Here is a 72089-nt window from a genome sequence, read left to right on the forward strand (position 1 = left end):
TCTGCATCGTTCCTGGTTTGTAATTTGCAATCATGGCTGATTTATTCCAAAACTAAAGCTTCTGGGAACGAGGAACCCGGAAGTCCTTTGAGCCCCAAAGGCCACCTTTCATCTTACACCCAGACCCTGGGGAAAGGACTTCTTTTTCCCATGCAAAATGGCCGGTCTTTGTAGCCATTTGCCCTGGCCAACAGGGCAGTGCCCAGAGAGAAATTTTTACACTTTGCTGGATTCCTGCTGAACTAACGCTGCGGGCAACACGGAGCTTGCAAGTCCATAGAGCCCCATGACCACCTTTCATCTGACACCCAGACCCTGGGGACATGACTTCATTTTCCTCAGGGAAATTGGGGTCAGTTTGAGGCCACTCGCCCTGGCCATCTGCATCGTGCCCAGTGTGAAAGTTGCAAACTTGGCTGATTTTCTCCAAAACTAAAGCTGCTGGCAAGGAGTACCCCGGAAGTCCTTAGAGCCCCAAAGGCCAGCTTTCATCTGACACCCAGACCCTGGGGACATGACTTCATTTTCCTCAGGGAAATTGGGGTCAGTTTGAGGCCACTCGCCCTGGCCATCTGCATCGTGCCCAGTGTGAAATTTGCAAACTTGGCTGATTTTCTCCAAAACTAAAGCTGCTGGCAAGGAGTACCCCGGAAGTCCTTAGAGCCCCAAAGGCCAGCTTTCATCTGACACCCAGACCCTGGGGACATGACTTCATTTTCGCCAGGGAAAATGGGGTCAGTTTGAGGCCACACGCCCTGGCCATCTGCATTGCTCCCAGTGTGAAATTTGCAAACATGGCTGATTTTCTCCAAAAGTAAAGCTGCTGGCAAGGAGGACCCTGCAACTCCTTAGGGCCCCAGAGGCCACCTTTCATCTGATACCCACACCCTGGGCCAATGTCTTCATTTTCCCTATGGAAAATGGCCCCAATTTCTGGCCTCTCACCGTGACCAATAGGGTGGTGCCCAGCAAGAAATTTGCAATCTTTGCTGGATTTCTCCAAATCTAAAGCTGCCAATAAGTAGTACCCTGCAAGTCCTTGAGCCCCAAAGACCACCTTTCATCTGACACCCAGACCCTGGGGAAAGGACTTCTTTTTCCCATGCAAAATGGCCTCACTTTGAAGCCATTTGCCCTGGCCAACAGGGCAGTGCCCAGGGAGAAATTTTTACACTTTGCTGGATTCCTCCACAACTAAAGCTGCCGGCAACTAGGAGCTTGCAAGTCCATAGAGCCCAAAGTCCACCTTTCATCTGACACCCAGACCCTGGGGACATGACTTCATTTTCGCCAGGGAAAATGGGGTCAGTTTGAGGCCTTTCGCCCTGCCCATCTGCATCGTTCCCAGTTCGATATTTGCAATCACGGCTGATTTTCTCCAAACTAAAGCAGCTGGCAAGGAGGAACCTGAAACTCCTTAGGGCCCTGGATGCCACGTTTCATCTGATACTCAGACCCTGGGCCAATGACTTCATTTTCCCCATGGAAAATGGCCTCCATTTCTGGCCTCTGGCCGTGACCAATAGGGTGGTGCCCAGCAAGAAATTTGCAATCTTTGCTGGATTTCTCCAAATCTAAAGCTGCCAATAAGTAGTACCCTGCAAGTCCTTAGAGCCCCAAAGGCCACCTTTCATCTGACACCCAGACCCTGGGGAAAGGACTTCTTTTTCCCATGCAAAATGGCCTCACTTTGAAGCCATTTGCCCTGGCCAACAGGGCAGTGCCCAGGGAGAAATTTTTACACTTTGCTGGATTCCTCCACAACTAAAGCGTCCGGCAACTAGGAGCTTGCAAGTCCTTAGAGCCCCAGATGCCACCTTTCATCTGACACCCAGACCCAGGGGACATGACTTCATTTTCCCCAGGGATATTGAGGTCAGTTTGAGGCCACTCGCCCGGGCCATTTGCATTGTAACCGGTGTGAAATTTTCAAACTTGGCTGATTTTCTCCAAAAGTAAAGCTGCTGGCAAGGAGGACCCTGGAAGTCCTTGGAGCCCCAAAGGCCACAAATAATCTGACACCAAGACCCTGGGGAAAGGACTTCTTTTACTCATGGGAAATGGCCTCCGTTTGCAGCCACTCACCCTGGCAGAATGAGGGGAGACAAAGAAGAATTACCAAATCTTTGCTTGATTTTTCCAAAATTACAGCTGGCAGCAACAAAGATCCTGTAAGTCCTTAGAGCCTCAAAGGCCACCTTGAACATATTACTGATACCCTGGGTAAAGGACATTTTTCCCATGGAAAATGGCTTTCATTTGTGGCCACTTGGCCTGGCAGGCAGGGCAGAGCCAAGCGAGCAATTTGCAAACTCTGCTGGATCCTTCCAAAACAAAAGCTGCCAGCAAATAGGAAGCTGCAAGTACTTAAGGCCCCTGATGCCAACTTCAAACTGATAGCCAGACCCTGGGGAAAGGACTTCTTTTTCCCATGCAAAATGGCCTCACTTTGAAGCCATTTGCCCTGGGCAACAGGGCAGTGCCCAGTGAGAAATTTGCAAACATTGCTGGATTCCTCCACAACTAAAGCTGCCGGCAACTAGGAGCTTGCAAGTCCTTAGAGCCCCAAAGGCCACCTTTCATCTGACACCCAGACCCTGGGGACATGACTTCATTTTCCCCATGGAAAATGGGGTCAGTTTGAGGCCACTCGCCCTGGCCATCTGCATTGCTCCCAGTGTGAAATTTTAAAACATGGCTGATTTTCTCCAAAAGTAAAGCTGCTGGCAAGGAGGACCCTGCAACTCCTTAGGGCCCCAGAGGCCACCTTTCATCTGATACGCAGACCCTGGGCCAATGTCTTCATTTTCCCTATGGAAAATGGCTTCAATTTCTGGCCTCTGGCCGTGACCAATAGGGTGGTGCCCAGCAAGAAATTTGCAATCTTTGCTGGATTTCTCCAAATCTAAAGCTGCCAATAAGTAGTACCCTGCAAGTCCTTAGAGCCCCAAAGGCCACCTTTCATCTGACACCCAGACCCTGGGGAAAGGACTTCTTTTTCCCATGCAAAATGGCCTCACTTTGAAGGCATTTGCCCTGGCCAACAGGGCAGTGCCCAGGGAGAAATTTTTACACTTTGCTGGATTCCTCCACAACTAAAGCGTCCGGCAACTAGGAGCTTGCAAGTCCTTAGAGCCCCAGATGCCACCTTTCATCTGACACCCAGACCCTGGGGACATGACTTCATTTTCCCCAGGGATATTGAGGTCAGTTTGAGGCCACTCGCCCGGGCCATCTGCATTGTAACCGGTGTGAAATTTTCAAACTTGGCTGATTTTCTCCAAAAGTAAAGCTGCTGGCAAGGAGGACCCTGGAAGTCCTTGGAGCCCCAAAGGCCAGCTTTCATCTGACACCCAGACCCTGGGGAAAGGACTTCTTTTTCCCATGCAAAATGGCCTCACTTTGAAGCCATTTGCCCTGGCCATCTGGGCAGTGCCCAGTGAGAAATTTGCAAACATTGCTGGAATCCTCCACAACTAAAGCTGCCGGCGACTAGGAGCTTTCAAGTCCATAGAGCCGCATGGCCACCTTTCATCTGACACCCAGACCCTGGGGACATGACTTCATTTTCCCCATGGAAAATGGGGTCAGTTTGAGGCCACTCGCCCTGGCCATCTGCATCGTTCCTGGTTTGTAATTTGCAATCATGGCTGATTTATTCCAAAACTAAAGCTTCTGGGAACCAGGAACCCGGAAGTCCTTTGAGCCCGAAAGGCCACCTTTCATCTTACACCCAGACTATGGGGAAAGGACTTTTTTTGGACTTCTTTTTCCCATGCAAAATGGCCTGTCTTTGTAGCCATTTGCCCTGGCCAACAGGGCAGATCCCAGTGAAAAATTTTTTAACATTACTGGATTCCTGCAGAACTAACGCTATTGGCAACTAGGAGCTTTCAAGTCCTTAGAGCCCCAAAGGCCACCTTTCATCTGACACCCAGACCCTGGGGACATGAATTCATTTTCCCCGGGAAAATTTGGGTCAGTTTGAGGCCACTCGCCCTGGCCATCTGCATTGTTCCCGGTGTGAAAGTTGCAAACTTGGCTGATTTTCTCTAAAAGTAAAGCTGCTGGCAAGGAGGACCCTGGAAGTCCTTGGAGCCCCAAAGGCCACATTTCATCTGACACCCAGACACTGGGTAAAGGACTTCTTTTACTCATGGGAAATGGCCTCCGTTTGCAGCCACACACCCTGGCACAATGAAGGGAGACAAAGAAGAATTACCAAATCTTTGCTTGATTTTTCCAAAATTACAGCTGGCAGCAACAAAGATCCTGTAAGTACTTAGAGCCTCAAAGGCCACCTTGAACATATTACTAACACCCTGGGTAAAGGACATTTTTCCCATGGAAAATGGCCTTCATTTCTGGCCACTTGGCCTGGCAGGCAGGGCAGTGCCAAGCGAGCAATTTGCAAACTCTGCTGGATCCTTCCAAAACAAAAGCTGCCAGCAAATAGGAAGCTGCAAGTACTTAGAGCCCCTGATGCCAACTTCAAACTGATAGCCAGACCCTGGGGAAAGGACTTCTTTTTCCCATGCAAAATGGCCTCACTTTGAAGCCATTTGCCCTGGGCAACAGGGCAGTGCCCAGTGAGAAATTTGCAAACATTGCTGGATTCCTGCTGAACTAACACTGCTGGCAACTAGGAGCTTGCAAGTCCTTAGAGCCCCATGGCCACCTTTCATCTGACACCCAGACCCTGGGGACATGACTTCATTTTCCCCAGGGATATTGAGGTCAGTTTGAGGCCACTCGCCCCGGCCATCTGCATCGTTCCTGGTTTGTAATTTGCAATCATGGCTGATTTATTCCAAAACTAAAGCTTCTGGGAACGAGGAACCCGGAAGTCCTTTGAGCCCCAAAGGCCACCTTTCATCTTACACCCAGACCCTGGGGAAAGGACTTCTTTTTCCCATGCAAAATGGCCGGTCTTTGTAGCCATTTGCCCTGGCCAACAGGGCAGTGCCCAGAGAGAAATTTTTACACTTTGCTGGATTCCTGCTGAACTAACGCTGCGGGCAACTAGGAGCTTGCAAGTCCATAGAGCCCCATGACCACCTTTCATCTGACACCCAGACCCTGGGGACATGACTTCATTTTCCTCAGGGAAATTGGGGTCAGTTTGAGGCCACTCGCCCTGGCCATCTGCATCGTGCCCAGTGTGAAATTTGCAAACTTGGCTGATTTTCTCCAAAACTAAAGCTGCTGGCAAGGAGTACCCCGGAAGTCCTTAGAGCCCCAAAGGCCAGCTTTCATCTGACACCCAGACCCTGGGGACATGACTTCATTTTCGCCAGGGAAAATGGGGTCAGTTTGAGGCCACACGCCCTGGCCATCTGCATTGCTCCCAGTGTGAAATTTGCAAACATGGCTGATTTTCTCCAAAAGTAAAGCTGCTGGCAAGGAGGACCCTGCAACTCCTTAGGGCCCCAGAGGCCACCTTTCATCTGATACCCACACCCTGGGCCAATGTCTTCATTTTCCCTATGGAAAATGGCCCCAATTTCTGGCCTCTCACCGTGACCAATAGGGTGGTGCCCAGCAAGAAATTTGCAATCTTTGCTGGATTTCTCCAAATCTAAAGCTGCCAATAAGTAGTACCCTGCAAGTCCTTGAGCCCCAAAGACCACCTTTCATCTGACACCCAGACCCTGGGGAAAGGACTTCTTTTTCCCATGCAAAATGGCCTCACTTTGAAGCCATTTGCCCTGGCCAACAGGGCAGTGCCCAGGGAGAAATTTTTACACTTTGCTGGATTCCTCCACAACTAAAGCTGCCGGCAACTAGGAGCTTGCAAGTCCATAGAGCCCAAAGTCCACCTTTCATCTGACACCCAGACCCTGGGGACATGACTTCATTTTCGCCAGGGAAAATGGGGTCAGTTTGAGGCCTTTCGCCCTGCCCATCTGCATCGTTCCCAGTTCGATATTTGCAATCACGGCTGATTTTCTCCAAACTAAAGCAGCTGGCAAGGAGGAACCTGCAACTCCTTAGGGCCCTGGATGCCACGTTTCATCTGATACTCAGACCCTGGGCCAATGACTTCATTTTCCCCATGGAAAATGGCCTCCATTTCTGGCCTCTGGCCGTGACCAATAGGGTGGTGCCCAGCAAGAAATTTGCAATCTTTGCTGGATTTCTCCAAATCTAAAGCTGCCAATAAGTAGTACCCTGCAAGTCCTTAGAGCCCCAAAGGCCACCTTTCATCTGACACCCAGACCCTGGGGAAAGGACTTCTTTTTCCCATGCAAAATGGCCTCACTTTGAAGCCATTTGCCCTGGCCAACAGGGCAGTGCCCAGGGAGAAATTTTTACACTTTGCTGGATTCCTCCACAACTAAAGCGTCCGGCAACTAGGAGCTTGCAAGTCCTTAGAGCCCCAGATGCCACCTTTCATCTGACACCCAGACCCAGGGGACATGACTTCATTTTCCCCAGGGATATTGAGGTCAGTTTGAGGCCACTCGCCCGGGCCATTTGCATTGTAACCGGTGTGAAATTTTCAAACTTGGCTGATTTTCTCCAAAAGTAAAGCTGCTGGCAAGGAGGACCCTGGAAGTCCTTGGAGCCCCAAAGGCCACAAATAATCTGACACCAAGACCCTGGGGAAAGGACTTCTTTTACTCATGGGAAATGGCCTCCGTTTGCAGCCACTCACCCTGGCAGAATGAGGGGAGACAAAGAAGAATTACCAAATCTTTGCTTGATTTTTCCAAAATTACAGCTGGCAGCAACAAAGATCCTGTAAGTCCTTAGAGCCTCAAAGGCCACCTTGAACATATTACTGATACCCTGGGTAAAGGACATTTTTCCCATGGAAAATGGCTTTCATTTGTGGCCACTTGGCCTGGCAGGCAGGGCAGAGCCAAGCGAGCAATTTGCAAACTCTGCTGGATCCTTCCAAAACAAAAGCTGCCAGCAAATAGGAAGCTGCAAGTACTTAAGGCCCCTGATGCCAACTTCAAACTGATAGCCAGACCCTGGGGAAAGGACTTCTTTTTCCCATGCAAAATGGCCTCACTTTGAAGCCATTTGCCCTGGGCAACAGGGCAGTGCCCAGTGAGAAATTTGCAAACATTGCTGGATTCCTCCACAACTAAAGCTGCCGGCAACTAGGAGCTTGCAAGTCCTTAGAGCCCTTAAGGCCACCTTTCATCTGACACCCAGACCCTGGGGACATGACTTCATTTTCGCCATGGAAAATGGGGTCAGTTTGAGGCCACTCGCCCTGGCCATCTGCATTGCTCCCAGTGTGAAATTTTAAAACATGGCTGATTTTCTCCAAAAGTAAAGCTGCTGGCAAGGAGGACCCTGCAACTCCTTAGGGCCCCAGAGGCCACCTTTCATCTGATACGCAGACCCTGGGCCAATGTCTTCATTTTCCCTATGGAAAATGGCTTCAATTTCTGGCCTCTGGCCGTGACCAATAGGGTGGTGCCCAGCAAGAAATTTGCAATCTTTGCTGGATTTCTCCAAATCTAAAGCTGCCAATAAGTAGTACCCTGCAAGTCCTTAGAGCCCCAAAGGCCACCTTTCATCTGACACCCAGACCCTGGGGAAAGGACTTCTTTTTCCCATGCAAAATGGCCTCACTTTGAAGCCATTTGCCCTGGCCAACAGGGCAGTGCCCAGGGAGAAATTTTTACACTTTGCTGGATTCCTCCACAACTAAAGCGTCCGGCAACTAGGAGCTTGCAAGTCCTTAGAGCCCCAGATGCCACCTTTCATCTGACACCCAGACCCTGGGGACATGACTTCATTTTCCCCAGGGATATTGAGGTCAGTTTGAGGCCACTCGCCCGGGCCATCTGCATTGTAACCGGTGTGAAATTTTCAAACTTGGCTGATTTTCTCCAAAAGTAAAGCTGCTGGCAAGGAGGACCCTGGAAGTCCTTGGAGCCCCAAAGGCCAGCTTTCATCTGACACCCAGACCCTGGGGAAAGGACTTCTTTTTCCCATGCAAAATGGCCTCACTTTGAAGCCATTTGCCCTGGCCATCTGGGCAGTGCCCAGTGAGAAATTTGCAAACGTTGCTGGAATCCTCCACAACTTAAGCTGCCGGCGACTAGGAGCTTTCAAGTCCATAGAGCCGCATGGCCACCTTTCATCTGACACCCAGACCCTGGGGACATGACTTCATTTTCCCCATGGAAAATGGGGTCAGTTTGAGGCCACTCGCCCTGGCCATCTGCATCGTTCCTGGTTTGTAATTTGCAATCATGGCTGATTTATTCCAAAACTAAAGCTTCTGGGAACCAGGAACCCGGAAGTCCTTTGAGCCCGAAAGGCCACCTTTCATCTTACACCCAGACTATGGGGAAAGGACTTTTTTTGGACTTCTTTTTCCCATGCAAAATGGCCTGTCTTTGTAGCCATTTGCCCTGGCCAACAGGGCAGATCCCAGTGAAAAATTTTTTAACATTACTGGATTCCTGCAGAACTAACGCTATTGGCAACTAGGAGCTTTCAAGTCCTTAGAGCCCCAAAGGCCACCTTTCATCTGACACCCAGACCCTGGGGACATGAATTCATTTTCCCCGGGAAAATTTGGGTCAGTTTGAGGCCACTCGCCCTGGCCATCTGCATTGTTCCCGGTGTGAAAGTTGCAAACTTGGCTGATTTTCTCTAAAAGTAAAGCTGCTGGCAAGGAGGACCCTGGAAGTCCTTGGAGCCCCAAAGGCCACATTTCATCTGACACCCAGACACTGGGTAAAGGACTTCTTTTACTCATGGGAAATGGCCTCCGTTTGCAGCCACACACCCTGGCACAATGAAGGGAGACAAAGAAGAATTACCAAATCTTTGCTTGATTTTTCCAAAATTACAGCTGGCAGCAACAAAGATCCTGTAAGTACTTAGAGCCTCAAAGGCCACCTTGAACATATTACTAACACCCTGGGTAAAGGACATTTTTCCCATGGAAAATGGCCTTCATTTCTGGCCACTTGGCCTGGCAGGCAGGGCAGTGCCAAGCGAGCAATTTGCAAACTCTGCTGGATCCTTCCAAAACAAAAGCTGCCAGCAAATAGGAAGCTGCAAGTACTTAGAGCCCCTGATGCCAACTTCAAACTGATAGCCAGACCCTGGGGAAAGGACTTCTTTTTCCCATGCAAAATGGCCTCACTTTGAAGCCATTTGCCCTGGGCAACAGGGCAGTGCCCAGTGAGAAATTTGCAAACATTGCTGGATTCCTGCTGAACTAACACTGCTGGCAACTAGGAGCTTGCAAGTCCTTAGAGCCCCATGGCCACCTTTCATCTGACACCCAGACCCTGGGGACATGACTTCATTTTCCCCAGGGATATTGAGGTCAGTTTGAGGCCACTCGCCCCGGCCATCTGCATCGTTCCTGGTTTGTAATTTGCAATCATGGCTGATTTATTCCAAAACTAAAGCTTCTGGGAACGAGGAACCCGGAAGTCCTTTGAGCCCCAAAGGCCACCTTTCATCTTACACCCAGACCCTGGGGAAAGGACTTCTTTTTCCCATGCAAAATGGCCGGTCTTTGTAGCCATTTGCCCTGGCCAACAGGGCAGTGCCCAGAGAGAAATTTTTACACTTTGCTGGATTCCTGCTGAACTAACGCTGCGGGCAACTAGGAGCTTGCAAGTCCATAGAGCCCCATGACCACCTTTCATCTGACACCCAGACCCTGGGGACATGACTTCATTTTCCTCAGGGAAATTGGGGTCAGTTTGAGGCCACTCGCCCTGGCCATCTGCATCGTGCCCAGTGTGAAATTTGCAAACTTGGCTGATTTTCTCCAAAACTAAAGCTGCTGGCAAGGAGTACCCCGGAAGTCCTTAGAGCCCCAAAGGCCAGCTTTCATCTGACACCCAGACCCTGGGGACATGACTTCATTTTCGCCAGGGAAAATGGGGTCAGTTTGAGGCCACACGCCCTGGCCATCTGCATTGCTCCCAGTGTGAAATTTGCAAACATGGCTGATTTTCTCCAAAAGTAAAGCTGCTGGCAAGGAGGACCCTGCAACTCCTTAGGGCCCCAGAGGCCACCTTTCATCTGATACCCACACCCTGGGCCAATGTCTTCATTTTCCCTATGGAAAATGGCCCCAATTTCTGGCCTCTCACCGTGACCAATAGGGTGGTGCCCAGCAAGAAATTTGCAATCTTTGCTGGATTTCTCCAAATCTAAAGCTGCCAATAAGTAGTACCCTGCAAGTCCTTGAGCCCCAAAGACCACCTTTCATCTGACACCCAGACCCTGGGGAAAGGACTTCTTTTTCCCATGCAAAATGGCCTCACTTTGAAGCCATTTGCCCTGGCCAACAGGGCAGTGCCCAGGGAGAAATTTTTACACTTTGCTGGATTCCTCCACAACTAAAGCTGCCGGCAACTAGGAGCTTGCAAGTCCATAGAGCCCAAAGTCCACCTTTCATCTGACACCCAGACCCTGGGGACATGACTTCATTTTCGCCAGGGAAAATGGGGTCAGTTTGAGGCCTTTCGCCCTGCCCATCTGCATCGTTCCCAGTTCGATATTTGCAATCACGGCTGATTTTCTCCAAACTAAAGCAGCTGGCAAGGAGGAACCTGAAACTCCTTAGGGCCCTGGATGCCACGTTTCATCTGATACTCAGACCCTGGGCCAATGACTTCATTTTCCCCATGGAAAATGGCCTCCATTTCTGGCCTCTGGCCGTGACCAATAGGGTGGTGCCCAGCAAGAAATTTGCAATCTTTGCTGGATTTCTCCAAATCTAAAGCTGCCAATAAGTAGTACCCTGCAAGTCCTTAGAGCCCCAAAGGCCACCTTTCATCTGACACCCAGACCCTGGGGAAAGGACTTCTTTTTCCCATGCAAAATGGCCTCACTTTGAAGCCATTTGCCCTGGCCAACAGGGCAGTGCCCAGGGAGAAATTTTTACACTTTGCTGGATTCCTCCACAACTAAAGCGTCCGGCAACTAGGAGCTTGCAAGTCCTTAGAGCCCCAGATGCCACCTTTCATCTGACACCCAGACCCAGGGGACATGACTTCATTTTCCCCAGGGATATTGAGGTCAGTTTGAGGCCACTCGCCCGGGCCATTTGCATTGTAACCGGTGTGAAATTTTCAAACTTGGCTGATTTTCTCCAAAAGTAAAGCTGCTGGCAAGGAGGACCCTGGAAGTCCTTGGAGCCCCAAAGGCCACAAATAATCTGACACCAAGACCCTGGGGAAAGGACTTCTTTTACTCATGGGAAATGGCCTCCGTTTGCAGCCACTCACCCTGGCAGAATGAGGGGAGACAAAGAAGAATTACCAAATCTTTGCTTGATTTTTCCAAAATTACAGCTGGCAGCAACAAAGATCCTGTAAGTCCTTAGAGCCTCAAAGGCCACCTTGAACATATTACTGATACCCTGGGTAAAGGACATTTTTCCCATGGAAAATGGCTTTCATTTGTGGCCACTTGGCCTGGCAGGCAGGGCAGAGCCAAGCGAGCAATTTGCAAACTCTGCTGGATCCTTCCAAAACAAAAGCTGCCAGCAAATAGGAAGCTGCAAGTACTTAAGGCCCCTGATGCCAACTTCAAACTGATAGCCAGACCCTGGGGAAAGGACTTCTTTTTCCCATGCAAAATGGCCTCACTTTGAAGCCATTTGCCCTGGGCAACAGGGCAGTGCCCAGTGAGAAATTTGCAAACATTGCTGGATTCCTCCACAACTAAAGCTGCCGGCAACTAGGAGCTTGCAAGTCCTTAGAGCCCCAAAGGCCACCTTTCATCTGACACCCAGACCCTGGGGACATGACTTCATTTTCCCCATGGAAAATGGGGTCAGTTTGAGGCCACTCGCCCTGGCCATCTGCATTGCTCCCAGTGTGAAATTTTAAAACATGGCTGATTTTCTCCAAAAGTAAAGCTGCTGGCAAGGAGGACCCTGCAACTCCTTAGGGCCCCAGAGGCCACCTTTCATCTGATACGCAGACCCTGGGCCAATGTCTTCATTTTCCCTATGGAAAATGGCTTCAATTTCTGGCCTCTGGCCGTGACCAATAGGGTGGTGCCCAGCAAGAAATTTGCAATCTTTGCTGGATTTCTCCAAATCTAAAGCTGCCAATAAGTAGTACCCTGCAAGTCCTTAGAGCCCCAAAGGCCACCTTTCATCTGACACCCAGACCCTGGGGAAAGGACTTCTTTTTCCCATGCAAAATGGCCTCACTTTGAAGGCATTTGCCCTGGCCAACAGGGCAGTGCCCAGGGAGAAATTTTTACACTTTGCTGGATTCCTCCACAACTAAAGCGTCCGGCAACTAGGAGCTTGCAAGTCCTTAGAGCCCCAGATGCCACCTTTCATCTGACACCCAGACCCTGGGGACATGACTTCATTTTCCCCAGGGATATTGAGGTCAGTTTGAGGCCACTCGCCCGGGCCATCTGCATTGTAACCGGTGTGAAATTTTCAAACTTGGCTGATTTTCTCCAAAAGTAAAGCTGCTGGCAAGGAGGACCCTGGAAGTCCTTGGAGCCCCAAAGGCCAGCTTTCATCTGACACCCAGACCCTGGGGAAAGGACTTCTTTTTCCCATGCAAAATGGCCTCACTTTGAAGCCATTTGCCCTGGCCATCTGGGCAGTGCCCAGTGAGAAATTTGCAAACATTGCTGGAATCCTCCACAACTAAAGCTGCCGGCGACTAGGAGCTTTCAAGTCCATAGAGCCGCATGGCCACCTTTCATCTGACACCCAGACCCTGGGGACATGACTTCATTTTCCCCATGGAAAATGGGGTCAGTTTGAGGCCACTCGCCCTGGCCATCTGCATCGTTCCTGGTTTGTAATTTGCAATCATGGCTGATTTATTCCAAAACTAAAGCTTCTGGGAACCAGGAACCCGGAAGTCCTTTGAGCCCGAAAGGCCACCTTTCATCTTACACCCAGACTATGGGGAAAGGACTTTTTTTGGACTTCTTTTTCCCATGCAAAATGGCCTGTCTTTGTAGCCATTTGCCCTGGCCAACAGGGCAGATCCCAGTGAAAAATTTTTTAACATTACTGGATTCCTGCAGAACTAACGCTATTGGCAACTAGGAGCTTTCAAGTCCTTAGAGCCCCAAAGGCCACCTTTCATCTGACACCCAGACCCTGGGGACATGAATTCATTTTCCCCGGGAAAATTTGGGTCAGTTTGAGGCCACTCGCCCTGGCCATCTGCATTGTTCCCGGTGTGAAAGTTGCAAACTTGGCTGATTTTCTCTAAAAGTAAAGCTGCTGGCAAGGAGGACCCTGGAAGTCCTTGGAGCCCCAAAGGCCACATTTCATCTGACACCCAGACACTGGGTAAAGGACTTCTTTTACTCATGGGAAATGGCCTCCGTTTGCAGCCACACACCCTGGCACAATGAAGGGAGACAAAGAAGAATTACCAAATCTTTGCTTGATTTTTCCAAAATTACAGCTGGCAGCAACAAAGATCCTGTAAGTACTTAGAGCCTCAAAGGCCACCTTGAACATATTACTAACACCCTGGGTAAAGGACATTTTTCCCATGGAAAATGGCCTTCATTTCTGGCCACTTGGCCTGGCAGGCAGGGCAGTGCCAAGCGAGCAATTTGCAAACTCTGCTGGATCCTTCCAAAACAAAAGCTGCCAGCAAATAGGAAGCTGCAAGTACTTAGAGCCCCTGATGCCAACTTCAAACTGATAGCCAGACCCTGGGGAAAGGACTTCTTTTTCCCATGCAAAATGGCCTCACTTTGAAGCCATTTGCCCTGGGCAACAGGGCAGTGCCCAGTGAGAAATTTGCAAACATTGCTGGATTCCTGCTGAACTAACACTGCTGGCAACTAGGAGCTTGCAAGTCCTTAGAGCCCCATGGCCACCTTTCATCTGACACCCAGACCCTGGGGACATGACTTCATTTTCCCCAGGGATATTGAGGTCAGTTTGAGGCCACTCGCCCCGGCCATCTGCATCGTTCCTGGTTTGTAATTTGCAATCATGGCTGATTTATTCCAAAACTAAAGCTTCTGGGAACGAGGAACCCGGAAGTCCTTTGAGCCCCAAAGGCCACCTTTCATCTTACACCCAGACCCTGGGGAAAGGACTTCTTTTTCCCATGCAAAATGGCCGGTCTTTGTAGCCATTTGCCCTGGCCAACAGGGCAGTGCCCAGAGAGAAATTTTTACACTTTGCTGGATTCCTGCTGAACTAACGCTGCGGGCAACTAGGAGCTTGCAAGTCCATAGAGCCCCATGACCACCTTTCATCTGACACCCAGACCCTGGGGACATGACTTCATTTTCCTCAGGGAAATTGGGGTCAGTTTGAGGCCACTCGCCCTGGCCATCTGCATCGTGCCCAGTGTGAAATTTGCAAACTTGGCTGATTTTCTCCAAAACTAAAGCTGCTGGCAAGGAGTACCCCGGAAGTCCTTAGAGCCCCAAAGGCCAGCTTTCATCTGACACCCAGACCCTGGGGACATGACTTCATTTTCGCCAGGGAAAATGGGGTCAGTTTGAGGCCACACGCCCTGGCCATCTGCATTGCTCCCAGTGTGAAATTTGCAAACATGGCTGATTTTCTCCAAAAGTAAAGCTGCTGGCAAGGAGGACCCTGCAACTCCTTAGGGCCCCAGAGGCCACCTTTCATCTGATACCCACACCCTGGGCCAATGTCTTCATTTTCCCTATGGAAAATGGCCCCAATTTCTGGCCTCTCACCGTGACCAATAGGGTGGTGCCCAGCAAGAAATTTGCAATCTTTGCTGGATTTCTCCAAATCTAAAGCTGCCAATAAGTAGTACCCTGCAAGTCCTTGAGCCCCAAAGACCACCTTTCATCTGACACCCAGACCCTGGGGAAAGGACTTCTTTTTCCCATGCAAAATGGCCTCACTTTGAAGCCATTTGCCCTGGCCAACAGGGCAGTGCCCAGGGAGAAATTTTTACACTTTGCTGGATTCCTCCACAACTAAAGCTGCCGGCAACTAGGAGCTTGCAAGTCCATAGAGCCCAAAGTCCACCTTTCATCTGACACCCAGACCCTGGGGACATGACTTCATTTTCGCCAGGGAAAATGGGGTCAGTTTGAGGCCTTTCGCCCTGCCCATCTGCATCGTTCCCAGTTCGATATTTGCAATCACGGCTGATTTTCTCCAAACTAAAGCAGCTGGCAAGGAGGAACCTGCAACTCCTTAGGGCCCTGGATGCCACGTTTCATCTGATACTCAGACCCTGGGCCAATGACTTCATTTTCCCCATGGAAAATGGCCTCCATTTCTGGCCTCTGGCCGTGACCAATAGGGTGGTGCCCAGCAAGAAATTTGCAATCTTTGCTGGATTTCTCCAAATCTAAAGCTGCCAATAAGTAGTACCCTGCAAGTCCTTAGAGCCCCAAAGGCCACCTTTCATCTGACACCCAGACCCTGGGGAAAGGACTTCTTTTTCCCATGCAAAATGGCCTCACTTTGAAGCCATTTGCCCTGGCCAACAGGGCAGTGCCCAGGGAGAAATTTTTACACTTTGCTGGATTCCTCCACAACTAAAGCGTCCGGCAACTAGGAGCTTGCAAGTCCTTAGAGCCCCAGATGCCACCTTTCATCTGACACCCAGACCCAGGGGACATGACTTCATTTTCCCCAGGGATATTGAGGTCAGTTTGAGGCCACTCGCCCGGGCCATTTGCATTGTAACCGGTGTGAAATTTTCAAACTTGGCTGATTTTCTCCAAAAGTAAAGCTGCTGGCAAGGAGGACCCTGGAAGTCCTTGGAGCCCCAAAGGCCACAAATAATCTGACACCAAGACCCTGGGGAAAGGACTTCTTTTACTCATGGGAAATGGCCTCCGTTTGCAGCCACTCACCCTGGCAGAATGAGGGGAGACAAAGAAGAATTACCAAATCTTTGCTTGATTTTTCCAAAATTACAGCTGGCAGCAACAAAGATCCTGTAAGTCCTTAGAGCCTCAAAGGCCACCTTGAACATATTACTGATACCCTGGGTAAAGGACATTTTTCCCATGGAAAATGGCTTTCATTTGTGGCCACTTGGCCTGGCAGGCAGGGCAGAGCCAAGCGAGCAATTTGCAAACTCTGCTGGATCCTTCCAAAACAAAAGCTGCCAGCAAATAGGAAGCTGCAAGTACTTAAGGCCCCTGATGCCAACTTCAAACTGATAGCCAGACCCTGGGGAAAGGACTTCTTTTTCCCATGCAAAATGGCCTCACTTTGAAGCCATTTGCCCTGGGCAACAGGGCAGTGCCCAGTGAGAAATTTGCAAACATTGCTGGATTCCTCCACAACTAAAGCTGCCGGCAACTAGGAGCTTGCAAGTCCTTAGAGCCCTTAAGGCCACCTTTCATCTGACACCCAGACCCTGGGGACATGACTTCATTTTCGCCATGGAAAATGGGGTCAGTTTGAGGCCACTCGCCCTGGCCATCTGCATTGCTCCCAGTGTGAAATTTTAAAACATGGCTGATTTTCTCCAAAAGTAAAGCTGCTGGCAAGGAGGACCCTGCAACTCCTTAGGGCCCCAGAGGCCACCTTTCATCTGATACGCAGACCCTGGGCCAATGTCTTCATTTTCCCTATGGAAAATGGCTTCAATTTCTGGCCTCTGGCCGTGACCAATAGGGTGGTGCCCAGCAAGAAATTTGCAATCTTTGCTGGATTTCTCCAAATCTAAAGCTGCCAATAAGTAGTACCCTGCAAGTCCTTAGAGCCCCAAAGGCCACCTTTCATCTGACACCCAGACCCTGGGGAAAGGACTTCTTTTTCCCATGCAAAATGGCCTCACTTTGAAGCCATTTGCCCTGGCCAACAGGGCAGTGCCCAGGGAGAAATTTTTACACTTTGCTGGATTCCTCCACAACTAAAGCGTCCGGCAACTAGGAGCTTGCAAGTCCTTAGAGCCCCAGATGCCACCTTTCATCTGACACCCAGACCCTGGGGACATGACTTCATTTTCCCCAGGGATATTGAGGTCAGTTTGAGGCCACTCGCCCGGGCCATCTGCATTGTAACCGGTGTGAAATTTTCAAACTTGGCTGATTTTCTCCAAAAGTAAAGCTGCTGGCAAGGAGGACCCTGGAAGTCCTTGGAGCCCCAAAGGCCAGCTTTCATCTGACACCCAGACCCTGGGGAAAGGACTTCTTTTTCCCATGCAAAATGGCCTCACTTTGAAGCCATTTGCCCTGGCCATCTGGGCAGTGCCCAGTGAGAAATTTGCAAACGTTGCTGGAATCCTCCACAACTTAAGCTGCCGGCGACTAGGAGCTTTCAAGTCCATAGAGCCGCATGGCCACCTTTCATCTGACACCCAGACCCTGGGGACATGACTTCATTTTCCCCATGGAAAATGGGGTCAGTTTGAGGCCACTCGCCCTGGCCATCTGCATCGTTCCTGGTTTGTAATTTGCAATCATGGCTGATTTATTCCAAAACTAAAGCTTCTGGGAACCAGGAACCCGGAAGTCCTTTGAGCCCGAAAGGCCACCTTTCATCTTACACCCAGACTATGGGGAAAGGACTTTTTTTGGACTTCTTTTTCCCATGCAAAATGGCCTGTCTTTGTAGCCATTTGCCCTGGCCAACAGGGCAGATCCCAGTGAAAAATTTTTTAACATTACTGGATTCCTGCAGAACTAACGCTATTGGCAACTAGGAGCTTTCAAGTCCTTAGAGCCCCAAAGGCCACCTTTCATCTGACACCCAGACCCTGGGGACATGAATTCATTTTCCCCGGGAAAATTTGGGTCAGTTTGAGGCCACTCGCCCTGGCCATCTGCATTGTTCCCGGTGTGAAAGTTGCAAACTTGGCTGATTTTCTCTAAAAGTAAAGCTGCTGGCAAGGAGGACCCTGGAAGTCCTTGGAGCCCCAAAGGCCACATTTCATCTGACACCCAGACACTGGGTAAAGGACTTCTTTTACTCATGGGAAATGGCCTCCGTTTGCAGCCACACACCCTGGCACAATGAAGGGAGACAAAGAAGAATTACCAAATCTTTGCTTGATTTTTCCAAAATTACAGCTGGCAGCAACAAAGATCCTGTAAGTACTTAGAGCCTCAAAGGCCACCTTGAACATATTACTAACACCCTGGGTAAAGGACATTTTTCCCATGGAAAATGGCCTTCATTTCTGGCCACTTGGCCTGGCAGGCAGGGCAGTGCCAAGCGAGCAATTTGCAAACTCTGCTGGATCCTTCCAAAACAAAAGCTGCCAGCAAATAGGAAGCTGCAAGTACTTAGAGCCCCTGATGCCAACTTCAAACTGATAGCCAGACCCTGGGGAAAGGACTTCTTTTTCCCATGCAAAATGGCCTCACTTTGAAGCCATTTGCCCTGGGCAACAGGGCAGTGCCCAGTGAGAAATTTGCAAACATTGCTGGATTCCTGCTGAACTAACACTGCTGGCAACTAGGAGCTTGCAAGTCCTTAGAGCCCCATGGCCACCTTTCATCTGACACCCAGACCCTGGGGACATGACTTCATTTTCCCCAGGGATATTGAGGTCAGTTTGAGGCCACTCGCCCCGGCCATCTGCATCGTTCCTGGTTTGTAATTTGCAATCATGGCTGATTTATTCCAAAACTAAAGCTTCTGGGAACGAGGAACCCGGAAGTCCTTTGAGCCCCAAAGGCCACCTTTCATCTTACACCCAGACCCTGGGGAAAGGACTTCTTTTTCCCATGCAAAATGGCCGGTCTTTGTAGCCATTTGCCCTGGCCAACAGGGCAGTGCCCAGAGAGAAATTTTTACACTTTGCTGGATTCCTGCTGAACTAACGCTGCGGGCAACTAGGAGCTTGCAAGTCCATAGAGCCCCATGACCACCTTTCATCTGACACCCAGACCCTGGGGACATGACTTCATTTTCCTCAGGGAAATTGGGGTCAGTTTGAGGCCACTCGCCCTGGCCATCTGCATCGTGCCCAGTGTGAAATTTGCAAACTTGGCTGATTTTCTCCAAAACTAAAGCTGCTGGCAAGGAGTACCCCGGAAGTCCTTAGAGCCCCAAAGGCCAGCTTTCATCTGACACCCAGACCCTGGGGACATGACTTCATTTTCGCCAGGGAAAATGGGGTCAGTTTGAGGCCACACGCCCTGGCCATCTGCATTGCTCCCAGTGTGAAATTTGCAAACATGGCTGATTTTCTCCAAAAGTAAAGCTGCTGGCAAGGAGGACCCTGCAACTCCTTAGGGCCCCAGAGGCCACCTTTCATCTGATACCCACACCCTGGGCCAATGTCTTCATTTTCCCTATGGAAAATGGCCCCAATTTCTGGCCTCTCACCGTGACCAATAGGGTGGTGCCCAGCAAGAAATTTGCAATCTTTGCTGGATTTCTCCAAATCTAAAGCTGCCAATAAGTAGTACCCTGCAAGTCCTTGAGCCCCAAAGACCACCTTTCATCTGACACCCAGACCCTGGGGAAAGGACTTCTTTTTCCCATGCAAAATGGCCTCACTTTGAAGCCATTTGCCCTGGCCAACAGGGCAGTGCCCAGGGAGAAATTTTTACACTTTGCTGGATTCCTCCACAACTAAAGCTGCCGGCAACTAGGAGCTTGCAAGTCCATAGAGCCCAAAGTCCACCTTTCATCTGACACCCAGACCCTGGGGACATGACTTCATTTTCGCCAGGGAAAATGGGGTCAGTTTGAGGCCTTTCGCCCTGCCCATCTGCATCGTTCCCAGTTCGATATTTGCAATCACGGCTGATTTTCTCCAAACTAAAGCAGCTGGCAAGGAGGAACCTGCAACTCCTTAGGGCCCTGGATGCCACGTTTCATCTGATACTCAGACCCTGGGCCAATGACTTCATTTTCCCCATGGAAAATGGCCTCCATTTCTGGCCTCTGGCCGTGACCAATAGGGTGGTGCCCAGCAAGAAATTTGCAATCTTTGCTGGATTTCTCCAAATCTAAAGCTGCCAATAAGTAGTACCCTGCAAGTCCTTAGAGCCCCAAAGGCCACCTTTCATCTGACACCCAGACCCTGGGGAAAGGACTTCTTTTTCCCATGCAAAATGGCCTCACTTTGAAGCCATTTGCCCTGGCCAACAGGGCAGTGCCCAGGGAGAAATTTTTACACTTTGCTGGATTCCTCCACAACTAAAGCGTCCGGCAACTAGGAGCTTGCAAGTCCTTAGAGCCCCAGATGCCACCTTTCATCTGACACCCAGACCCAGGGGACATGACTTCATTTTCCCCAGGGATATTGAGGTCAGTTTGAGGCCACTCGCCCGGGCCATTTGCATTGTAACCGGTGTGAAATTTTCAAACTTGGCTGATTTTCTCCAAAAGTAAAGCTGCTGGCAAGGAGGACCCTGGAAGTCCTTGGAGCCCCAAAGGCCACAAATAATCTGACACCAAGACCCTGGGGAAAGGACTTCTTTTACTCATGGGAAATGGCCTCCGTTTGCAGCCACTCACCCTGGCAGAATGAGGGGAGACAAAGAAGAATTACCAAATCTTTGCTTGATTTTTCCAAAATTACAGCTGGCAGCAACAAAGATCCTGTAAGTCCTTAGAGCCTCAAAGGCCACCTTGAACATATTACTGATACCCTGGGTAAAGGACATTTTTCCCATGGAAAATGGCTTTCATTTGTGGCCACTTGGCCTGGCAGGCAGGGCAGAGCCAAGCGAGCAATTTGCAAACTCTGCTGGATCCTTCCAAAACAAAAGCTGCCAGCAAATAGGAAGCTGCAAGTACTTAAGGCCCCTGATGCCAACTTCAAACTGATAGCCAGACCCTGGGGAAAGGACTTCTTTTTCCCATGCAAAATGGCCTCACTTTGAAGCCATTTGCCCTGGGCAACAGGGCAGTGCCCAGTGAGAAATTTGCAAACATTGCTGGATTCCTCCACAACTAAAGCTGCCGGCAACTAGGAGCTTGCAAGTCCTTAGAGCCCCAAAGGCCACCTTTCATCTGACACCCAGACCCTGGGGACATGACTTCATTTTCCCCATGGAAAATGGGGTCAGTTTGAGGCCACTCGCCCTGGCCATCTGCATTGCTCCCAGTGTGAAATTTTAAAACATGGCTGATTTTCTCCAAAAGTAAAGCTGCTGGCAAGGAGGACCCTGCAACTCCTTAGGGCCCCAGAGGCCACCTTTCATCTGATACGCAGACCCTGGGCCAATGTCTTCATTTTCCCTATGGAAAATGGCTTCAATTTCTGGCCTCTGGCCGTGACCAATAGGGTGGTGCCCAGCAAGAAATTTGCAATCTTTGCTGGATTTCTCCAAATCTAAAGCTGCCAATAAGTAGTACCCTGCAAGTCCTTAGAGCCCCAAAGGCCACCTTTCATCTGACACCCAGACCCTGGGGAAAGGACTTCTTTTTCCCATGCAAAATGGCCTCACTTTGAAGCCATTTGCCCTGGCCAACAGGGCAGTGCCCAGGGAGAAATTTTTACACTTTGCTGGATTCCTCCACAACTAAAGCGTCCGGCAACTAGGAGCTTGCAAGTCCTTAGAGCCCCAGATGCCACCTTTCATCTGACACCCAGACCCTGGGGACATGACTTCATTTTCCCCAGGGATATTGAGGTCAGTTTGAGGCCACTCGCCCGGGCCATCTGCATTGTAACCGGTGTGAAATTTTCAAACTTGGCTGATTTTCTCCAAAAGTAAAGCTGCTGGCAAGGAGGACCCTGGAAGTCCTTGGAGCCCCAAAGGCCAGCTTTCATCTGACACCCAGACCCTGGGGAAAGGACTTCTTTTTCCCATGCAAAATGGCCTCACTTTGAAGCCATTTGCCCTGGCCATCTGGGCAGTGCCCAGCAAGAAATTTGCAAACATTGCTGGAATCCTCCACAACTAAAGCTGCCGGCGACTAGGAGCTTTCAAGTCCATAGAGCCGCATGGCCACCTTTCATCTGACACCCAGACCCTGGGGACATGACTTCATTTTCCCCATGGAAAATGGGGTCAGTTTGAGGCCACTCGCCCTGGCCATCTGCATCGTTCCTGGTTTGTAATTTGCAATCATGGCTGATTTATTCCAAAACTAAAGCTTCTGGGAACCAGGAACCCGGAAGTCCTTTGAGCCCGAAAGGCCACCTTTCATCTTACACCCAGACTATGGGGAAAGGACTTTTTTTGGACTTCTTTTTCCCATGCAAAATGGCCTGTCTTTGTAGCCATTTGCCCTGGCCAACAGGGCAGATCCCAGTGAAAAATTTTTTAACATTACTGGATTCCTGCAGAACTAACGCTATTGGCAACTAGGAGCTTTCAAGTCCTTAGAGCCCCAAAGGCCACCTTTCATCTGACACCCAGACCCTGGGGACATGAATTCATTTTCCCCGGGAAAATTTGGGTCAGTTTGAGGCCACTCGCCCTGGCCATCTGCATTGTTCCCGGTGTGAAAGTTGCAAACTTGGCTGATTTTCTCTAAAAGTAAAGCTGCTGGCAAGGAGGACCCTGGAAGTCCTTGGAGCCCCAAAGGCCACATTTCATCTGACACCCAGACACTGGGTAAAGGACTTCTTTTACTCATGGGAAATGGCCTCCGTTTGCAGCCACACACCCTGGCACAATGAAGGGAGACAAAGAAGAATTACCAAATCTTTGCTTGATTTTTCCAAAATTACAGCTGGCAGCAACAAAGATCCTGTAAGTACTTAGAGCCTCAAAGGCCACCTTGAACATATTACTAACACCCTGGGTAAAGGACATTTTTCCCATGGAAAATGGCCTTCATTTCTGGCCACTTGGCCTGGCAGGCAGGGCAGTGCCAAGCGAGCAATTTGCAAACTCTGCTGGATCCTTCCAAAACAAAAGCTGCCAGCAAATAGGAAGCTGCAAGTACTTAGAGCCCCTGATGCCAACTTCAAACTGATAGCCAGACCCTGGGGAAAGGACTTCTTTTTCCCATGCAAAATGGCCTCACTTTGAAGCCATTTGCCCTGGGCAACAGGGCAGTGCCCAGTGAGAAATTTGCAAACATTGCTGGATTCCTGCTGAACTAACACTGCTGGCAACTAGGAGCTTGCAAGTCCTTAGAGCCCCATGGCCACCTTTCATCTGACACCCAGACCCTGGGGACATGACTTCATTTTCCCCAGGGATATTGAGGTCAGTTTGAGGCCACTCGCCCCGGCCATCTGCATCGTTCCTGGTTTGTAATTTGCAATCATGGCTGATTTATTCCAAAACTAAAGCTTCTGGGAACGAGGAACCCGGAAGTCCTTTGAGCCCCAAAGGCCACCTTTCATCTTACACCCAGACCCTGGGGAAAGGACTTCTTTTTCCCATGCAAAATGGCCGGTCTTTGTAGCCATTTGCCCTGGCCAACAGGGCAGTGCCCAGAGAGAAATTTTTACACTTTGCTGGATTCCTGCTGAACTAACGCTGCGGGCAACTAGGAGCTTGCAAGTCCATAGAGCCCCATGACCACCTTTCATCTGACACCCAGACCCTGGGGACATGACTTCATTTTCCTCAGGGAAATTGGGGTCAGTTTGAGGCCACTCGCCCTGGCCATCTGCATCGTGCCCAGTGTGAAATTTGCAAACTTGGCTGATTTTCTCCAAAACTAAAGCTGCTGGCAAGGAGTACCCCGGAAGTCCTTAGAGCCCCAAAGGCCAGCTTTCATCTGACACCCAGACCCTGGGGACATGACTTCATTTTCGCCAGGGAAAATGGGGTCAGTTTGAGGCCACACGCCCTGGCCATCTGCATTGCTCCCAGTGTGAAATTTGCAAACATGGCTGATTTTCTCCAAAAGTAAAGCTGCTGGCAAGGAGGACCCTGCAACTCCTTAGGGCCCCAGAGGCCACCTTTCATCTGATACCCACACCCTGGGCCAATGTCTTCATTTTCCCTATGGAAAATGGCCCCAATTTCTGGCCTCTCACCGTGACCAATAGGGTGGTGCCCAGCAAGAAATTTGCAATCTTTGCTGGATTTCTCCAAATCTAAAGCTGCCAATAAGTAGTACCCTGCAAGTCCTTGAGCCCCAAAGACCACCTTTCATCTGACACCCAGACCCTGGGGAAAGGACTTCTTTTTCCCATGCAAAATGGCCTCACTTTGAAGCCATTTGCCCTGGCCAACAGGGCAGTGCCCAGGGAGAAATTTTTACACTTTGCTGGATTCCTCCACAACTAAAGCTGCCGGCAACTAGGAGCTTGCAAGTCCATAGAGCCCAAAGTCCACCTTTCATCTGACACCCAGACCCTGGGGACATGACTTCATTTTCGCCAGGGAAAATGGGGTCAGTTTGAGGCCTTTCGCCCTGCCCATCTGCATCGTTCCCAGTTCGATATTTGCAATCACGGCTGATTTTCTCCAAACTAAAGCAGCTGGCAAGGAGGAACCTGCAACTCCTTAGGGCCCTGGATGCCACGTTTCATCTGATACTCAGACCCTGGGCCAATGACTTCATTTTCCCCATGGAAAATGGCCTCCATTTCTGGCCTCTGGCCGTGACCAATAGGGTGGTGCCCAGCAAGAAATTTGCAATCTTTGCTGGATTTCTCCAAATCTAAAGCTGCCAATAAGTAGTACCCTGCAAGTCCTTAGAGCCCCAAAGGCCACCTTTCATCTGACACCCAGACCCTGGGGAAAGGACTTCTTTTTCCCATGCAAAATGGCCTCACTTTGAAGCCATTTGCCCTGGCCAACAGGGCAGTGCCCAGGGAGAAATTTTTACACTTTGCTGGATTCCTCCACAACTAAAGCGTCCGGCAACTAGGAGCTTGCAAGTCCTTAGAGCCCCAGATGCCACCTTTCATCTGACACCCAGACCCAGGGGACATGACTTCATTTTCCCCAGGGATATTGAGGTCAGTTTGAGGCCACTCGCCCGGGCCATTTGCATTGTAACCGGTGTGAAATTTTCAAACTTGGCTGATTTTCTCCAAAAGTAAAGCTGCTGGCAAGGAGGACCCTGGAAGTCCTTGGAGCCCCAAAGGCCACAAATAATCTGACACCAAGACCCTGGGGAAAGGACTTCTTTTACTCATGGGAAATGGCCTCCGTTTGCAGCCACTCACCCTGGCAGAATGAGGGGAGACAAAGAAGAATTACCAAATCTTTGCTTGATTTTTCCAAAATTACAGCTGGCAGCAACAAAGATCCTGTAAGTCCTTAGAGCCTCAAAGGCCACCTTGAACATATTACTGATACCCTGGGTAAAGGACATTTTTCCCATGGAAAATGGCTTTCATTTGTGGCCACTTGGCCTGGCAGGCAGGGCAGAGCCAAGCGAGCAATTTGCAAACTCTGCTGGATCCTTCCAAAACAAAAGCTGCCAGCAAATAGGAAGCTGCAAGTACTTAAGGCCCCTGATGCCAACTTCAAACTGATAGCCAGACCCTGGGGAAAGGACTTCTTTTTCCCATGCAAAATGGCCTCACTTTGAAGCCATTTGCCCTGGGCAACAGGGCAGTGCCCAGTGAGAAATTTGCAAACATTGCTGGATTCCTCCACAACTAAAGCTGCCGGCAACTAGGAGCTTGCAAGTCCTTAGAGCCCTTAAGGCCACCTTTCATCTGACACCCAGACCCTGGGGACATGACTTCATTTTCGCCATGGAAAATGGGGTCAGTTTGAGGCCACTCGCCCTGGCCATCTGCATTGCTCCCAGTGTGAAATTTTAAAACATGGCTGATTTTCTCCAAAAGTAAAGCTGCTGGCAAGGAGGACCCTGCAACTCCTTAGGGCCCCAGAGGCCACCTTTCATCTGATACGCAGACCCTGGGCCAATGTCTTCATTTTCCCTATGGAAAATGGCTTCAATTTCTGGCCTCTGGCCGTGACCAATAGGGTGGTGCCCAGCAAGAAATTTGCAATCTTTGCTGGATTTCTCCAAATCTAAAGCTGCCAATAAGTAGTACCCTGCAAGTCCTTAGAGCCCCAAAGGCCACCTTTCATCTGACACCCAGACCCTGGGGAAAGGACTTCTTTTTCCCATGCAAAATGGCCTCACTTTGAAGCCATTTGCCCTGGCCAACAGGGCAGTGCCCAGGGAGAAATTTTTACACTTTGCTGGATTCCTCCACAACTAAAGCGTCCGGCAACTAGGAGCTTGCAAGTCCTTAGAGCCCCAGATGCCACCTTTCATCTGACACCCAGACCCTGGGGACATGACTTCATTTTCCCCAGGGATATTGAGGTCAGTTTGAGGCCACTCGCCCGGGCCATCTGCATTGTAACCGGTGTGAAATTTTCAAACTTGGCTGATTTTCTCCAAAAGTAAAGCTGCTGGCAAGGAGGACCCTGGAAGTCCTTGGAGCCCCAAAGGCCAGCTTTCATCTGACACCCAGACCCTGGGGAAAGGACTTCTTTTTCCCATGCAAAATGGCCTCACTTTGAAGCCATTTGCCCTGGCCATCTGGGCAGTGCCCAGTGAGAAATTTGCAAACGTTGCTGGAATCCTCCACAACTTAAGCTGCCGGCGACTAGGAGCTTTCAAGTCCATAGAGCCGCATGGCCACCTTTCATCTGACACCCAGACCCTGGGGACATGACTTCATTTTCCCCATGGAAAATGGGGTCAGTTTGAGGCCACTCGCCCTGGCCATCTGCATCGTTCCTGGTTTGTAATTTGCAATCATGGCTGATTTATTCCAAAACTAAAGCTTCTGGGAACCAGGAACCCGGAAGTCCTTTGAGCCCGAAAGGCCACCTTTCATCTTACACCCAGACTATGGGGAAAGGACTTTTTTTGGACTTCTTTTTCCCATGCAAAATGGCCTGTCTTTGTAGCCATTTGCCCTGGCCAACAGGGCAGATCCCAGTGAAAAATTTTTTAACATTACTGGATTCCTGCAGAACTAACGCTATTGGCAACTAGGAGCTTTCAAGTCCTTAGAGCCCCAAAGGCCACCTTTCATCTGACACCCAGACCCTGGGGACATGAATTCATTTTCCCCGGGAAAATTTGGGTCAGTTTGAGGCCACTCGCCCTGGCCATCTGCATTGTTCCCGGTGTGAAAGTTGCAAACTTGGCTGATTTTCTCTAAAAGTAAAGCTGCTGGCAAGGAGGACCCTGGAAGTCCTTGGAGCCCCAAAGGCCACATTTCATCTGACACCCAGACACTGGGTAAAGGACTTCTTTTACTCATGGGAAATGGCCTCCGTTTGCAGCCACACACCCTGGCACAATGAAGGGAGACAAAGAAGAATTACCAAATCTTTGCTTGATTTTTCCAAAATTACAGCTGGCAGCAACAAAGATCCTGTAAGTACTTAGAGCCTCAAAGGCCACCTTGAACATATTACTAACACCCTGGGTAAAGGACATTTTTCCCATGGAAAATGGCCTTCATTTCTGGCCACTTGGCCTGGCAGGCAGGGCAGTGCCAAGCGAGCAATTTGCAAACTCTGCTGGATCCTTCCAAAACAAAAGCTGCCAGCAAATAGGAAGCTGCAAGTACTTAGAGCCCCTGATGCCAACTTCAAACTGATAGCCAGACCCTGGGGAAAGGACTTCTTTTTCCCATGCAAAATGGCCTCACTTTGAAGCCATTTGCCCTGGGCAACAGGGCAGTGCCCAGTGAGAAATTTGCAAACATTGCTGGATTCCTGCTGAACTAACACTGCTGGCAACTAGGAGCTTGCAAGTCCTTAGAGCCCCATGGCCACCTTTCATCTGACACCCAGACCCTGGGGACATGACTTCATTTTCCCCAGGGATATTGAGGTCAGTTTGAGGCCACTCGCCCCGGCCATCTGCATCGTTCCTGGTTTGTAATTTGCAATCATGGCTGATTTATTCCAAAACTAAAGCTTCTGGGAACGAGGAACCCGGAAGTCCTTTGAGCCCCAAAGGCCACCTTTCATCTTACACCCAGACCCTGGGGAAAGGACTTCTTTTTCCCATGCAAAATGGCCGGTCTTTGTAGCCATTTGCCCTGGCCAACAGGGCAGTGCCCAGAGAGAAATTTTTACACTTTGCTGGATTCCTGCTGAACTAACGCTGCGGGCAACTAGGAGCTTGCAAGTCCATAGAGCCCCATGACCACCTTTCATCTGACACCCAGACCCTGGGGACATGACTTCATTTTCCTCAGGGAAATTGGGGTCAGTTTGAGGCCACTCGCCCTGGCCATCTGCATCGTGCCCAGTGTGAAATTTGCAAACTTGGCTGATTTTCTCCAAAACTAAAGCTGCTGGCAAGGAGTACCCCGGAAGTCCTTAGAGCCCCAAAGGCCAGCTTTCATCTGACACCCAGACCCTGGGGACATGACTTCATTTTCGCCAGGGAAAATGGGGTCAGTTTGAGGCCACACGCCCTGGCCATCTGCATTGCTCCCAGTGTGAAATTTGCAAACATGGCTGATTTTCTCCAAAAGTAAAGCTGCTGGCAAGGAGGACCCTGCAACTCCTTAGGGCCCCAGAGGCCACCTTTCATCTGATACCCACACCCTGGGCCAATGTCTTCATTTTCCCTATGGAAAATGGCCCCAATTTCTGGCCTCTCACCGTGACCAATAGGGTGGTGCCCAGCAAGAAATTTGCAATCTTTGCTGGATTTCTCCAAATCTAAAGCTGCCAATAAGTAGTACCCTGCAAGTCCTTGAGCCCCAAAGACCACCTTTCATCTGACACCCAGACCCTGGGGAAAGGACTTCTTTTTCCCATGCAAAATGGCCTCACTTTGAAGCCATTTGCCCTGGCCAACAGGGCAGTGCCCAGGGAGAAATTTTTACACTTTGCTGGATTCCTCCACAACTAAAGCTGCCGGCAACTAGGAGCTTGCAAGTCCATAGAGCCCAAAGTCCACCTTTCATCTGACACCCAGACCCTGGGGACATGACTTCATTTTCGCCAGGGAAAATGGGGTCAGTTTGAGGCCTTTCGCCCTGCCCATCTGCATCGTTCCCAGTTCGATATTTGCAATCACGGCTGATTTTCTCCAAACTAAAGCAGCTGGCAAGGAGGAACCTGCAACTCCTTAGGGCCCTGGATGCCACGTTTCATCTGATACTCAGACCCTGGGCCAATGACTTCATTTTCCCCATGGAAAATGGCCTCCATTTCTGGCCTCTGGCCGTGACCAATAGGGTGGTGCCCAGCAAGAAATTTGCAATCTTTGCTGGATTTCTCCAAATCTAAAGCTGCCAATAAGTAGTACCCTGCAAGTCCTTAGAGCCCCAAAGGCCACCTTTCATCTGACACCCAGACCCTGGGGAAAGGACTTCTTTTTCCCATGCAAAATGGCCTCACTTTGAAGCCATTTGCCCTGGCCAACAGGGCAGTGCCCAGGGAGAAATTTTTACACTTTGCTGGATTCCTCCACAACTAAAGCGTCCGGCAACTAGGAGCTTGCAAGTCCTTAGAGCCCCAGATGCCACCTTTCATCTGACACCCAGACCCAGGGGACATGACTTCATTTTCCCCAGGGATATTGAGGTCAGTTTGAGGCCACTCGCCCGGGCCATTTGCATTGTAACCGGTGTGAAATTTTCAAACTTGGCTGATTTTCTCCAAAAGTAAAGCTGCTGGCAAGGAGGACCCTGGAAGTCCTTGGAGCCCCAAAGGCCACAAATAATCTGACACCAAGACCCTGGGGAAAGGACTTCTTTTACTCATGGGAAATGGCCTCCGTTTGCAGCCACTCACCCTGGCAGAATGAGGGGAGACAAAGAAGAATTACCAAATCTTTGCTTGATTTTTCCAAAATTACAGCTGGCAGCAACAAAGATCCTGTAAGTCCTTAGAGCCTCAAAGGCCACCTTGAACATATTACTGATACCCTGGGTAAAGGACATTTTTCCCATGGAAAATGGCTTTCATTTGTGGCCACTTGGCCTGGCAGGCAGGGCAGAGCCAAGCGAGCAATTTGCAAACTCTGCTGGATCCTTCCAAAACAAAAGCTGCCAGCAAATAGGAAGCTGCAAGTACTTAAGGCCCCTGATGCCAACTTCAAACTGATAGCCAGACCCTGGGGAAAGGACTTCTTTTTCCCATGCAAAATGGCCTCACTTTGAAGCCATTTGCCCTGGGCAACAGGGCAGTGCCCAGTGAGAAATTTGCAAACATTGCTGGATTCCTCCACAACTAAAGCTGCCGGCAACTAGGAGCTTGCAAGTCCTTAGAGCCCTTAAGGCCACCTTTCATCTGACACCCAGACCCTGGGGACATGACTTCATTTTCGCCATGGAAAATGGGGTCAGTTTGAGGCCACTCGCCCTGGCCATCTGCATTGCTCCCAGTGTGAAATTTTAAAACATGGCTGATTTTCTCCAAAAGTAAAGCTGCTGGCAAGGAGGACCCTGCAACTCCTTAGGGCCCCAGAGGCCACCTTTCATCTGATACGCAGACCCTGGGCCAATGTCTTCATTTTCCCTATGGAAAATGGCTTCAATTTCTGGCCTCTGGCCGTGACCAATAGGGTGGTGCCCAGCAAGAAATTTGCAATCTTTGCTGGATTTCTCCAAATCTAAAGCTGCCAATAAGTAGTACCCTGCAAGTCCTTAGAGCCCCAAAGGCCACCTTTCATCTGACACCCAGACCCTGGGGAAAGGACTTCTTTTTCCCATGCAAAATGGCCTCACTTTGAAGCCATTTGCCCTGGCCAACAGGGCAGTGCCCAGGGAGAAATTTTTACACTTTGCTGGATTCCTCCACAACTAAAGCGTCCGGCAACTAGGAGCTTGCAAGTCCTTAGAGCCCCAGATGCCACCTTTCATCTGACACCCAGACCCTGGGGACATGACTTCATTTTCCCCAGGGATATTGAGGTCAGTTTGAGGCCACTCGCCCGGGCCATCTGCATTGTAACCGGTGTGAAATTTTCAAACTTGGCTGATTTTCTCCAAAAGTAAAGCTGCTGGCAAGGAGGACCCTGGAAGTCCTTGGAGCCCCAAAGGCCAGCTTTCATCTGACACCCAGACCCTGGGGAAAGGACTTCTTTTTCCCATGCAAAATGGCCTCACTTTGAAGCCATTTGCCCTGGCCATCTGGGCAGTGCCCAGTGAGAAATTTGCAAACGTTGCTGGAATCCTCCACAACTTAAGCTGCCGGCGACTAGGAGCTTTCAAGTCCATAGAGCCGCATGGCCACCTTTCATCTGACACCCAGACCCTGGGGACATGACTTCATTTTCCCCATGGAAAATGGGGTCAGTTTGAGGCCACTCGCCCTGGCCATCTGCATCGTTCCTGGTTTGTAATTTGCAATCATGGCTGATTTATTCCAAAACTAAAGCTTCTGGGAACCAGGAACCCGGAAGTCCTTTGAGCCCGAAAGGCCACCTTTCATCTTACACCCAGACTATGGGGAAAGGACTTTTTTTGGACTTCTTTTTCCCATGCAAAATGGCCTGTCTTTGTAGCCATTTGCCCTGGCCAACAGGGCAGATCCCAGTGAAAAATTTTTTAACATTACTGGATTCCTGCAGAACTAACGCTATTGGCAACTAGGAGCTTTCAAGTCCTTAGAGCCCCATGACCACCTTTCATCTGACACCCAGACCCTGGGGACATGAATTCATTTTCCCCGGGAAAATTTGGGTCAGTTTGAGGCCACTCGCCCTGGCCATCTGCATTGTTCCCGGTGTGAAAGTTGCAAACTTGGCTGATTTTCTCTAAAAGTAAAGCTGCTGGCAAGGAGGACCCTGGAAGTCCTTGGAGCCCCAAAGGCCACATTTCATCTGACACCCAGACACTGGGTAAAGGACTTCTTTTACTCATGGGAAATGGCCTCCGTTTGCAGCCACACACCCTGGCACAATGAAGGGAGACAAAGAAGAATTACCAAATCTTTGCTTGATTTTTCCAAAATTACAGCTGGCAGCAACAAAGATCCTGTAAGTACTTAGAGCCTCAAAGGCCACCTTGAACATATTACTAACACCCTGGGTAAAGGACATTTTTCCCATGGAAAATGGCCTTCATTTCTGGCCACTTGGCCTGGCAGGCAGGGCAGTGCCAAGCGAGCAATTTGCAAACTCTGCTGGATCCTTCCAAAACAAAAGCTGCCAGCAAATAGGAAGCTGCAAGTACTTAGAGCCCCTGATGCCAACTTCAAACTGATAGCCAGACCCTGGGGAAAGGACTTCTTTTTCCCATGCAAAATGGCCTCACTTTGAAGCCATTTGCCCTGGGCAACAGGGCAGTGCCCAGTGAGAAATTTGCAAACATTGCTGGATTCCTGCTGAACTAACACTGCTGGCAACTAGGAGCTTGCAAGTCCTTAGAGCCCCATGGCCACCTTTCATCTGACACCCAGACCCTGGGGACATGACTTCATTTTCCCCAGGGATATTGAGGTCAGTTTGAGGCCACTCGCCCCGGCCATCTGCATCGTTCCTGGTTTGTAATTTGCAATCATGGCTGATTTATTCCAAAACTAAAGCTTCTGGGAACGAGGAACCCGGAAGTCCTTTGAGCCCCAAAGGCCACCTTTCATCTTACACCCAGACCCTGGGGAAAGGACTTCTTTTTCCCATGCAAAATGGCCGGTCTTTGTAGCCATTTGCCCTGGCCAACAGGGCAGTGCCCAGAGAGAAATTTTTACACTTTGCTGGATTCCTGCTGAACTAACGCTGCGGGCAACTAGGAGCTTGCAAGTCCATAGAGCCCCATGACCACCTTTCATCTGACACCCAGACCCTGGGGACATGACTTCATTTTCCTCAGGGAAATTGGGGTCAGTTTGAGGCCACTCGCCCTGGCCATCTGCATCGTGCCCAGTGTGAAATTTGCAAACTTGGCTGATTTTCTCCAAAACTAAAGCTGCTGGCAAGGAGTACCCCGGAAGTCCTTAGAGCTCCAAAGGCCAGCTTTCATCTGACACCCAGACCCTGGGGACATGACTTCATTTTCGCCAGGGAAAATGGGGTCAGTTTGAGGCCACACGCCCTGGCCATCTGCATTGCTCCCAGTGTGAAATTTGCAAACATGGCTGATTTTCTCCAAAAGTAAAGCTGCTGGCAAGGAGGACCCTGCAACTCCTTAGGGCCCCAGAGGCCACCTTTCATCTGATACCCACACCCTGGGCCAATGTCTTCATTTTCCCTATGGAAAATGGCCCCAATTTCTGGCCTCTCACCGTGACCAATAGGGTGGTGCCCAGCAAGAAATTTGCAATCTTTGCTGGATTTCTCCAAATCTAAAGCTGCCAATAAGTAGTACCCTGCAAGTCCTTGAGCCCCAAAGACCACCTTTCATCTGACACCCAGACCCTGGGGAAAGGACTTCTTTTTCCCATGCAAAATGGCCTCACTTTGAAGCCATTTGCCCTGGCCAAAAGGGCAGTGCCCAGGGAGAAATTTTTACACTTTGCTGGATTCCTCCACAACTAAAGCTGCCGGCAACTAGGAGCTTGAAAGTCCATAGAGCCCAAAGTCCACCTTTCATCTGACACCCAGACCCTGGGGACATGACTTCATTTTCCCCAGGGATATTGAGGTCAGTTTGAGGCCACTCGCCCCGGCCATCTGCATCGTTCCTGGTTTGTAATTTGCAATCATGGCTGATTTATTCCAAAACTAAAGCTTCTGGGAACGAGGAACCCGGAAGTCCTTTGAGCCCCAAAGGCCACCTTTCATCTTACACCCAGACCCTGGGGAAAGGACTTCTTTTTCCCATGCAAAATGGCCGGTCTTTGTAGCCATTTGCCCTGGCCAACAGGGCAGTGCCCAGAGAGAAATTTTTACACTTTGCTGGATTCCTGCTGAACTAACGCTGCGGGCAACTAGGAGCTTGCAAGTCCATAGAGCCCCATGACCACCTTTCATCTGACACCCAGACCCTGGGGACATGACTTCATTTTCCTCAGGGAAATTGGGGTCAGTTTGAGGCCACTCGCCCTGGCCATCTGCATCGTGCCCAGTGTGAAAGTTGCAAACTTGGCTGATTTTCTCCAAAACTAAAGCTGCTGGCAAGGAGTACCCCGGAAGTCCTTAGAGCCCCAAAGGCCAGCTTTCATCTGACACCCAGACCCTGGGGACATGACTTCATTTTCGCCAGGGAAAATGGGGTCAGTTTGAGGCCTTTCGCCCTGCCCATCTGCATCGTTCCCAGTTCGATATTTGCAATCACGGCTGATTTTCTCCAAACTAAAGCAGCTGGCAAGGAGGAACCTGCAACTCCTTAGGGCCCTGGATGCCACGTTTCATCTGATACTCAGACCCTGGGCCAATGACTTCATTTTCCCCATGGAAAATGGCCTCCATTTCTGGCCTCTGGCCGTGACCAATAGGGTGGTGCCCAGCAAGAAATTTGCAATCTTTGCTGGATTTCTCCAAATCTAAAGCTGCCAATAAGTAGTACCCTGCAAGTCCTTAGAGCCCCAAAGGCCACCTTTCATCTGACACCCAGACCCTGGGGAAAGGACTTCTTTTTCCCATGCAAAATGGCCTCACTTTGAAGCCATTTGCCCTGGGCAACAGGGCAGTGCCCAGGGAGAAATTTTTACACTTTGCTGGATTCCTCCACAACTAAAGCGTCCGGCAACTAGGAGCTTGCAAGTCCTTAGAGCCCCAGATGCCACCTTTCATCTGACACCCAGACCCAGGGGACATGACTTCATTTTCCCCAGGGATATTGAGGTCAGTTTGAGGCCACTCGCCCGGGCCATTTGCATTGTAACCGGTGTGAAATTTTCAAACTTGGCTGATTTTCTCCAAAAGTAAAGCTGCTGGCAAGGAGGACCCTGGAAGTCCTTGGAGCCCCAAAGGCCACAAATAATCTGACACCAAGACCCTGGGGAAAGGACTTCTTTTACTCATGGGAAATGGCCTCCGTTTGCAGCCACTCACCCTGGCAGAATGAGGGGAGACAAAGAAGAATTACCAAATCTTTGCTTGATTTTTCCAAAATTAAAGCTGGCAGCAACAAAGATCCTGTAAGTCCTTAGAGCCTCAAAGGCCACCTTGAACATATTACTGATACCCTGGGTAAAGGACATTTTTCCCATGGAAAATGGCTTTCATTTGTGGCCACTTGGCCTGGCAGGCAGGGCAGAGCCAAGCGAGCAATTTGCAAACTCTGCTGGATCCTTCCAAAACAAAAGCTGCCAGCAAATAGGAAGCTGCAAGTACTTAAGGCCCCTGATGCCAACTTCAAACTGATAGCCAGACCCTGGGGAAAGGACTTCTTTTTCCCATGCAAAATGGCCTCACTTTGAAGCCATTTGCCCTGGGCAACAGGGCAGTGCCCAGTGAGAAATTTGCAAACATTGCTGGATTCCTCCACAACTAAAGCTGCCGGCAACTAGGAGCTTGCAAGTCCTTAGAGCCCCAAAGGCCACCTTTCATCTGACACCCAGACCCTGGGGACATGACTTCATTTTCGCCATGGAAAATGGGGTCAGTTTGAGGCCACTCGCCCTGGCCATCTGCATTGCTCCCAGTGTGAAATTTTAAAACATGGCTGATTTTCTCCAAAAGTAAAGCTGCTGGCAAGGAGGACCCTGCAACTCCTTAGGGCCCCAGAGGCCACCTTTCATCTGATACGCAGACCCTGGGCCAATGTCTTCATTTTCCCTATGGAAAATGGCTTCAATTTCTGGCCTCTGGCCGTGACCAATAGGGTGGTGCCCAGCAAGAAATTTGCAATCTTTGCTGGATTTCTCCAAATCTAAAGCTGCCAATAAGTAGTACCCTGCAAGTCCTTAGAGCCCCAAAGGCCACCTTTCATCTGACACCCAGACCCTGGGGAAAGGACTTCTTTTTCCCATGCAAAATGGCCTCACTTTGAAGGCATTTGCCCTGGCCAACAGGGCAGTGCCCAGGGAGAAATTTTTACACTTTGCTGGATTCCTCCACAACTAAAGCGTCCGGCAACTAGGAGCTTGCAAGTCCTTAGAGCCCCAGATGCCACCTTTCATCTGACACCCAGACCCTGGGGACATGACTTCATTTTCCCCAGGGATATTGAGGTCAGTTTGAGGCCACTCGCCCGGGCCATCTGCATTGTAACCGGTGTGAAATTTTCAAACTTGGCTGATTTTCTCCAAAAGTAAAGCTGCTGGCAAGGAGGACCCTGGAAGTCCTTGGAGCCCCAAAGGCCAGCTTTCATCTGACACCCAGACCCTGGGGAAAGGACTTCTTTTTCCCATGCAAAATGGCCTCACTTTGAAGCCATTTGCCCTGGCCATCTGGGCAGTGCCCAGTGAGAAATTTGCAAACATTGCTGGAATCCTCCACAACTAAAGCTGCCGGCGACTAGGAGCTTTCAAGTCCATAGAGCCGCATGGCCACCTTTCATCTGACACCCAGACCCTGGGGACATGACTTCATTTTCCCCATGGAAAATGGGGTCAGTTTGAGGCCACTCGCCCTGGCCATCTGCATCGTTCCTGGTTTGTAATTTGCAATCATGGCTGATTTATTCCAAAACTAAAGCTTCTGGGAACCAGGAACCCGGAAGTCCTTTGAGCCCGAAAGGCCACCTTTCATCTTACACCCAGACTATGGGGAAAGGACTTTTTTTGGACTTCTTTTTCCCATGCAAAATGGCCTGTCTTTGTAGCCATTTGCCCTGGCCAACAGGGCAGATCCCAGTGAAAAATTTTTTAACATTACTGGATTCCTGCAGAACTAACGCTATTGGCAACTAGGAGCTTTCAAGTCCTTAGAGCCCCAAAGGCCACCTTTCATCTGACACCCAGACCCTGGGGACATGAATTCATTTTCCCCGGGAAAATTTGGGTCAGTTTGAGGCCACTCGCCCTGGCCATCTGCATTGTTCCCGGTGTGAAAGTTGCAAACTTGGCTGATTTTCTCTAAAAGTAAAGCTGCTGGCAAGGAGGACCCTGGAAGTCCTTGGAGCCCCAAAGGCCACATTTCATCTGACACCCAGACACTGGGTAAAGGACTTCTTTTACTCATGGGAAATGGCCTCCGTTTGCAGCCACACACCCTGGCACAATGAAGGGAGACAAAGAAGAATTACCAAATCTTTGCTTGATTTTTCCAAAATTACAGCTGGCAGCAACAAAGATCCTGTAAGTACTTAGAGCCTCAAAGGCCACCTTGAACATATTACTAACACCCTGGGTAAAGGACATTTTTCCCATGGAAAATGGCCTTCATTTCTGGCCACTTGGCCTGGCAGGCAGGGCAGTGCCAAGCGAGCAATTTGCAAACTCTGCTGGATCCTTCCAAAACAAAAGCTGCCAGCAAATAGGAAGCTGCAAGTACTTAGAGCCCCTGATGCCAACTTCAAACTGATAGCCAGACCCTGGGGAAAGGACTTCTTTTTCCCATGCAAAATGGCCTCACTTTGAAGCCATTTGCCCTGGGCAACAGGGCAGTGCCCAGTGAGAAATTTGCAAACATTGCTGGATTCCTGCTGAACTAACACTGCTGGCAACTAGGAGCTTGCAAGTCCTTAGAGCCCCATGGCCACCTTTCATCTGACACCCAGACCCTGGGGACATGACTTCATTTTCCCCAGGGATATTGAGGTCAGTTTGAGGCCACTCGCCCCGGCCATCTGCATCGTTCCTGGTTTGTAATTTGCAATCATGGCTGATTTATTCCAAAACTAAAGCTTCTGGGAACGAGGAACCCGGAAGTCCTTTGAGCCCCAAAGGCCACCTTTCATCTTACACCCAGACCCTGGGGAAAGGACTTCTTTTTCCCATGCAAAATGGCCGGTCTTTGTAGCCATTTGCCCTGGCCAACAGGGCAGTGCCCAGAGAGAAATTTTTACACTTTGCTGGATTCCTGCTGAACTAACGCTGCGGGCAACTAGGAGCTTGCAAGTCCATAGAGCCCCATGACCACCTTTCATCTGACACCCAGACCCTGGGGACATGACTTCATTTTCCTCAGGGAAATTGGGGTCAGTTTGAGGCCACTCGCCCTGGCCATCTGCATCGTGCCCAGTGTGAAATTTGCAAACTTGGCTGATTTTCTCCAAAACTAAAGCTGCTGGCAAGGAGTACCCCGGAAGTCCTTAGAGCCCCAAAGGCCAGCTTTCATCTGACACCCAGACCCTGGGGACATGACTTCATTTTCGCCAGGGAAAATGGGGTCAGTTTGAGGCCACACGCCCTGGCCATCTGCATTGCTCCCAGTGTGAAATTTGCAAACATGGCTGATTTTCTCCAAAAGTAAAGCTGCTGGCAAGGAGGACCCTGCAACTCCTTAGGGCCCCAGAGGCCACCTTTCATCTGATACCCACACCCTGGGCCAATGTCTTCATTTTCCCTATGGAAAATGGCCCCAATTTCTGGCCTCTCACCGTGACCAATAGGGTGGTGCCCAGCAAGAAATTTGCAATCTTTGCTGGATTTCTCCAAATCTAAAGCTGCCAATAAGTAGTACCCTGCAAGTCCTTGAGCCCCAAAGACCACCTTTCATCTGACACCCAGACCCTGGGGAAAGGACTTCTTTTTCCCATGCAAAATGGCCTCACTTTGAAGCCATTTGCCCTGGCCAACAGGGCAGTGCCCAGGGAGAAATTTTTACACTTTGCTGGATTCCTCCACAACTAAAGCTGCCGGCAACTAGGAGCTTGCAAGTCCATAGAGCCCAAAGTCCACCTTTCATCTGACACCCAGACCCTGGGGACATGACTTCATTTTCGCCAGGGAAAATGGGGTCAGTTTGAGGCCTTTCGCCCTGCCCATCTGCATCGTTCCCAGTTCGATATTTGCAATCACGGCTGATTTTCTCCAAACTAAAGCAGCTGGCAAGGAGGAACCTGCAACTCCTTAGGGCCCTGGATGCCACGTTTCATCTGATACTCAGACCCTGGGCCAATGACTTCATTTTCCCCATGGAAAATGGCCTCCATTTCTGGCCTCTGGCCGTGACCAATAGGGTGGTGCCCAGCAAGAAATTTGCAATCTTTGCTGGATTTCTCCAAATCTAAAGCTGCCAATAAGTAGTACCCTGCAAGTCCTTAGAGCCCCAAAGGCCACCTTTCATCTGACACCCAGACCCTGGGGAAAGGACTTCTTTTTCCCATGCAAAATGGCCTCACTTTGAAGCCATTTGCCCTGGCCAACAGGGCAGTGCCCAGGGAGAAATTTTTACACTTTGCTGGATTCCTCCACAACTAAAGCGTCCGGCAACTAGGAGCTTGCAAGTCCTTAGAGCCCCAGATGCCACCTTTCATCTGACACCCAGACCCAGGGGACATGACTTCATTTTCCCCAGGGATATTGAGGTCAGTTTGAGGCCACTCGCCCGGGCCATTTGCATTGTAACCGGTGTGAAATTTTCAAACTTGGCTGATTTTCTCCAAAAGTAAAGCTGCTGGCAAGGAGGACCCTGGAAGTCCTTGGAGCCCCAAAGGCCACAAATAATCTGACACCAAGACCCTGGGGAAAGGACTTCTTTTACTCATGGGAAATGGCCTCCGTTTGCAGCCACTCACCCTGGCAGAATGAGGGGAGACAAAGAAGAATTACCAAATCTTTGCTTGATTTTTCCAAAATTACAGCTGGCAGCAACAAAGATCCTGTAAGTCCTTAGAGCCTCAAAGGCCACCTTGAACATATTACTGATACCCTGGGTAAAGGACATTTTTCCCATGGAAAATGGCTTTCATTTGTGGCCACTTGGCCTGGCAGGCAGGGCAGAGCCAAGCGAGCAATTTGCAAACTCTGCTGGATCCTTCCAAAACAAAAGCTGCCAGCAAATAGGAAGCTGCAAGTACTTAAGGCCCCTGATGCCAACTTCAAACTGATAGCCAGACCCTGGGGAAAGGACTTCTTTTTCCCATGCAAAATGGCCTCACTTTGAAGCCATTTGCCCTGGGCAACAGGGCAGTGCCCAGTGAGAAATTTGCAAACATTGCTGGATTCCTCCACAACTAAAGCTGCCGGCAACTAGGAGCTTGCAAGTCCTTAGAGCCCTTAAGGCCACCTTTCATCTGACACCCAGACCCTGGGGACATGACTTCATTTTCCCCATGGAAAATGGGGTCAGTTTGAGGCCACTCGCCATGGCCATCTGCATTGCTCCCAGTGTGAAATTTTAAAACGTGGCTGATTTTCTCCAAAAGTAAAGCTGCTGGCAAGGAGGACCCTGCAACTCCTTAGGGCCCCAGAGGCCACCTTTCATCTGATACGCAGACCCTGGGCCAATGTCTTCATTTTCCCTATGGAAAATGGCTTCAATTTCTGGCCTCTGGCCGTGACCAATAGGGTGGTGCCCAGCAAGAAATTTGCAATCTTTGCTGGATTTCTCCAAATCTAAAGCTGCCAATAAGTAGTACCCTGCAAGTCCTTAGAGCCCCAAAGGCCACCTTTCATCTGACACCCAGACCCTGGGGAAAGGACTTCTTTTTCCCATGCAAAATGGCCTCACTTTGAAGCCATTTGCCCTGGCCAACAGGGCAGTGCCCAGGGAGAAATTTTTACACTTTGCTGGATTCCTCCACAACTAAAGCGTCCGGCAACTAGGAGCTTGCAAGTCCTTAGAGCCCCAGATGCCACCTTTCATCTGACACCCAGACCCTGGGGACATGACTTCATTTTCCCCAGGGATATTGAGGTCAGTTTGAGGCCACTCGCCCGGGCCATCTGCATTGTAACCGGTGTGAAATTTTCAAACTTGGCTGATTTTCTCCAAAAGTAAAGCTGCTGGCAAGGAGGACCCTGGAAGTCCTTGGAGCCCCAAAGGCCAGCTTTCATCTGACACCCAGACCCTGGGGAAAGGACTTCTTTTTCCCATGCAAAATGGCCTCACTTTGAAGCCATTTGCCCTGGCCATCTGGGCAGTGCCCAGTGAGAAATTTGCAAACGTTGCTGGAATCCTCCACAACTTAAGCTGCCGGCGACTAGGAGCTTTCAAGTCCATAGAGCCGCATGGCCACCTTTCATCTGACACCCAGACCCTGGGGACATGACTTCATTTTCCCCATGGAAAATGGGGTCAGTTTGAGGCCACTCGCCCTGGCCATCTGCATCGTTCCTGGTTTGTAATTTGCAATCATGGCTGATTTATTCCAAAACTAAAGCTTCTGGGAACCAGGAACCCGGAAGTCCTTTGAGCCCGAAAGGCCACCTTTCATCTTACACCCAGACTATGGGGAAAGGACTTTTTTTGGACTTCTTTTTCCCATGCAAAATGGCCTGTCTTTGTAGCCATTTGCCCTGGCCAACAGGGCAGATCCCAGTGAAAAATTTTTTAACATTACTGGATTCCTGCAGAACTAACGCTATTGGCAACTAGGAGCTTTCAAGTCCTTAGAGCCCCAAAGGCCACCTTTCATCTGACACCCAGACCCTGGGGACATGAATTCATTTTCCCCGGGAAAATTTGGGTCAGTTTGAGGCCACTCGCCCTGGCCATCTGCATTGTTCCCGGTGTGAAAGTTGCAAACTTGGCTGATTTTCTCTAAAAGTAAAGCTGCTGGCAAGGAGGACCCTGGAAGTCCTTGGAGCCCCAAAGGCCACATTTCATCTGACACCCAGACACTGGGTAAAGGACTTCTTTTACTCATGGGAAATGGCCTCCGTTTGCAGCCACACACCCTGGCACAATGAAGGGAGACAAAGAAGAATTACCAAATCTTTGCTTGATTTTTCCAAAATTACAGCTGGCAGCAACAAAGATCCTGTAAGTACTTAGAGCCTCAAAGGCCACCTTGAACATATTACTAACACCCTGGGTAAAGGACATTTTTCCCATGGAAAATGGCCTTCATTTCTGGCCACTTGGCCTGGCAGGCAGGGCAGTGCCAAGCGAGCAATTTGCAAACTCTGCTGGATCCTTCCAAAACAAAAGCTGCCAGCAAATAGGAAGCTGCAAGTACTTAGAGCCCCTGATGCCAACTTCAAACTGATAGCCAGACCCTGGGGAAAGGACTTCTTTTTCCCATGCAAAATGGCCTCACTTTGAAGCCATTTGCCCTGGGCAACAGGGCAGTGCCCAGTGAGAAATTTGCAAACATTGCTGGATTCCTGCTGAACTAACACTGCTGGCAACTAGGAGCTTGCAAGTCCTTAGAGCCCCATGGCCACCTTTCATCTGACACCCAGACCCTGGGGACATGACTTCATTTTCCCCAGGGATATTGAGGTCAGTTTGAGGCCACTCGCCCCGGCCATCTGCATCGTTCCTGGTTTGTAATTTGCAATCATGGCTGATTTATTCCAAAACTAAAGCTTCTGGGAACGAGGAACCCGGAAGTCCTTTGAGCCCCAAAGGCCACCTTTCATCTTACACCCAGACCCTGGGGAAAGGACTTCTTTTTCCCATGCAAAATGGCCGGTCTTTGTAGCCATTTGCCCTGGCCAACAGGGCAGTGCCCAGAGAGAAATTTTTACACTTTGCTGGATTCCTGCTGAACTAACGCTGCGGGCAACTAGGAGCTTGCAAGTCCATAGAGCCCCATGACCACCTTTCATCTGACACCCAGACCCTGGGGACATGACTTCATTTTCCTCAGGGAAATTGGGGTCAGTTTGAGGCCACTCGCCCTGGCCATCTGCATCGTGCCCAGTGTGAAATTTGCAAACTTGGCTGATTTTCTCCAAAACTAAAGCTGCTGGCAAGGAGTACCCCGGAAGTCCTTAGAGCCCCAAAGGCCAGCTTTCATCTGACACCCAGACCCTGGGGACATGACTTCATTTTCGCCAGGGAAAATGGGGTCAGTTTGAGGCCACACGCCCTGGCCATCTGCATTGCTCCCAGTGTGAAATTTGCAAACATGGCTGATTTTCTCCAAAAGTAAAGCTGCTGGCAAGGAGGACCCTGCAACTCCTTAGGGCCCCAGAGGCCACCTTTCATCTGATACCCACACCCTGGGCCAATGTCTTCATTTTCCCTATGGAAAATGGCCCCAATTTCTGGCCTCTCACCGTGACCAATAGGGTGGTGCCCAGCAAGAAATTTGCAATCTTTGCTGGATTTCTCCAAATCTAAAGCTGCCAATAAGTAGTACCCTGCAAGTCCTTGAGCCCCAAAGACCACCTTTCATCTGACACCCAGACCCTGGGGAAAGGACTTCTTTTTCCCATGCAAAATGGCCTCACTTTGAAGCCATTTGCCCTGGCCAACAGGGCAGTGCCCAGGGAGAAATTTTTACACTTTGCTGGATTCCTCCACAACTAAAGCTGCCGGCAACTAGGAGCTTGCAAGTCCATAGAGCCCAAAGTCCACCTTTCATCTGACACCCAGACCCTGGGGACATGACTTCATTTTCGCCAGGGAAAATGGGGTCAGTTTGAGGCCTTTCGCCCTGCCCATCTGCATCGTTCCCAGTTCGATATTTGCAATCACGGCTGATTTTCTCCAAACTAAAGCAGCTGGCAAGGAGGAACCTGCAACTCCTTAGGGCCCTGGATGCCACGTTTCATCTGATACTCAGACCCTGGGCCAATGACTTCATTTTCCCCATGGAAAATGGCCTCCATTTCTGGCCTCTGGCCGTGACCAATAGGGTGGTGCCCAGCAAGAAATTTGCAATCTTTGCTGGATTTCTCCAAATCTAAAGCTGCCAATAAGTAGTACCCTGCAAGTCCTTAGAGCCCCAAAGGCCACCTTTCATCTGACACCCAGACCCTGGGGAAAGGACTTCTTTTTCCCATGCAAAATGGCCTCACTTTGAAGCCATTTGCCCTGGCCAACAGGGCAGTGCCCAGGGAGAAATTTTTACACTTTGCTGGATTCCTCCACAACTAAAGCGTCCGGCAACTAGGAGCTTGCAAGTCCTTAGAGCCCCAGATGCCACCTTTCATCTGACACCCAGACCCAGGGGACATGACTTCATTTTCCCCAGGGATATTGAGGTCAGTTTGAGGCCACTCGCCCGGGCCATTTGCATTGTAACCGGTGTGAAATTTTCAAACTTGGCTGATTTTCTCCAAAAGTAAAGCTGCTGGCAAGGAGGACCCTGGAAGTCCTTGGAGCCCCAAAGGCCACAAATAATCTGACACCAAGACCCTGGGGAAAGGACTTCTTTTACTCATGGGAAATGGCCTCCGTTTGCAGCCACTCACCCTGGCAGAATGAGGGGAGACAAAGAAGAATTACCAAATCTTTGCTTGATTTTTCCAAAATTACAGCTGGCAGCAACAAAGATCCTGTAAGTCCTTAGAGCCTCAAAGGCCACCTTGAACATATTACTGATACCCTGGGTAAAGGACATTTTTCCCATGGAAAATGGCTTTCATTTGTGGCCACTTGGCCTGGCAGGCAGGGCAGAGCCAAGCGAGCAATTTGCAAACTCTGCTGGATCCTTCCAAAACAAAAGCTGCCAGCAAATAGGAAGCTGCAAGTACTTAAGGCCCCTGATGCCAACTTCAAACTGATAGCCAGACCCTGGGGAAAGGACTTCTTTTTCCCATGCAAAATGGCCTCACTTTGAAGCCATTTGCCCTGGGCAACAGGGCAGTGCCCAGTGAGAAATTTGCAAACATTGCTGGATTCCTCCACAACTAAAGCTGCCGGCAACTAGGAGCTTGCAAGTCCTTAGAGCCCTTAAGGCCACCTTTCATCTGACACCCAGACCCTGGGGACATGACTTCATTTTCCCCATGGAAAATGGGGTCAGTTTGAGGCCACTCGCCATGGCCATCTGCATTGCTCCCAGTGTGAAATTTTAAAACATGGCTGATTTTCTCCAAAAGTAAAGCTGCTGGCAAGGAGGACCCTGCAACTCCTTAGGGCCCCAGAGGCCACCTTTCATCTGATACGCAGACCCTGGGCCAATGTCTTCATTTTCCCTATGGAAAATGGCTTCAATTTCTGGCCTCTGGCCGTGACCAATAGGGTGGTGCCCAGCAAGAAATTTGCAATCTTTGCTGGATTTCTCCAAATCTAAAGCTGCCAATAAGTAGTACCCTGCAAGTCCTTAGAGCCCCAAAGGCCACCTTTCATCTGACACCCAGACCCTGGGGAAAGGACTTCTTTTTCCCATGCAAAATGGCCTCACTTTGAAGCCATTTGCCCTGGCCAACAGGGCAGTGCCCAGGGAGAAATTTTTACACTTTGCTGGATTCCTCCACAACTAAAGCGTCCGGCAACTAGGAGCTTGCAAGTCCTTAGAGCCCCAGATGCCACCTTTCATCTGACACCCAGACCCTGGGGACATGACTTCATTTTCCCCAGGGATATTGAGGTCAGTTTGAGGCCACTCGCCCGGGCCATCTGCATTGTAACCGGTGTGAAATTTTCAAACTTGGCTGATTTTCTCCAAAAGTAAAGCTGCTGGCAAGGAGGACCCTGGAAGTCCTTGGAGCCCCAAAGGCCAGCTTTCATCTGACACCCAGACCCTGGGGAAAGGACTTCTTTTTCCCATGCAAAATGGCCTCACTTTGAAGCCATTTGCCCTGGCCATCTGGGCAGTGCCCAGTGAGAAATTTGCAAACGTTGCTGGAATCCTCCACAACTTAAGCTGCCGGCGACTAGGAGCTTTCAAGTCCATAGAGCCGCATGGCCACCTTTCATCTGACACCCAGACCCTGGGGACATGACTTCATTTTCCCCATGGAAAATGGGGTCAGTTTGAGGCCACTCGCCCTGGCCATCTGCATCGTTCCTGGTTTGTAATTTGCAATCATGGCTGATTTATTCCAAAACTAAAGCTTCTGGGAACCAGGAACCCGGAAGTCCTTTGAGCCCGAAAGGCCACCTTTCATCTTACACCCAGACTATGGGGAAAGGACTTTTTTTGGACTTCTTTTTCCCATGCAAAATGGCCTGTCTTTGTAGCCATTTGCCCTGGCCAACAGGGCAGATCCCAGTGAAAAATTTTTTAACATTACTGGATTCCTGCAGAACTAACGCTATTGGCAACTAGGAGCTTTCAAGTCCTTAGAGCCCCAAAGGCCACCTTTCATCTGACACCCAGACCCTGGGGACATGAATTCATTTTCCCCGGGAAAATTTGGGTCAGTTTGAGGCCACTCGCCCTGGCCATCTGCATTGTTCCCGGTGTGAAAGTTGCAAACTTGGCTGATTTTCTCTAAAAGTAAAGCTGCTGGCAAGGAGGACCCTGGAAGTCCTTGGAGCCCCAAAGGCCACATTTCATCTGACACCCAGACACTGGGTAAAGGACTTCTTTTACTCATGGGAAATGGCCTCCGTTTGCAGCCACACACCCTGGCACAATGAAGGGAGACAAAGAAGAATTACCAAATCTTTGCTTGATTTTTCCAAAATTACAGCTGGCAGCAACAAAGATCCTGTAAGTACTTAGAGCCTCAAAGGCCACCTTGAACATATTACTAACACCCTGGGTAAAGGACATTTTTCCCATGGAAAATGGCCTTCATTTCTGGCCACTTGGCCTGGCAGGCAGGGCAGTGCCAAGCGAGCAATTTGCAAACTCTGCTGGATCCTTCCAAAACAAAAGCTGCCAGCAAATAGGAAGCTGCAAGTACTTAGAGCCCCTGATGCCAACTTCAAACTGATAGCCAGACCCTGGGGAAAGGACTTCTTTTTCCCATGCAAAATGGCCTCACTTTGAAGCCATTTGCCCTGGGCAACAGGGCAGTGCCCAGTGAGAAATTTGCAAACATTGCTGGATTCCTGCTGAACTAACACTGCTGGCAACTAGGAGCTTGCAAGTCCTTAGAGCCCCATGGCCACCTTTCATCTGACACCCAGACCCTGGGGACATGACTTCATTTTCCCCAGGGATATTGAGGTCAGTTTGAGGCCACTCGCCCCGGCCATCTGCATCGTTCCTGGTTTGTAATTTGCAATCATGGCTGATTTATTCCAAAACTAAAGCTTCTGGGAACGAGGAACCCGGAAGTCCTTTGAGCCCCAAAGGCCACCTTTCATCTTACACCCAGACCCTGGGGAAAGGACTTCTTTTTCCCATGCAAAATGGCCGGTCTTTGTAGCCATTTGCCCTGGCCAACAGGGCAGTGCCCAGAGAGAAATTTTTACACTTTGCTGGATTCCTGCTGAACTAACGCTGCGGGCAACTAGGAGCTTGCAAGTCCATAGAGCCCCATGACCACCTTTCATCTGACACCCAGACCCTGGGGACATGACTTCATTTTCCTCAGGGAAATTGGGGTCAGTTTGAGGCCACTCGCCCTGGCCATCTGCATCGTGCCCAGTGTGAAATTTGCAAACTTGGCTGATTTTCTCCAAAACTAAAGCTGCTGGCAAGGAGTACCCCGGAAGTCCTTAGAGCCCCAAAGGCCAGCTTTCATCTGACACCCAGACCCTGGGGACATGACTTCATTTTCGCCAGGGAAAATGGGGTCAGTTTGAGGCCACACGCCCTGGCCATCTGCATTGCTCCCAGTGTGAAATTTGCAAACATGGCTGATTTTCTCCAAAAGTAAAGCTGCTGGCAAGGAGGACCCTGCAACTCCTTAGGGCCCCAGAGGCCACCTTTCATCTGATACCCACACCCTGGGCCAATGTCTTCATTTTCCCTATGGAAAATGGCCCCAATTTCTGGCCTCTCACCGTGACCAATAGGGTGGTGCCCAGCAAGAAATTTGCAATCTTTGCTGGATTTCTCCAAATCTAAAGCTGCCAATAAGTAGTACCCTGCAAGTCCTTGAGCCCCAAAGACCACCTTTCATCTGACACCCAGACCCTGGGGAAAGGACTTCTTTTTCCCATGCAAAATGGCCTCACTTTGAAGCCATTTGCCCTGGCCAACAGGGCAGTGCCCAGGGAGAAATTTTTACACTTTGCTGGATTCCTCCACAACTAAAGCTGCCGGCAACTAGGAGCTTGCAAGTCCATAGAGCCCAAAGTCCACCTTTCATCTGACACCCAGACCCTGGGGACATGACTTCATTTTCGCCAGGGAAAATGGGGTCAGTTTGAGGCCTTTCGCCCTGCCCATCTGCATCGTTCCCAGTTCGATATTTGCAATCACGGCTGATTTTCTCCAAACTAAAGCAGCTGGCAAGGAGGAACCTGAAACTCCTTAGGGCCCTGGATGCCACGTTTCATCTGATACTCAGACCCTGGGCCAATGACTTCATTTTCCCCATGGAAAATGGCCTCCATTTCTGGCCTCTGGCCGTGACCAATAGGGTGGTGCCCAGCAAGAAATTTGCAATCTTTGCTGGATTTCTCCAAATCTAAAGCTGCCAATAAGTAGTACCCTGCAAGTCCTTAGAGCCCCAAAGGCCACCTTTCATCTGACACCCAGACCCTGGGGAAAGGACTTCTTTTTCCCATGCAAAATGGCCTCACTTTGAAGCCATTTGCCCTGGCCAACAGGGCAGTGCCCAGGGAGAAATTTTTACACTTTGCTGGATTCCTCCACAACTAAAGCGTCCGGCAACTAGGAGCTTGCAAGTCCTTAGAGCCCCAGATGCCACCTTTCATCTGACACCCAGACCCAGGGGACATGACTTCATTTTCCCCAGGGATATTGAGGTCAGTTTGAGGCCACTCGCCCGGGCCATTTGCATTGTAACCGGTGTGAAATTTTCAAACTTGGCTGATTTTCTCCAAAAGTAAAGCTGCTGGCAAGGAGGACCCTGGAAGTCCTTGGAGCCCCAAAGGCCACAAATAATCTGACACCAAGACCCTGGGGAAAGGACTTCTTTTACTCATGGGAAATGGCCTCCGTTTGCAGCCACTCACCCTGGCAGAATGAGGGGAGACAAAGAAGAATTACCAAATCTTTGCTTGATTTTTCCAAAATTACAGCTGGCAGCAACAAAGATCCTGTAAGTCCTTAGAGCCTCAAAGGCCACCTTGAACATATTACTGATACCCTGGGTAAAGGACATTTTTCCCATGGAAAATGGCTTTCATTTGTGGCCACTTGGCCTGGCAGGCAGGGCAGAGCCAAGCGAGCAATTTGCAAACTCTGCTGGATCCTTCCAAAACAAAAGCTGCCAGCAAATAGGAAGCTGCAAGTACTTAAGGCCCCTGATGCCAACTTCAAACTGATAGCCAGACCCTGGGGAAAGGACTTCTTTTTCCCATGCAAAATGGCCTCACTTTGAAGCCATTTGCCCTGGGCAACAGGGCAGTGCCCAGTGAGAAATTTGCAAACATTGCTGGATTCCTCCACAACTAAAGCTGCCGGCAACTAGGAGCTTGCAAGTCCTTAGAGCCCTTAAGGCCACCTTTCATCTGACACCCAGACCCTGGGGACATGACTTCATTTTCCCCATGGAAAATGGGGTCAGTTTGAGGCCACTCGCCATGGCCATCTGCATTGCTCCCAGTGTGAAATTTTAAAACATGGCTGATTTTCTCCAAAAGTAAAGCTGCTGGCAAGGAGGACCCTGCAACTCCTTAGGGCCCCAGAGGCCACCTTTCATCTGATACGCAGACCCTGGGCCAATGTCTTCATTTTCCCTATGGAAAATGGCTTCAATTTCTGGCCTCTGGCCGTGACCAATAGGGTGGTGCCCAGCAAGAAATTTGCAATCTTTGCTGGATTTCTCCAAATCTAAAGCTGCCAATAAGTAGTACCCTGCAAGTCCTTAGAGCCCCAAAGGCCACCTTTCATCTGACACCCAGACCCTGGGGAAAGGACTTCTTTTTCCCATGCAAAATGGCCTCACTTTGAAGCCATTTGCCCTGGCCAACAGGGCAGTGCCCAGGGAGAAATTTTTACACTTTGCTGGATTCCTCCACAACTAAAGCGTCCGGCAACTAGGAGCTTGCAAGTCCTTAGAGCCCCAGATGCCACCTTTCATCTGACACCCAGACCCTGGGGACATGACTTCATTTTCCCCAGGGATATTGAGGTCAGTTTGAGGCCACTCGCCCGGGCCATCTGCATTGTAACCGGTGTGAAATTTTCAAACTTGGCTGATTTTCTCCAAAAGTAAAGCTGCTGGCAAGGAGGACCCTGGAAGTCCTTGGAGCCCCAAAGGCCAGCTTTCATCTGACACCCAGACCCTGGGGAAAGGACTTCTTTTTCCCATGCAAAATGGCCTCACTTTGAAGCCATTTGCCCTGGCCATCTGGGCAGTGCCCAGTGAGAAATTTGCAAACGTTGCTGGAATCCTCCACAACTTAAGCTGCCGGCGACTAGGAGCTTTCAAGTCCATAGAGCCGCATGGCCACCTTTCATCTGACACCCAGACCCTGGGGACATGACTTCATTTTCCCCATGGAAAATGGGGTCAGTTTGAGGCCACTCGCCCTGGCCATCTGCATCGTTCCTGGTTTGTAATTTGCAATCATGGCTGATTTATTCCAAAACTAAAGCTTCTGGGAACCAGGAACCCGGAAGTCCTTTGAGCCCGAAAGGCCACCTTTCATCTTACACCCAGACTATGGGGAAAGGACTTTTTTTGGACTTCTTTTTCCCATGCAAAATGGCCTGTCTTTGTAGCCATTTGCCCTGGCCAACAGGGCAGATCCCAGTGAAAAATTTTTTAACATTACTGGATTCCTGCAGAACTAACGCTATTGGCAACTAGGAGCTTTCAAGTCCTTAGAGCCCCAAAGGCCACCTTTCATCTGACACCCAGACCCTGGGGACATGAATTCATTTTCCCCGGGAAAATTTGGGTCAGTTTGAGGCCACTCGCCCTGGCCATCTGCATTGTTCCCGGTGTGAAAGTTGCAAACTTGGCTGATTTTCTCTAAAAGTAAAGCTGCTGGCAAGGAGGACCCTGGAAGTCCTTGGAGCCCCAAAGGCCACATTTCATCTGACACCCAGACACTGGGTAAAGGACTTCTTTTACTCATGGGAAATGGCCTCCGTTTGCAGCCACACACCCTGGCACAATGAAGGGAGACAAAGAAGAATTACCAAATCTTTGCTTGATTTTTCCAAAATTACAGCTGGCAGCAACAAAGATCCTGTAAGTACTTAGAGCCTCAAAGGCCACCTTGAACATATTACTAACACCCTGGGTAAAGGACATTTTTCCCATGGAAAATGGCCTTCATTTCTGGCCACTTGGCCTGGCAGGCAGGGCAGTGCCAAGCGAGCAATTTGCAAACTCTGCTGGATCCTTCCAAAACAAAAGCTGCCAGCAAATAGGAAGCTGCAAGTACTTAGAGCCCCTGATGCCAACTTCAAACTGATAGCCAGACCCTGGGGAAAGGACTTCTTTTTCCCATGCAAAATGGCCTCACTTTGAAGCCATTTGCCCTGGGCAACAGGGCAGTGCCCAGTGAGAAATTTGCAAACATTGCTGGATTCCTGCTGAACTAACACTGCTGGCAACTAGGAGCTTGCAAGTCCTTAGAGCCCCATGGCCACCTTTCATCTGACACCCAGACCCTGGGGACATGACTTCATTTTCCCCAGGGATATTGAGGTCAGTTTGAGGCCACTCGCCCCGGCCATCTGCATCGTTCCTGGTTTGTAATTTGCAATCATGGCTGATTTATTCCAAAACTAAAGCTTCTGGGAACGAGGAACCCGGAAGTCCTTTGAGCCCCAAAGGCCACCTTTCATCTTACACCCAGACCCTGGGGAAAGGACTTCTTTTTCCCATGCAAAATGGCCGGTCTTTGTAGCCATTTGCCCTGGCCAACAGGGCAGTGCCCAGAGAGAAATTTTTACACTTTGCTGGATTCCTGCTGAACTAACGCTGCGGGCAACTAGGAGCTTGCAAGTCCATAGAGCCCCATGACCACCTTTCATCTGACACCCAGACCCTGGGGACATGACTTCATTTTCCTCAGGGAAATTGGGGTCAGTTTGAGGCCACTCGCCCTGGCCATCTGCATCGTGCCCAGTGTGAAATTTGCAAACTTGGCTGATTTTCTCCAAAACTAAAGCTGCTGGCAAGGAGTACCCCGGAAGTCCTTAGAGCCCCAAAGGCCAGCTTTCATCTGACACCCAGACCCTGGGGACATGACTTCATTTTCGCCAGGGAAAATGGGGTCAGTTTGAGGCCACACGCCCTGGCCATCTGCATTGCTCCCAGTGTGAAATTTGCAAACATGGCTGATTTTCTCCAAAAGTAAAGCTGCTGGCAAGGAGGACCCTGCAACTCCTTAGGGCCCCAGAGGCCACCTTTCATCTGATACCCACACCCTGGGCCAATGTCTTCATTTTCCCTATGGAAAATGGCCCCAATTTCTGGCCTCTCACCGTGACCAATAGGGTGGTGCCCAGCAAGAAATTTGCAATCTTTGCTGGATTTCTCCAAATCTAAAGCTGCCAATAAGTAGTACCCTGCAAGTCCTTGAGCCCCAAAGACCACCTTTCATCTGACACCCAGACCCTGGGGAAAGGACTTCTTTTTCCCATGCAAAATGGCCTCACTTTGAAGCCATTTGCCCTGGCCAACAGGGCAGTGCCCAGGGAGAAATTTTTACACTTTGCTGGATTCCTCCACAACTAAAGCTGCCGGCAACTAGGAGCTTGCAAGTCCATAGAGCCCAAAGTCCACCTTTCATCTGACACCCAGACCCTGGGGACATGACTTCATTTTCGCCAGGGAAAATGGGGTCAGTTTGAGGCCTTTCGCCCTGCCCATCTGCATCGTTCCCAGTTCGATATTTGCAATCACGGCTGATTTTCTCCAAACTAAAGCAGCTGGCAAGGAGGAACCTGCAACTCCTTAGGGCCCTGGATGCCACGTTTCATCTGATACTCAGACCCTGGGCCAATGACTTCATTTTCCCCATGGAAAATGGCCTCCATTTCTGGCCTCTGGCCGTGACCAATAGGGTGGTGCCCAGCAAGAAATTTGCAATCTTTGCTGGATTTCTCCAAATCTAAAGCTGCCAATAAGTAGTACCCTGCAAGTCCTTAGAGCCCCAAAGGCCACCTTTCATCTGACACCCAGACCCTGGGGAAAGGACTTCTTTTTCCCATGCAAAATGGCCTCACTTTGAAGCCATTTGCCCTGGCCAACAGGGCAGTGCCCAGGGAGAAATTTTTACACTTTGCTGGATTCCTCCACAACTAAAGCGTCCGGCAACTAGGAGCTTGCAAGTCCTTAGAGCCCCAGATGCCACCTTTCATCTGACACCCAGACCCAGGGGACATGACTTCATTTTCCCCAGGGATATTGAGGTCAGTTTGAGGCCACTCGCCCGGGCCATTTGCATTGTAACCGGTGTGAAATTTTCAAACTTGGCTGATTTTCTCCAAAAGTAAAGCTGCTGGCAAGGAGGACCCTGGAAGTCCTTGGAGCCCCAAAGGCCACAAATAATCTGACACCAAGACCCTGGGGAAAGGACTTCTTTTACTCATGGGAAATGGCCTCCGTTTGCAGCCACTCACCCTGGCAGAATGAGGGGAGACAAAGAAGAATTACCAAATCTTTGCTTGATTTTTCCAAAATTACAGCTGGCAGCAACAAAGATCCTGTAAGTCCTTAGAGCCTCAAAGGCCACCTTGAACATATTACTGATACCCTGGGTAAAGGACATTTTTCCCATGGAAAATGGCTTTCATTTGTGGCCACTTGGCCTGGCAGGCAGGGCAGAGCCAAGCGAGCAATTTGCAAACTCTGCTGGATCCTTCCAAAACAAAAGCTGCCAGCAAATAGGAAGCTGCAAGTACTTAAGGCCCCTGATGCCAACTTCAAACTGATAGCCAGACCCTGGGGAAAGGACTTCTTTTTCCCATGCAAAATGGCCTCACTTTGAAGCCATTTGCCCTGGGCAACAGGGCAGTGCCCAGTGAGAAATTTGCAAACATTGCTGGATTCCTCCACAACTAAAGCTGCCGGCAACTAGGAGCTTGCAAGTCCTTAGAGCCCTTAAGGCCACCTTTCATCTGACACCCAGACCCTGGGGACATGACTTCATTTTCCCCATGGAAAATGGGGTCAGTTTGAGGCCACTCGCCATGGCCATCTGCATTGCTCCCAGTGTGAAATTTTAAAACATGGCTGATTTTCTCCAAAAGTAAAGCTGCTGGCAAGGAGGACCCTGCAACTCCTTAGGGCCCCAGAGGCCACCTTTCATCTGATACGCAGACCCTGGGCCAATGTCTTCATTTTCCCTATGGAAAATGGCTTCAATTTCTGGCCTCTGGCCGTGACCAATAGGGTGGTGCCCAGCAAGAAATTTGCAATCTTTGCTGGATTTCTCCAAATCTAAAGCTGCCAATAAGTAGTACCCTGCAAGTCCTTAGAGCCCCAAAGGCCACCTTTCATCTGACACCCAGACCCTGGGGAAAGGACTTCTTTTTCCCATGCAAAATGGCCTCACTTTGAAGCCATTTGCCCTGGCCAACAGGGCAGTGCCCAGGGAGAAATTTTTACACTTTGCTGGATTCCTCCACAACTAAAGCGTCCGGCAACTAGGAGCTTGCAAGTCCTTAGAGCCCCAGATGCCACCTTTCATCTGACACCCAGACCCTGGGGACATGACTTCATTTTCCCCAGGGATATTGAGGTCAGTTTGAGGCCACTCGCCCGGGCCATCTGCATTGTAACCGGTGTGAAATTTTCAAACTTGGCTGATTTTCTCCAAAAGTAAAGCTGCTGGCAAGGAGGACCCTGGAAGTCCTTGGAGCCCCAAAGGCCAGCTTTCATCTGACACCCAGACCCTGGGGAAAGGACTTCTTTTTCCCATGCAAAATGGCCTCACTTTGAAGCCATTTGCCCTGGCCATCTGGGCAGTGCCCAGTGAGAAATTTGCAAACGTTGCTGGAATCCTCCACAACTTAAGCTGCCGGCGACTAGGAGCTTTCAAGTCCATAGAGCCGCATGGCCACCTTTCATCTGACACCCAGACCCTGGGGACATGACTTCATTTTCCCCATGGAAAATGGGGTCAGTTTGAGGCCACTCGCCCTGGCCATCTGCATCGTTCCTGGTTTGTAATTTGCAATCATGGCTGATTTATTCCAAAACTAAAGCTTCTGGGAACCAGGAACCCGGAAGTCCTTTGAGCCCGAAAGGCCACCTTTCATCTTACACCCAGACTATGGGGAAAGGACTTTTTTTGGACTTCTTTTTCCCATGCAAAATGGCCTGTCTTTGTAGCCATTTGCCCTGGCCAACAGGGCAGATCCCAGTGAAAAATTTTTTAACATTACTGGATTCCTGCAGAACTAACGCTATTGGCAACTAGGAGCTTTCAAGTCCTTAGAGCCCCAAAGGCCACCTTTCATCTGACACCCAGACCCTGGGGACATGAATTCATTTTCCCCGGGAAAATTTGGGTCAGTTTGAGGCCACTCGCCCTGGCCATCTGCATTGTTCCCGGTGTGAAAGTTGCAAACTTGGCTGATTTTCTCTAAAAGTAAAGCTGCTGGCAAGGAGGACCCTGGAAGTCCTTGGAGCCCCAAAGGCCACATTTCATCTGACACCCAGACACTGGGTAAAGGACTTCTTTTACTCATGGGAAATGGCCTCCGTTTGCAGCCACACACCCTGGCACAATGAAGGGAGACAAAGAAGAATTACCAAATCTTTGCTTGATTTTTCCAAAATTACAGCTGGCAGCAACAAAGATCCTGTAAGTACTTAGAGCCTCAAAGGCCACCTTGAACATATTACTAACACCCTGGGTAAAGGACATTTTTCCCATGGAAAATGGCCTTCATTTCTGGCCACTTGGCCTGGCAGGCAGGGCAGTGCCAAGCGAGCAATTTGCAAACTCTGCTGGATCCTTCCAAAACAAAAGCTGCCAGCAAATAGGAAGCTGCAAGTACTTAGAGCCCCTGATGCCAACTTCAAACTGATAGCCAGACCCTGGGGAAAGGACTTCTTTTTCCCATGCAAAATGGCCTCACTTTGAAGCCATTTGCCCTGGGCAACAGGGCAGTGCCCAGTGAGAAATTTGCAAACATTGCTGGATTCCTGCTGAACTAACACTGCTGGCAACTAGGAGCTTGCAAGTCCTTAGAGCCCCATGGCCACCTTTCATCTGACACCCAGACCCTGGGGACATGACTTCATTTTCCCCAGGGATATTGAGGTCAGTTTGAGGCCACTCGCCCCGGCCATCTGCATCGTTCCTGGTTTGTAATTTGCAATCATGGCTGATTTATTCCAAAACTAAAGCTTCTGGGAACGAGGAACCCGGAAGTCCTTTGAGCCCCAAAGGCCACCTTTCATCTTACACCCAGACCCTGGGGAAAGGACTTCTTTTTCCCATGCAAAATGGCCGGTCTTTGTAGCCATTTGCCCTGGCCAACAGGGCAGTGCCCAGAGAGAAATTTTTACACTTTGCTGGATTCCTGCTGAACTAACGCTGCGGGCAACTAGGAGCTTGCAAGTCCATAGAGCCCCATGACCACCTTTCATCTGACACCCAGACCCTGGGGACATGACTTCATTTTCCTCAGGGAAATTGGGGTCAGTTTGAGGCCACTCGCCCTGGCCATCTGCATCGTGCCCAGTGTGAAATTTGCAAACTTGGCTGATTTTCTCCAAAACTAAAGCTGCTGGCAAGGAGTACCCCGGAAGTCCTTAGAGCCCCAAAGGCCAGCTTTCATCTGACACCCAGACCCTGGGGACATGACTTCATTTTCGCCAGGGAAAATGGGGTCAGTTTGAGGCCACACGCCCTGGCCATCTGCATTGCTCCCAGTGTGAAATTTGCAAACATGGCTGATTTTCTCCAAAAGTAAAGCTGCTGGCAAGGAGGACCCTGCAACTCCTTAGGGCCCCAGAGGCCACCTTTCATCTGATACCCACACCCTGGGCCAATGTCTTCATTTTCCCTATGGAAAATGGCCCCAATTTCTGGCCTCTCACCGTGACCAATAGGGTGGTGCCCAGCAAGAAATTTGCAATCTTTGCTGGATTTCTCCAAATCTAAAGCTGCCAATAAGTAGTACCCTGCAAGTCCTTGAGCCCCAAAGACCACCTTTCATCTGACACCCAGACCCTGGGGAAAGGACTTCTTTTTCCCATGCAAAATGGCCTCACTTTGAAGCCATTTGCCCTGGCCAACAGGGCAGTGCCCAGGGAGAAATTTTTACACTTTGCTGGATTCCTCCACAACTAAAGCTGCCGGCAACTAGGAGCTTGCAAGTCCATAGAGCCCAAAGTCCACCTTTCATCTGACACCCAGACCCTGGGGACATGACTTCATTTTCGCCAGGGAAAATGGGGTCAGTTTGAGGCCTTTCGCCCTGCCCATCTGCATCGTTCCCAGTTCGATATTTGCAATCACGGCTGATTTTCTCCAAACTAAAGCAGCTGGCAAGGAGGAACCTGCAACTCCTTAGGGCCCTGGATGCCACGTTTCATCTGATACTCAGACCCTGGGCCAATGACTTCATTTTCCCCATGGAAAATGGCCTCCATTTCTGGCCTCTGGCCGTGACCAATAGGGTGGTGCCCAGCAAGAAATTTGCAATCTTTGCTGGATTTCTCCAAATCTAAAGCTGCCAATAAGTAGTACCCTGCAAGTCCTTAGAGCCCCAAAGGCCACCTTTCATCTGACACCCAGACCCTGGGGAAAGGACTTCTTTTTCCCATGCAAAATGGCCTCACTTTGAAGCCATTTGCCCTGGCCAACAGGGCAGTGCCCAGGGAGAAATTTTTACACTTTGCTGGATTCCTCCACAACTAAAGCGTCCGGCAACTAGGAGCTTGCAAGTCCTTAGAGCCCCAGATGCCACCTTTCATCTGACACCCAGACCCAGGGGACATGACTTCATTTTCCCCAGGGATATTGAGGTCAGTTTGAGGCCACTCGCCCGGGCCATTTGCATTGTAACCGGTGTGAAATTTTCAAACTTGGCTGATTTTCTCCAAAAGTAAAGCTGCTGGCAAGGAGGACCCTGGAAGTCCTTGGAGCCCCAAAGGCCACAAATAATCTGACACCAAGACCCTGGGGAAAGGACTTCTTTTACTCATGGGAAATGGCCTCCGTTTGCAGCCACTCACCCTGGCAGAATGAGGGGAGACAAAGAAGAATTACCAAATCTTTGCTTGATTTTTCCAAAATTACAGCTGGCAGCAACAAAGATCCTGTAAGTCCTTAGAGCCTCAAAGGCCACCTTGAACATATTACTGATACCCTGGGTAAAGGACATTTTTCCCATGGAAAATGGCTTTCATTTGTGGCCACTTGGCCTGGCAGGCAGGGCAGAGCCAAGCGAGCAATTTGCAAACTCTGCTGGATCCTTCCAAAACAAAAGCTGCCAGCAAATAGGAAGCTGCAAGTACTTAAGGCCCCTGATGCCAACTTCAAACTGATAGCCAGACCCTGGGGAAAGGACTTCTTTTTCCCATGCAAAATGGCCTCACTTTGAAGCCATTTGCCCTGGGCAACAGGGCAGTGCCCAGTGAGAAATTTGCAAACATTGCTGGATTCCTCCACAACTAAAGCTGCCGGCAACTAGGAGCTTGCAAGTCCTTAGAGCCCTTAAGGCCACCTTTCATCTGACACCCAGACCCTGGGGACATGACTTCATTTTCGCCATGGAAAATGGGGTCAGTTTGAGGCCACTCGCCCTGGCCATCTGCATTGCTCCCAGTGTGAAATTTTAAAACATGGCTGATTTTCTCCAAAAGTAAAGCTGCTGGCAAGGAGGACCCTGCAACTCCTTAGGGCCCCAGAGGCCACCTTTCATCTGATACGCAGACCCTGGGCCAATGTCTTCATTTTCCCTATGGAAAATGGCTTCAATTTCTGGCCTCTGGCCGTGACCAATAGGGTGGTGCCCAGCAAGAAATTTGCAATCTTTGCTGGATTTCTCCAAATCTAAAGCTGCCAATAAGTAGTACCCTGCAAGTCCTTAGAGCCCCAAAGGCCACCTTTCATCTGACACCCAGACCCTGGGGAAAGGACTTCTTTTTCCCATGCAAAATGGCCTCACTTTGAAGGCATTTGCCCTGGCCAACAGGGCAGTGCCCAGGGAGAAATTTTTACACTTTGCTGGATTCCTCCACAACTAAAGCGTCCGGCAACTAGGAGCTTGCAAGTCCTTAGAGCCCCAGATGCCACCTTTCATCTGACACCCAGACCCTGGGGACATGACTTCATTTTCCCCAGGGATATTGAGGTCAGTTTGAGGCCACTCGCCCGGGCCATCTGCATTGTAACCGGTGTGAAATTTTCAAACTTGGCTGATTTTCTCCAAAAGTAAAGCTGCTGGCAAGGAGGACCCTGGAAGTCCTTGGAGCCCCAAAGGCCAGCTTTCATCTGACACCCAGACCCTGGGGAAAGGACTTCTTTTTCCCATGCAAAATGGCCTCACTTTGAAGCCATTTGCCCTGGCCATCTGGGCAGTGCCCAGTGAGAAATTTGCAAACGTTGCTGGAATCCTCCACAACTTAAGCTGCCGGCGACTAGGAGCTTTCAAGTCCATAGAGCCGCATGGCCACCTTTCATCTGACACCCAGACCCTGGGGACATGACTTCATTTTCCCCATGGAAAATGGGGTCAGTTTGAGGCCACTCGCCCTGGCCATCTGCATCGTTCCTGGTTTGTAATTTGCAATCATGGCTGATTTATTCCAAAACTAAAGCTTCTGGGAACCAGGAACCCGGAAGTCCTTTGAGCCCGAAAGGCCACCTTTCATCTTACACCCAGACTATGGGGAAAGGACTTTTTTTGGACTTCTTTTTCCCATGCAAAATGGCCTGTCTTTGTAGCCATTTGCCCTGGCCAACAGGGCAGATCCCAGTGAAAATTTTTTTAACATTACTGGATTCCTGCAGAACTAACGCTATTGGCAACTAGGAGCTTTCAAGTCCTTAGAGCCCCAAAGGCCACCTTTCATCTGACACCCAGACCCTGGGGACATGAATTCATTTTCCCCGGGAAAATTTGGGTCAGTTTGAGGCCACTCGCCCTGGCCATCTGCATTGTTCCCGGTGTGAAAGTTGCAAACTTGGCTGATTTTCTCTAAAAGTAAAGCTGCTGGCAAGGAGGACCCTGGAAGTCCTTGGAGCCCCAAAGGCCACATTTCATCTGACACCCAGACACTGGGTAAAGGACTTCTTTTACTCATGGGAAATGGCCTCCGTTTGCAGCCACACACCCTGGCACAATGAAGGGAGACAAAGAAGAATTACCAAATCTTTGCTTGATTTTTCCAAAATTACAGCTGGCAGCAACAAAGATCCTGTAAGTACTTAGAGCCTCAAAGGCCACCTTGAACATATTACTAACACCCTGGGTAAAGGACATTTTTCCCATGGAAAATGGCCTTCATTTCTGGCCACTTGGCCTGGCAGGCAGGGCAGTGCCAAGCGAGCAATTTGCAAACTCTGCTGGATCCTTCCAAAACAAAAGCTGCCAGCAAATAGGAAGCTGCAAGTACTTAGAGCCCCTGATGCCAACTTCAAACTGATAGCCAGACCCTGGGGAAAGGACTTCTTTTTCCCATGCAAAATGGCCTCACTTTGAAGCCATTTGCCCTGGGCAACAGGGCAGTGCCCAGTGAGAAATTTGCAAACATTGCTGGATTCCTGCTGAACTAACACTGCTGGCAACTAGGAGCTTGCAAGTCCTTAGAGCCCCATGGCCACCTTTCATCTGACACCCAGACCCTGGGGACATGACTTCATTTTCCCCAGGGATATTGAGGTCAGTTTGAGGCCACTCGCCCCGGCCATCTGCATCGTTCCTGGTTTGTAATTTGCAATCATGGCTGATTTATTCCAAAACTAAAGCTTCTGGGAACGAGGAACCCGGAAGTCCTTTGAGCCCCAAAGGCCACCTTTCATCTTACACCCAGACCCTGGGGAAAGGACTTCTTTTTCCCATGCAAAATGGCCGGTCTTTGTAGCCATTTGCCCTGGCCAACAGGGCAGTGCCCAGAGAGAAATTTTTACACTTTGCTGGATTCCTGCTGAACTAACGCTGCGGGCAACTAGGAGCTTGCAAGTCCATAGAGCCCCATGACCACCTTTCATCTGACACCCAGACCCTGGGGACATGACTTCATTTTCCTCAGGGAAATTGGGGTCAGTTTGAGGCCACTCGCCCTGGCCATCTGCATCGTGCCCAGTGTGAAATTTGCAAACTTGGCTGATTTTCTCCAAAACTAAAGCTGCTGGCAAGGAGTACCCCGGAAGTCCTTAGAGCCCCAAAGGCCAGCTTTCATCTGACACCCAGACCCTGGGGACATGACTTCATTTTCGCCAGGGAAAATGGGGTCAGTTTGAGGCCACACGCCCTGGCCATCTGCATTGCTCCCAGTGTGAAATTTGCAAACATGGCTGATTTTCTCCAAAAGTAAAGCTGCTGGCAAGGAGGACCCTGCAACTCCTTAGGGCCCCAGAGGCCACCTTTCATCTGATACCCACACCCTGGGCCAATGTCTTCATTTTCCCTATGGAAAATGGCCCCAATTTCTGGCCTCTCACCGTGACCAATAGGGTGGTGCCCAGCAAGAAATTTGCAATCTTTGCTGGATTTCTCCAAATCTAAAGCTGCCAATAAGTAGTACCCTGCAAGTCCTTGAGCCCCAAAGACCACCTTTCATCTGACACCCAGACCCTGGGGAAAGGACTTCTTTTTCCCATGCAAAATGGCCTCACTTTGAAGCCATTTGCCCTGGCCAAAAGGGCAGTGCCCAGGGAGAAATTTTTACACTTTGCTGGATTCCTCCACAACTAAAGCTGCCGGCAACTAGGAGCTTGCAAGTCCATAGAGCCCAAAGTCCACCTTTCATCTTACACCCAGACCCTGGGGACATGACTTCATTTTCCCCAGGGATATTGAGGTCAGTTTGAGGCCACTCGCCCCGGCCATCTGCATCGTTCCTGGTTTGTAATTTGCAATCATGGCTGATTTATTCCAAAACTAAAGCTTCTGGGAACGAGGAACCCGGAAGTCCTTTGAGCCCCAAAGGCCACCTTTCATCTTACACCCAGACCCTGGGGAAAGGACTTCTTTTTCCCATGCAAAATGGCCGGTCTTTGTAGCCATTTGCCCTGGCCAACAGGGCAGTGCCCAGAGAGAAATTTTTACACTTTGCTGGATTCCTGCTGAACTAACGCTGCGGGCAACTAGGAGCTTGCAAGTCCATAGAGCCCCATGACCACCTTTCATCTGACACCCAGACCCTGGGGACATGACTTCATTTTCCTCAGGGAAATTGGGGTCAGTTTGAGGCCACTCGCCCTGGCCATCTGCATCGTGCCCAGTGTGAAAGTTGCAAACTTGGCTGATTTTCTCCAAAACTAAAGCTGCTGGCAAGGAGTACCCCGGAAGTCCTTAGAGCCCCAAAGGCCAGCTTTCATCTGACACCCAGACCCTGGGGACATGACTTCATTTTCGCCAGGGAAAATGGGGTCAGTTTGAGGCCTTTCGCCCTGCCCATCTGCATCGTTCCCAGTTCGATATTTGCAATCACGGCTGATTTTCTCCAAACTAAAGCAGCTGGCAAGGAGGAACCTGCAACTACTTAGGGCCCTGGATGCCACGTTTCATCTGATACTCAGACCCTGGGCCAATGACTTCATTTTCCCCATGGAAAATGGCCTCCATTTCTGGCCTCTGGCCGTGACCAATAGGGTGGTGCCCAGCAAGAAATTTGCAATCTTTGCTGGATTTCTCCAAATCTAAAGCTGCCAATAAGTAGTACCCTGCAAGTCCTTAGAGCCCCAAAGGCCACCTTTCATCTGACACCCAGACCCTGGGGAAAGGACTTCTTTTTCCCATGCAAAATGGCCTCACTTTGAAGCCATTTGCCCTGGGCAACAGGGCAGTGCCCAGGGAGAAATTTTTACACTTTGCTGGATTCCTCCACAACTAAAGCGTCCGGCAACTAGGAGCTTGCAAGTCCTTAGAGCCCCAGATGCCACCTTTCATCTGACACCCAGACCCAGGGGACATGACTTCATTTTCCCCAGGGATATTGAGGTCAGTTTGAGGCCACTCGCCCGGGCCATTTGCATTGTAACCGGTGTGAAATTTTCAAACTTGGCTGATTTTCTCCAAAAGTAAAGCTGCTGGCAAGGAGGACCCTGGAAGTCCTTGGAGCCCCAAAGGCCACAAATAATCTGACACCAAGACCCTGGGGAAAGGACTTCTTTTACTCATGGGAAATGGCCTCCGTTTGCAGCCACTCACCCTGGCAGAATGAGGGGAGACAAAGAAGAATTACCAAATCTTTGCTTGATTTTTCCAAAATTAAAGCTGGCAGCAACAAAGATCCTGTAAGTCCTTAGAGCCTCAAAGGCCACCTTGAACATATTACTGATACCCTGGGTAAAGGACATTTTTCCCATGGAAAATGGCTTTCATTTGTGGCCACTTGGCCTGGCAGGCAGGGCAGAGCCAAGCGAGCAATTTGCAAACTCTGCTGGATCCTTCCAAAACAAAAGCTGCCAGCAAATAGGAAGCTGCAAGTACTTAAGGCCCCTGATGCCAACTTCAAACTGATAGCCAGACCCTGGGGAAAGGACTTCTTTTTCCCATGCAAAATGGCCTCACTTTGAAGCCATTTGCCCTGGGCAACAGGGCAGTGCCCAGTGAGAAATTTGCAAACATTGCTGGATTCCTCCACAACTAAAGCTGCCGGCAACTAGGAGCTTGCAAGTCCTTAGAGCCCCAAAGGCCACCTTTCATCTGACACCCAGACCCTGGGGACATGACTTCATTTTCGCCATGGAAAATGGGGTCAGTTTGAGGCCACTCGCCCTGGCCATCTGCATTGCTCCCAGTGTGAAATTTTAAAACATGGCTGATTTTCTCCAAAAGTAAAGCTGCTGGCAAGGAGGACCCTGCAACTCCTTAGGGCCCCAGAGGCCACCTTTCATCTGATACGCAGACCCTGGGCCAATGTCTTCATTTTCCCTATGGAAAATGGCTTCAATTTCTGGCCTCTGGCCGTGACCAATAGGGTGGTGCCCAGCAAGAAATTTGCAATCTTTGCTGGATTTCTCCAAATCTAAAGCTGCCAATAAGTAGTACCCTGCAAGTCCTTAGAGCCCCAAAGGCCACCTTTCATCTGACACCCAGACCCTGGGGAAAGGACTTCTTTTTCCCATGCAAAATGGCCTCACTTTGAAGCCATTTGCCCTGGCCAACAGGGCAGTGCCCAGGGAGAAATTTTTACACTTTGCTGGATTCCTCCACAACTAAAGCGTCCGGCAACTAGGAGCTTGCAAGTCCTTAGAGCCCCAGATGCCACCTTTCATCTGACACCCAGACCCTGGGGACATGACTTCATTTTCCCCAGGGATATTGAGGTCAGTTTGAGGCCACTCGCCCGGGCCATCTGCATTGTAACCGGTGTGAAATTTTCAAACTTGGCTGATTTTCTCCAAAAGTAAAGCTGCTGGCAAGGAGGACCCTGGAAGTCCTTGGAGCCCCAAAGGCCAGCTTTCATCTGACACCCAGACCCTGGGGAAAGGACTTCTTTTTCCCATGCAAAATGGCCTCACTTTGAAGCCATTTGCCCTGGCCATCTGGGCAGTGCCCAGTGAGAAATTTGCAAACGTTGCTGGAATCCTCCACAACTTAAGCTGCCGGCGACTAGGAGCTTTCAAGTCCATAGAGCCGCATGGCCACCTTTCATCTGACACCCAGACCCTGGGGACATGACTTCATTTTCCCCATGGAAAATGGGGTCAGTTTGAGGCCACTCGCCCTGGCCATCTGCATCGTTCCTGGTTTGTAATTTGCAATCATGGCTGATTTATTCCAAAACTAAAGCTTCTGGGAACCAGGAACCCGGAAGTCCTTTGAGCCCGAAAGGCCACCTTTCATCTTACACCCAGACTATGGGGAAAGGACTTTTTTTGGACTTCTTTTTCCCATGCAAAATGGCCTGTCTTTGTAGCCATTTGCCCTGGCCAACAGGGCAGATCCCAGTGAAAAATTTTTTAACATTACTGGATTCCTGCAGAACTAACGCTATTGGCAACTAGGAGCTTTCAAGTCCTTAGAGCCCCAAAGGCCACCTTTCATCTGACACCCAGACCCTGGGGACATGAATTCATTTTCCCCGGGAAAATTTGGGTCAGTTTGAGGCCACTCGCCCTGGCCATCTGCATTGTTCCCGGTGTGAAAGTTGCAAACTTGGCTGATTTTCTCTAAAAGTAAAGCTGCTGGCAAGGAGGACCCTGGAAGTCCTTGGAGCCCCAAAGGCCACATTTCATCTGACACCCAGACACTGGGTAAAGGACTTCTTTTACTCATGGGAAATGGCCTCCGTTTGCAGCCACACACCCTGGCACAATGAAGGGAGACAAAGAAGAATTACCAAATCTTTGCTTGATTTTTCCAAAATTACAGCTGGCAGCAACAAAGATCCTGTAAGTACTTAGAGCCTCAAAGGCCACCTTGAACATATTACTAACACCCTGGGTAAAGGACATTTTTCCCATGGAAAATGGCCTTCATTTCTGGCCACTTGGCCTGGCAGGCAGGGCAGTGCCAAGCGAGCAATTTGCAAACTCTGCTGGATCCTTCCAAAACAAAAGCTGCCAGCAAATAGGAAGCTGCAAGTACTTAGAGCCCCTGATGCCAACTTCAAACTGATAGCCAGACCCTGGGGAAAGGACTTCTTTTTCCCATGCAAAATGGCCTCACTTTGAAGCCATTTGCCCTGGGCAACAGGGCAGTGCCCAGTGAGAAATTTGCAAACATTGCTGGATTCCTGCTGAACTAACACTGCTGGCAACTAGGAGCTTGCAAGTCCTTAGAGCCCCATGGCCACCTTTCATCTGACACCCAGACCCTGGGGACATGACTTCATTTTCCCCAGGGATATTGAGGTCAGTTTGAGGCCACTCGCCCCGGCCATCTGCATCGTTCCTGGTTTGTAATTTGCAATCATGGCTGATTTATTCCAAAACTAAAGCTTCTGGGAACGAGGAACCCGGAAGTCCTTTGAGCCCCAAAGGCCACCTTTCATCTTACACCCAGACCCTGGGGAAAGGACTTCTTTTTCCCATGCAAAATGGCCGGTCTTTGTAGCCATTTGCCCTGGCCAACAGGGCAGTGCCCAGAGAGAAATTTTTACACTTTGCTGGATTCCTGCTGAACTAACGCTGCGGGCAACTAGGAGCTTGCAAGTCCATAGAGCCCCATGACCACCTTTCATCTGACACCCAGACCCTGGGGACATGACTTCATTTTCCTCAGGGAAATTGGGGTCAGTTTGAGGCCACTCGCCCTGGCCATCTGCATCGTGCCCAGTGTGAAATTTGCAAACTTGGCTGATTTTCTCCAAAACTAAAGCTGCTGGCAAGGAGTACCCCGGAAGTCCTTAGAGCCCCAAAGGCCAGCTTTCATCTGACACCCAGACCCTGGGGACATGACTTCATTTTCGCCAGGGAAAATGGGGTCAGTTTGAGGCCACACGCCCTGGCCATCTGCATTGCTCCCAGTGTGAAATTTGCAAACATGGCTGATTTTCTCCAAAAGTAAAGCTGCTGGCAAGGAGGACCCTGCAACTCCTTAGGGCCCCAGAGGCCACCTTTCATCTGATACCCACACCCTGGGCCAATGTCTTCATTTTCCCTATGGAAAATGGCCCCAATTTCTGGCCTCTCACCGTGACCAATAGGGTGGTGCCCAGCAAGAAATTTGCAATCTTTGCTGGATTTCTCCAAATCTAAAGCTGCCAATAAGTAGTACCCTGCAAGTCCTTGAGCCCCAAAGACCACCTTTCATCTGACACCCAGACCCTGGGGAAAGGACTTCTTTTTCCCATGCAAAATGGCCTCACTTTGAAGCCATTTGCCCTGGCCATCTGGGCAGTGCCCAGTGAGAAATTTGCAAACGTTGCTGGAATCCTCCACAACTTAAGCTGCCGGCGACTAGGAGCTTTCAAGTCCATAGAGCCGCATGGCCACCTTTCATCTGACACCCAGACCCTGGGGACATGACTTCATTTTCCCCATGGAAAATGGGGTCAGTTTGAGGCCACTCGCCCTGGCCATCTGCATCGTTCCTGGTTTGTAATTTGCAATCATGGCTGATTTATTCCAAAACTAAAGCTTCTGGGAACCAGGAACCCGGAAGTCCTTTGAGCCCGAAAGGCCACCTTTCATCTTACACCCAGACTATGGGGAAAGGACTTTTTTTGGACTTCTTTTTCCCATGCAAAATGGCCTGTCTTTGTAGCCATTTGCCCTGGCCAACAGGGCAGATCCCAGTGAAAAATTTTTTAACATTACTGGATTCCTGCAGAACTAACGCTATTGGCAACTAGGAGCTTTCAAGTCCTTAGAGCCCCAAAGGCCACCTTTCATCTGACACCCAGACCCTGGGGACATGAATTCATTTTCCCCGGGAAAATTTGGGTCAGTTTGAGGCCACTCGCCCTGGCCATCTGCATTGTTCCCGGTGTGAAAGTTGCAAACTTGGCTGATTTTCTCTAAAAGTAAAGCTGCTGGCAAGGAGGACCCTGGAAGTCCTTGGAGCCCCAAAGGCCACATTTCATCTGACACCCAGACACTGGGTAAAGGACTTCTTTTACTCATGGGAAATGGCCTCCGTTTGCAGCCACACACCCTGGCACAATGAAGGGAGACAAAGAAGAATTACCAAATCTTTGCTTGATTTTTCCAAAATTACAGCTGGCAGCAACAAAGATCCTGTAAGTACTTAGAGCCTCAAAGGCCACCTTGAACATATTACTAACACCCTGGGTAAAGGACATTTTTCCCATGGAAAATGGCCTTCATTTCTGGCCACTTGGCCTGGCAGGCAGGGCAGTGCCAAGCGAGCAATTTGCAAACTCTGCTGGATCCTTCCAAAACAAAAGCTGCCAGCAAATAGGAAGCTGCAAGTACTTAGAGCCCCTGATGCCAACTTCAAACTGATAGCCAGACCCTGGGGAAAGGACTTCTTTTTCCCATGCAAAATGGCCTCACTTTGAAGCCATTTGCCCTGGGCAACAGGGCAGTGCCCAGTGAGAAATTTGCAAACATTGCTGGATTCCTGCTGAACTAACACTGCTGGCAACTAGGAGCTTGCAAGTCCTTAGAGCCCCATGGCCACCTTTCATCTGACACCCAGACCCTGGGGACATGACTTCATTTTCCCCAGGGATATTGAGGTCAGTTTGAGGCCACTCGCCCCGGCCATCTGCATCGTTCCTGGTTTGTAATTTGCAATCATGGCTGATTTATTCCAAAACTAAAGCTTCTGGGAACGAGGAACCCGGAAGTCCTTTGAGCCCCAAAGGCCACCTTTCATCTTACACCCAGACCCTGGGGAAAGGACTTCTTTTTCCCATGCAAAATGGCCGGTCTTTGTAGCCATTTGCCCTGGCCAACAGGGCAGTGCCCAGAGAGAAATTTTTACACTTTGCTGGATTCCTGCTGAACTAACGCTGCGGGCAACTAGGAGCTTGCAAGTCCATAGAGCCCCATGACCACCTTTCATCTGACACCCAGACCCTGGGGACATGACTTCATTTTCCTCAGGGAAATTGGGGTCAGTTTGAGGCCACTCGCCCTGGCCATCTGCATCGTGCCCAGTGTGAAATTTGCAAACTTGGCTGATTTTCTCCAAAACTAAAGCTGCTGGCAAGGAGTACCCCGGAAGTCCTTAGAGCCCCAAAGGCCAGCTTTCATCTGACACCCAGACCCTGGGGACATGACTTCATTTTCGCCAGGGAAAATGGGGTCAGTTTGAGGCCACACGCCCTGGCCATCTGCATTGCTCCCAGTGTGAAATTTGCAAACATGGCTGATTTTCTCCAAAAGTAAAGCTGCTGGCAAGGAGGACCCTGCAACTCCTTAGGGCCCCAGAGGCCACCTTTCATCTGATACCCACACCCTGGGCCAATGTCTTCATTTTCCCTATGGAAAATGGCCCCAATTTCTGGCCTCTCACCGTGACCAATAGGGTGGTGCCCAGCAAGAAATTTGCAATCTTTGCTGGATTTCTCCAAATCTAAAGCTGCCAATAAGTAGTACCCTGCAAGTCCTTGAGCCCCAAAGACCACCTTTCATCTGACACCCAGACCCTGGGGAAAGGACTTCTTTTTCCCATGCAAAATGGCCTCACTTTGAAGCCATTTGCCCTGGCCAACAGGGCAGTGCCCAGGGAGAAATTTTTACACTTTGCTGGATTCCTCCACAACTAAAGCTGCCGGCAACTAGGAGCTTGCAAGTCCATAGAGCCCCAGATGCCACCTTTCATCTGACACCCAGACCCTGGGGACATGACTTCATTTTCGCCAGGGAAAATGGGGTCAGTTTGAGGCCTTTCGCCCTGCCCATCTGCATCGTTCCCAGTTCGATATTTGCAATCACGGCTGATTTTCTCCAAACTAAAGCAGCTGGCAAGGAGGAACCTGCAACTCCTTAGGGCCCTGGATGCCACGTTTCATCTGATACTCAGACCCTGGGCCAATGACTTCATTTTCCCCATGGAAAATGGCCTCCATTTCTGGCCTCTGGCCGTGACCAATAGGGTGGTGCCCAGCAAGAAATTTGCAATCTTTGCTGGATTTCTCCAAATCTAAAGCTGCCAATAAGTAGTACCCTGCAAGTCCTTAGAGCCCCAAAGGCCACCTTTCATCTGACACCCAGACCCTGGGGAAAGGACTTCTTTTTCCCATGCAAAATGGCCTCACTTTGAAGCCATTTGCCCTGGCCAACAGGGCAGTGCCCAGGGAGAAATTTTTACACTTTGCTGGATTCCTCCACAACTAAAGCGTCCGGCAACTAGGAGCTTGCAAGTCCTTAGAGCCCCAGATGCCACCTTTCATCTGACACCCAGACCCAGGGGACATGACTTCATTTTCCCCAGGGATATTGAGGTCAGTTTGAGGCCACTCGCCCGGGCCATTTGCATTGTAACCGGTGTGAAATTTTCAAACTTGGCTGATTTTCTCCAAAAGTAAAGCTGCTGGCAAGGAGGACCCTGGAAGTCCTTGGAGCCCCAAAGGCCACAAATAATCTGACACCAAGACCCTGGGGAAAGGACTTCTTTTACTCATGGGAAATGGCCTCCGTTTGCAGCCACTCACCCTGGCAGAATGAGGGGAGACAAAGAAGAATTACCAAATCTTTGCTTGATTTTTCCAAAATTACAGCTGGCAGCAACAAAGATCCTGTAAGTCCTTAGAGCCTCAAAGGCCACCTTGAACATATTACTGATACCCTGGGTAAAGGACATTTTTCCCATGGAAAATGGCTTTCATTTGTGGCCACTTGGCCTGGCAGGCAGGGCAGAGCCAAGCGAGCAATTTGCAAACTCTGCTGGATCCTTCCAAAACAAAAGCTGCCAGCAAATAGGAAGCTGCAAGTACTTAAGGCCCCTGATGCCAACTTCAAACTGATAGCCAGACCCTGGGGAAAGGACTTCTTTTTCCCATGCAAAATGGCCTCACTTTGAAGCCATTTGCCCTGGGCAACAGGGCAGTGCCCAGTGAGAAATTTGCAAACATTGCTGGATTCCTCCACAACTAAAGCTGCCGGCAACTAGGAGCTTGCAAGTCCTTAGAGCCCTTAAGGCCACCTTTCATCTGACACCCAGACCCTGGGGACATGACTTCATTTTCGCCATGGAAAATGGGGTCAGTTTGAGGCCACTCGCCCTGGCCATCTGCATTGCTCCCAGTGTGAAATTTTAAAACATGGCTGATTTTCTCCAAAAGTAAAGCTGCTGGCAAGGAGGACCCTGCAACTCCTTAGGGCCCCAGAGGCCACCTTTCATCTGATACGCAGACCCTGGGCCAATGTCTTCATTTTCCCTATGGAAAATGGCTTCAATTTCTGGCCTCTGGCCGTGACCAATAGGGTGGTGCCCAGCAAGAAATTTGCAATCTTTGCTGGATTTCTCCAAATCTAAAGCTGCCAATAAGTAGTACCCTGCAAGTCCTTAGAGCCCCAAAGGCCACCTTTCATCTGACACCCAGACCCTGGGGAAAGGACTTCTTTTTCCCATGCAAAATGGCCTCACTTTGAAGCCATTTGCCCTGGCCAACAGGGCAGTGCCCAGGGAGAAATTTTTACACTTTGCTGGATTCCTCCACAACTAAAGCGTCCGGCAACTAGGAGCTTGCAAGTCCTTAGAGCCCCAGATGCCACCTTTCATCTGACACCCAGACCCTGGGGACATGACTTCATTTTCCCCAGGGATATTGAGGTCAGTTTGAGGCCACTCGCCCGGGCCATCTGCATTGTAACCGGTGTGAAATTTTCAAACTTGGCTGATTTTCTCCAAAAGTAAAGCTGCTGGCAAGGAGGACCCTGGAAGTCCTTGGAGCCCCAAAGGCCAGCTTTCATCTGACACCCAGACCCTGGGGAAAGGACTTCTTTTTCCCATGCAAAATGGCCTCACTTTGAAGCCATTTGCCCTGGCCATCTGGGCAGTGCCCAGTGAGAAATTTGCAAACGTTGCTGGAATCCTCCACAACTTAAGCTGCCGGCGACTAGGAGCTTTCAAGTCCATAGAGCCGCATGGCCACCTTTCATCTGACACCCAGACCCTGGGGACATGACTTCATTTTCCCCATGGAAAATGGGGTCAGTTTGAGGCCACTCGCCCTGGCCATCTGCATCGTTCCTGGTTTGTAATTTGCAATCATGGCTGATTTATTCCAAAACTAAAGCTTCTGGGAACCAGGAACCCGGAAGTCCTTTGAGCCCGAAAGGCCACCTTTCATCTTACACCCAGACTATGGGGAAAGGACTTTTTTTGGACTTCTTTTTCCCATGCAAAATGGCCTGTCTTTGTAGCCATTTGCCCTGGCCAACAGGGCAGATCCCAGTGAAAATTTTTTTAACATTACTGGATTCCTGCAGAACTAACGCTATTGGCAACTAGGAGCTTTCAAGTCCTTAGAGCCCCAAAGGCCACCTTTCATCTGACACCCAGACCCTGGGGACATGAATTCATTTTCCCCGGGAAAATTTGGGTCAGTTTGAGGCCACTCGCCCTGGCCATCTGCATTGTTCCCGGTGTGAAAGTTGCAAACTTGGCTGATTTTCTCTAAAAGTAAAGCTGCTGGCAAGGAGGACCCTGGAAGTCCTTGGAGCCCCAAAGGCCACATTTCATCTGACACCCAGACACTGGGTAAAGGACTTCTTTTACTCATGGGAAATGGCCTCCGTTTGCAGCCACACACCCTGGCACAATGAAGGGAGACAAAGAAGAATTACCAAATCTTTGCTTGATTTTTCCAAAATTACAGCTGGCAGCAACAAAGATCCTGTAAGTACTTAGAGCCTCAAAGGCCACCTTGAACATATTACTAACACCCTGGGTAAAGGACATTTTTCCCATGGAAAATGGCCTTCATTTCTGGCCACTTGGCCTGGCAGGCAGGGCAGTGCCAAGCGAGCAATTTGCAAACTCTGCTGGATCCTTCCAAAACAAAAGCTGCCAGCAAATAGGAAGCTGCAAGTACTTAGAGCCCCTGATGCCAACTTCAAACTGATAGCCAGACCCTGGGGAAAGGACTTCTTTTTCCCATGCAAAATGGCCTCACTTTGAAGCCATTTGCCCTGGGCAACAGGGCAGTGCCCAGTGAGAAATTTGCAAACATTGCTGGATTCCTGCTGAACTAACACT

Source organism: Agelaius phoeniceus, chromosome 30 (assembly GCF_051311805.1).
Source record: "Agelaius phoeniceus isolate bAgePho1 chromosome 30, bAgePho1.hap1, whole genome shotgun sequence".
NCBI classification, from domain to species: domain Eukaryota; kingdom Metazoa; phylum Chordata; class Aves; order Passeriformes; family Icteridae; genus Agelaius; species Agelaius phoeniceus.